At 44.4% G+C, this 72,089-nt stretch overlaps 1 protein-coding gene across 1 annotated transcript; it reads right to left on the reverse strand.

Annotated features, from left to right (window-relative positions):
- Positions 1 to 4,353: 4,353 nt before the first annotated feature.
- On the reverse strand, positions 4,354 to 30,744 carry PPP1R14B (protein phosphatase 1 regulatory inhibitor subunit 14B). Its single transcript, XM_077455791.1, has 4 exons — positions 30,226 to 30,744; positions 6,700 to 6,783; positions 6,582 to 6,614; positions 4,354 to 4,638 (listed from the first exon to the last, which is right to left on the reverse strand). Exons 1-4 carry the CDS (start codon positions 30,433 to 30,435, stop codon positions 4,570 to 4,572), a joined length of 396 nt encoding a protein of 131 aa, XP_077311917.1. The 5' UTR covers positions 30,436 to 30,744; the 3' UTR covers positions 4,354 to 4,569.
- Between the last annotated feature and the right edge of the window lie 41,345 nt (positions 30,745 to 72,089).

The raw sequence follows: 72,089 nt of genomic DNA on the forward strand, positions 1-72,089 counted from the left end.
TCCCGCCCGCCCTATAGCCGAATGACGGCTATAGAGTGGACGCTCTCATCCGGGAGGCCGTCCCTGGACATCCTCGTGTTTACTTCCGCAATGCGCGCCATCGCAGGCAAGCATTGGGGAAGTTTTGTGTTTGCAGTGTCCCTCGGAGACAGGCAAACACAGATCGCTGTAAATGGCCAGTCACAGCGGCCGTTTACAGCGCGATCGGCGTGTCCAATGTGAGATGATCTCATATGCAAACATATGAGATCATCTCTCAGCGCCGCTCTCCCTCCTCACACAGACAGCGTATGAGAAGGGAGAGATGAACGGCTGCAGCGGCCGTAAGTGGGGGGGGGGGGGCACGTCACTTGGAGTAAAAAAAAAAGTGCCATCCGCCCCAGTGCCACCGGTTAGTGCTATCTGTCCCCAGTGCCAGGTATCAGTGCCATTTGTCATCAGTGCCACCTGTGTCAGTGTCACGTGTCATCAGTGCCACGTATTAGTGCCATCTGTCATCAGTGTCACGTGTCATTGTCCTGATGCTCCAGGGCCTTCAAAAGTGTAATAGGTAGTCAACAAGTTAGATGTGTAATTTATGCTCCTAGAACACGTGATGGCGCTCCCTGCATGTTGGGCCTCTATATGTGGCCAGGCTGTGAAAAAGTCCCACACATGTGGTATTGTAATACTCAGGAGTAGCAGAATTTTTTTGGGGTGTCATTTGTGGTATACACATGCCATGTGAGAAAAAGAACCTATTACAATGACAATTTTGTGGAAAAATGTAATTTTGCAAAGAATTGTGGGGGGAAAAATAAAATAAAAAATGACAACATCAAAAAGCTCACCGTGCCTCTTACTAAATACCTTGGAATGTCTACTTTCCAAAAAGGGGTCATTTGGGGGGTATTTCTACTTTCCTGACTTGTTCGGGTCGCAAGAAGAAGTGAGATAGGCCACCAGTACATCAGATGTGATCAATTTTGTATGATTTGCACCACAGCTTGTAGACTAACTTTCACAAAGACCAAATAATATCCACTAATTTGGGTTATTTTTACCAAAGATATGTAGCAGTATAAATTGTGGCCAAAATTTATGAAGAAAAATTAATAAATTTGCATAAACAAAGAAATATGCGTTTTTTTTTCAAAATTTTCGGTCTTTTTTCATTTATAGCGCAAAAAATAAAAATCCCAGAGGTGATCAAATACCACCAAAAGAAAGCTCTATTTGTGGGAAAAAAAGGACAAAAAATTCATTTGGGTACAGTGTTGCATGACTGAGTAATTGTCAAAGTGTGAGAGCACCGAAAGCTGAAAATTGGTCTGGGCAGGAGGGGGGTTTAAGTGCCCAGTAGGCAAGTGGTTAATAATAAAAATCTTAATCTGTGCAATCCAAAGTATTATTTCTATTTGCATATTATACACTTGTAAGTAAGGACATAGTTAAATACTGATTACCAGAGAAGGACAGTGGAAGCCGCTTTTGGCTCTACACAAGCATTGCCTGACCTTGCATACACAAAGGGGTCAGATTATTTGGGAACAAGCCATGTATAATTTGGTGGCAGTTGATACTCAGTGGTTCTATGGGATTTTACATCTGAGTGGCGGTGCAGACACTTGGGTAAAAAATAAAAAAAAAAAAAATAAAAATAAAAATAAAAAATATATCCAGCCCTATTGCTGGGGGATTATGGGACACAAGGCATCACTGATTAGCATCCATCAGTACATCGGTGCCCATCAGTAAAAGGAGAGAAAAAAAAAATAATAAATAAATAAAAAAAATAAATTTACAAAGTTTTGTAACTGAAAAACAAAAAAGTTGATCAAATACCACCAAAAGAAAGCTCTATTTGTGGGAACAAAACGATAAAAATTTAGTTTGGGTACAGTGTAGCATTTGGTCTGGGCAGGAAGGTGTATAAGTGCCCTTGCAGACGAGTTACAGGGGTGAGACAAACCATTCAGGGGTGCTTTCAAAGATCAGTTTTTTTTGTTTAACGTAAAACTTTTTTTTTTTTTAATAAAGGGGGGGGGGAGCCTTTTGCTATAACTGCTTATAAAGTGGAGTTATGCACGTGTCAGGTATAGTTGTAGCATTGGGTGGTATATTGGCAGGATTGGATAGCATAGGGAGCTATAGTGACAGGATTGGATGGTGTAGGGAGGTATAGTATAGGGTGAAATAGTGGCAGCTTAGTGCTGTATGAAGGGACGTGCTCACTTACTGCATTCCTGGATATGGACACTCATGCAGCCTCCTCTGCACGGATGATGCTCCTGGTGACCCGATCGACTTGAAAGCAGAACAAAGCAAAAAGGTGGGCCAACTCAATATTGAACCCTATGGACCGAGACTGGGATGCCATTAAAGTTCATGTGTGTGTAAAGGCAGGCAGTAATACTGTTGGTAAAATATTATATATCATTTTTTTTTTTACAATAGTCTGAAAGGGACCATCAGGCTTTGAAGCCACATTTAGAGAGTAGGCCAGTTGGATTGCGCTTTGGGAGATACCTCATTTACTTAGATTGCTGGGCACCATTGTTCCCTGTATCTGCTTGCCACAGAAGGCGTTAATGCTGTGGGCTTTGCATGCTGATGTCATCCACTGGGCAGGTCCTGCATGCTCTGCCATCATGCCCCTGCTTGCAAAGATCCACACCGAATTTCAATCCATTCCTGCTGCTCTCGCCTACAGGGACTTTGATCACTTTTGGCCATTTGAGCGTTTACTACAAGCTGTGTGAATTTTGTGAGAACCTGAGGCCTTGCTTCATATCCCAAATCTATATGTCATGTGCAGACTGCCTTGGGTTTTCCAGATTTGCAGAAAGCTGCATGTGCAGACCGCCGTAGATTTTAGACCAGTAGTGTGCAGGTGCAGAACTGCAGCATCATCCCCACCTATGCGAGTATTCCAGAAGTGTTTCCACACTCTATTGCAGGAACTGCTTAAAAAAAAAAAAAAAAAAACCTAGGCCAAGTCATAGATGCCCCAATTTAGCCACCACATCCAATAATTGTTAAGCTGCAATATATACAATTTGCTTGTGGGTTTAGTTAAATTTTTTTATTTTTGTTTGTTCAAGTTTCAGCAATTGTGTAAAAAACAAAAAAAATAAAATAAAGCAAAATAGAAGAATTGTATTAAAGGCGCAGGTCCACTGTAACACAAGTTAATGCAGCATGCTTGACCGAGACTGGCAACAACTCTGTACAATTTCTTAATATCACAGGAGAGGTTTTTTCTTTTAAAGTAACTCCACAGTCCATGTGCAGTTCTTGCATGTGCGATTCCTGAATGGGAGGGTTCGGTTCATTATAACCATTTGGTGCACTTTCAGTGTTCTGATGAGAAAAGTTGCAGTGTCTGCATCCCTTTAAAATGATGCCTTAGCAAGCATCTCACCACATTTCTATTGCAGAGGATGCCTAAAGTTTTACTTGCATCTTTGTGCAGAGGTCTGAGAAAAAAAAAAAATTAGTACATCAACCTCATTGGATGACTGAAGGAAAATAGGCTGGTCAATACGATATTCCCTTAGCTTAGTAGATGTGGTGACAATTCACTTTATAAAGAATAGCAAATCAATCGAAGTAAAAAGAAAAATGCTAGCAGAATTTTTGCGATTCAACTTCAATAAAACAATTAGGGAAAGACACTTCCAAGGTCATTTTGTGCACAGAACACCTCCAGTCTGCCATATTGCATTGAATTTTATTACAGTTCACAAAATGACAAGGACTTCAGATTGAAATGGAAAGGTATTTTTAATAGCAATAAAAAAAAGTACAAAATGTGTCATCTTGTAGTTTTATATGCTATATTAATAAAAGTGGAATTCCCATTAACTATATTGGGTTTTAAACTAATTTGAAGTCAATGCCAGCCGAAAATGTTACATTCCTAATATAGTCGGTAAGGGTGAAAATGTGCACGTTTAATTGTTCTTCATGCACTTCCACTCATCTATCTGCAGGAGAAAAAAAAAAAAAAAAAAAAGGAAGGGGGAGGGGATGGGGATATGGGGCTGGACGGGAAACATGGGTTTCTGGGACAAAAAGGAAAACAATAAAAAAAATCCAATAGATGTTCTAATGCTGCGCCACTTACTACACAACTAGTAAAAAAGTTTTTTTTGGCACTGGTTTATATGTTCGAAATGATTGTCTCAGTGAAATACCAGCTGCCAAGCACCCGCTTGAGTCATAGTCTAAACTTGTCCTGTTTACAGTTCACAATCCCAGTCTTATCTCCCGAGTGTCATCACCAGGCAGTGACCCCATGAGACACTGCAGAAACTCAGAGAAAATGCAACACACACACTTACGAAATGGGAGTAATATGATTACGCAGAATTTCATAACACTTACTTTTATTTAATTAAAAAAGATTTCTACAAAAACATTATATAAAAAGTGGTTCCCCTGCATTACATGTCCCAAGTGGGCTGCTAGCAGCCACACACAATCCATCTGTGCAGAGGGGAGCCTGTGACCCCGACAGCTTGCAGTTCTGCACTGCTACCAGAATGAAGTGGAGGCGCTGTCCTCATCTCTGAACTTGCTAGCAAATCACTTCTTCTGTGGAGTGCTTAGCTTCTGCATTCCCTGAATCTTCTCCAGTAACCCAGTTACAAAGGCCTGTTGAATAAAGAACAGTTATTAGTGGCATTTCCCTTGGTCCATTCTCCATCACAACCTAATCATTATTTACTAGGTTTCCAATGCACTTTCAACCATATGCAAGAGAACAGTGAACTCCAGCTAGGGCTGCTCTGTGGTTACAGTAGTGCCTTAGCTATTCAAATAGCCACCTTAAGCTGGCTACACACATTACAAAAAAGGGATTATAACATTACTACACTAGTTCCCAAATCCAAAGGATAGGAGGGCCTTTCTAAACAATACAGTCATCTTACATATAGTCACATAGACCCAGTTAGATTTGTTCAGTCGACTCTGATAAACAAGAAAATAGCTGTGATCAGCAGCTGACAAGATCAGTACCGATCACACACTGCGTTTATTCATAACTGAAGCATAGTAAACATTTACTAGGTTTCATTTTGTGAATGAACAGGAAATCTCTGTACAGCATGCCTCCTGTTCATTTATTCATTCAGTGCAGAGAAGGGGATTAGGGGGGGGGGGGGGGATTGTGTCCTCAACCCCCTTTTCAGCCTCAAAAGAGATTAGAGGCCTGTTTAGATCCCTTTTACCATAGCCCCACCCCCAGAGAGCTGTTAAAATAAATGAAATGCGACTCCTGCACCCAGCGAGATTACATGCAAAATGTCACAGTTTTTGTGAGCCGTCATGGATTCATGCAGGCAGCTGTATGCAGACTGGCCTGCTCATAAATGCCTATATGCATGTAGCTTTGAGGGGGCACAAACACCTTTCACTCATGGGCATCGAAATGCGCTCCTTTGTGTTGCTGTATGGCCCTCTGAATGAGGCCTAAAATACAAAATATATGTGCATTGTAATACTGCACAACAATGTATGCCTGTATCGTTTTATCACAACGTACACCAAAGCAGCACTGCGACTGGGCATACCATAGGTGAAAAACCAACCTCCAGCTTATTTACAGTTGTGTAACTTTGATTTTCAGAGTTTTGCAAAAAGGTACAATAAAAAAAAAAAAAAAAAAAAAAAAAAAAGTACAAATATTACATTTTTATTTAAGCACTACAGTAAGTTTTGGTGTTAGTGTCTGCTAATAATGATCTTGGCTTATTTGGTCGTCTAACGGAAATATTTTTCATAAGCCTTTACCATTTAAAAAAAAAAAAAACAAACAAAAAAAACAAAAACAAACCACACACATCCTTTGCCTTCTGAATATCAGTGTACACAGATGCAGTGTGTGTATAGATAAGTCTGTATTCAGCATTAGAGCTTTCACACAAACGTTCCAATCAGATCTTCCCATCAGCTTTCCATGGGGGGATCTGAATGGAAGGAGAGAGTCTATGGACAGGTGGCGGTAAACAGAAAGGCTTGCGTCCTTTTCTGCCCCCTCCCCCCCATGATGCAAAATAAAATAAAATGGGGGGGGGGGGGGGATTTTAAACAGATATACCTCTGTTTACATCAGCCTGCCTAGAGACTTAACATGGGTCAGTTTTCAGTGCTGGATCACACAGGAATGTGCCAGTCTTTTGTGCGATGCAATTTCCATCCCATTTGAATGTGTTGAAATTGTATCAAAAAGCAACGCATGCAACACTTTTAATACTTTTGGGGTGTCGCTAGGAATCTATTGACACCCACAGCAGATCACACCCAGTGCGTTTGGAATGTGGTGCAGAAACCAAACAGAACGCAGGTTTCCCCGCACCACGATTCTGGTGTGAATGGGCACTCAGGCTGGAGGGAAAAAAAAATAAAAATAAAAATACTGAACCAATATCCATTTTATTCTGCTCATAGATCCCTCAGTGATCACATTGGACACAGTACATTATTAGCGTTACATTTGGGTTTATAGTGTTACACTTTTGCACTCCTCTTTCCAGCATGCTGTCAAATATGCAGCTAGGGGGAGAGAACACACTACATAGAAGGCGAACACTCACCTCTGTTGGTTTGTAGCACTCATTAAGAAGTTCCTGAAAGAAGAAAAAACAAAAAATGTGTCAGTCAGCTGGAGATCACTCCACCTACCCTCAGCCCTCTCCTCTGCCCTCCACTCACCTTCACCCTCTCTCCTCTCTGCTCATCTGTCTCCATGTCTAACAATTCATCCACATCAATTTCCAGTTCTGGGATTTCTTCTTCCTGTGCAGACAAACACAATGGATATGTAATAGCTGCAGCCACAATCAACAACCCCACCTACGGTAATAGGTTCTCTCTTCAGGAAAACACAATTACGGAACCTCATGCAGCCAAGCCAAGATTTGCATCCAGTTATACGAATCGGTTTGAACACCAAATGTGTCTGTAATATGAAATCCACTGCTATACCCTGCGGACAAAGGCTAAACTCAGGAAAAGCAGACAATTTAGGAAAATGTACTGAAATGACACATCGGGTGTGATTTTGCTAAAGGCATATAGACTGTCCACGTGCAAAAGGGAATTTTCCCCAGAGCTTAGGGAATGTGGTGAAGTTTAATTGGGCAGAAAATACGCAACAACATGAAAGGTAATAAAATACGGTAAATAAATTTTGCTTACACATGGGTGATGGAAGTAAGCAGAGCTTCAACTCTTTCAGCTTTGGAGCTTTTCCCCTTGTATGGCGCAACTCCCCTTGCAAAGCAGCCTTATTGTCTTTAGTAAATCAACCCCACAGACTCAAACCTGTCTGTCAATGGAAAGAGTTTCATCCTACTTTCATAAATTTAGTGCCTGTCCTTCCGAGGAATCCCTAGCTTCTAAACTGAAATGAACAGATCTGCTGGAAAGCATATATAAACTGGACTGGATACTACTACAGCCATTGAAAATAGGCACAATCATCTGGGAGCATCAGTATGCTCAATTTGTTGCCCTATATGAACTAAAGCCGGAGTCCCCAACCCCCGTGCAGAGGGCTGGTACTGGGCCACGTGGCAGGCAAGCTCAATTTGTATTGGCAGCCGCTCGCATTGCCGCCTACGCTCCCCTGTTCGGCAGCGAAGGGGAGCGGCAGGAGAGTGAAGCTTTGCCCCATCAATCAGTGATGGCTACCTTTCTCCTGATGCCCTGGGGTACAAAACAAACCCAAATAGGTCTTGGAAAAACCCTCCTACCAGGTGTAAGATGATGAGAGATGAATGGATGCAGAAGCCTGATCTGAGGTGGAGCTCTGTGATCCACTCAGTGAGTTTTCACAGGAGTCTCTGCAGTCAAACCTCTAAAATAACGATCTGTAAATACAGGCAATTAGCAAAGAGGGTTGACTCCTATTAAAAACCCCATCAGTGAGTAGCAACCATATCAACCTGACTGAATGTCAGAAAGCATCGCCCAGTTCAATGGAAACTGTCCAGGATTCAGCCCATGTGTGCGGCAGCCGGTCCTACAGAAGCCGACTGCTCTGCTGATTTCTGTTGAAGGGTCATGACCGAAAAAGCTGACCGGAGTGTTCAGGCAGGCAGGCCTTCCTCTTGTCAGAACACAATAGAATATCAGGGGAGATTGCTATGCTAACACCGAGATGTTAGTACAGTGGCTCAGACCTGAGCCGTCAAGTTTTTTTCTTTCAACCCCCCCCCCCCCCCAAAAAAAATAAATAAAAAAAAAAAACACAACACACACCACACACACTGTACGAGGCATTACTCTCCAGAATGCCAAGTCATTTTCAACGAAGACACCTTTGCAATGACTGCAAGTAAAATATAACTAGGAATTTAGGTGCAAAGATCTGCTCCTGCTGGCATCAAGGGATCAGCATGCTTGAGTCAGTGACAAACAGGTGAGCACTAAACATTTATATTTAAGGGAACATTTTTGTAAAAACCTCAAACAAAAAAAAATTATTACAGCATGTAGTATGTATAATGCCGCGTACACACGACCGGACTTAGGTCCGACAGACTTTCGACGGAGTTCTGACAGTCCTGACGGACTTGGCCACACACAATCACACCAAAGTCCGACGGATTTGAACATGATGACGTACGACTGGACTAGAATAAGGAAGTTCATAGCCAGTAGCCAATAGCTGCCCTCGCATCGGTTTTTGTCCGTCGGACTAGCACACACACGAGCGGATTTCTCAGTAGGAACTGGGTCCGGCGGAGTGCTGTCGGAAAAATTTGAAACATGTTCCATTTCTAAAGTCTGTCAGACTTTTGCAAATCAAAAGTCCGCTGCAGCCCACACACGATCGAATGGTCTGCCGGAATCATTCCATCGGACTTTTGATGTTGAAAAGTCTGGTCGTGTGTACGGGGCATAAGGGATCCCTTCACAATGGCTGCTAAACTACACAATGGTAACCCAATAGTAGTCAATGCTAGAAAAACCAAAAAACACAGAACAGAGTAGGGCATGACAAACCAATACATACAGCCAAAGCAAAATGGAGAAAAAATAAATAAATAAATAAAAATGCAAGAAAACAGACACCCCATAGAAGGGTGGGTGTAGAAATGGCATGCCCATCATTTCTGGGTGAAAACCAGTTTATTAAAGCAGAACTATATACACACACACACACACCTTGGCTACAGTGATGCAATGTCCTGGAGCTCCCAACTGACCTCTTTTAGCAGCCAGCTCTTGGGCATCGAACGCTGGCCAGGGGTGAGGTCAGTCAGGAGTTTGCTGGCTTCGGCAACGTCAAAATTTCTAAAGCAATCTTTGCGTGTGCAGCTCACTGTACCGGGGCAGACAATTATAATGCAGAAGAGACTATGGAGTAGATTTACTAAAACCGGAGTGTGCAAAATCTGGTGCAGCTGTTCATAGAAACCAATCAACTTAGTTTTGTTTTTGTCAACTTAAACTGAAGTTGCACCGGATTTTGCACTTTCCGGTTTTGATAAAACCCAATCCCAATGCATATCTCTTCTGCGTTGAAAATCCTACCTATTTGCCCATTTTTATTTATGCCCTAAAGTTCCACTTTAAGGGCCAGTTCACACCAGATGCAGTTCTTTTTTTTGCACCAATACAGTCAGTTCCTGAACTGGAAACTGACTGCATGGTGTGAACTAGAGCCATTGGAATACATGGAAAACACTGTGGATGCATTTTTAGTGCAGAAAAAAAAAAAAAAAAAAAAAAAAAAAAAAAAAAGCGCACGGAACTGCATCTGGTGTGAACTGGCCCTTAAAAACGAATGCACAGTATTATCCATGTATTCCAATGGCTCTAGTTCACACCATGCAGTCAGTTTCTGGTGCATAAACTGACCGGAACTGACTGTATTGGTGCAGAAGAAAATAAAAATCTAACTGCACGGTACTGCATCTCATGTGAACTGGCCCTTAAACCTCACCTGGAAAATTCCTATGATGCTTAGCACCATCTAGTCCCCAAATGAGGCATTTTCTGTATTAAAACAAAAACCAAAATTGCTAAGAAAATTCATCCAGTAAAGTAAATTGAATTTTTTTTTTTTTATTCAGCATGCAATATGACCTGCTAACTGGTTATATCCCCCCGGCAAGAACATGCTAAAAAGTATGCCGATGAGCATTAAAAGTGCACATCAATGAACAAAGCTACCTGCCATAAACGTGTATTAAACAGCATAAGGCCTCATTCACCGGGGGGTGGGGTTACCCCCATAGCCTGTGAATAGGCCATGTGTTTATGCAGCTTGAATCAACAGTTGCTGAGTGCAAGAAGCCTATTCATATCTAATGGGTTGCAGCAGCTGCATGGGCACAGCTGCTCATCTCAATCTGACAGCTGTGCAGGTGAGCCACCCCACAGAGTACACACATGACACCACTCACCTGCACAGATGTCAACTTGGGACAACTGACTGTTCTCAGGTGGGATTTAGCTTAATAAAGCAGTTTTCACTTCTAAGGGGTGTCTGGGTTTGTTAGCTACTCAGCACAAAACATCCATCTTAGACCGAGTCTGTTGTTGAGCACTAACATTGGAAGTGTAATCAGAGTTTAAAAGAAACTAGTTTTAAAATGAGTTCAAATCAGACATTTAAGAGCTACCTGAAATCCTTTACTGGACTTCCTGTGTCACATTTTCATAATTCTTGAGATACACATTTGTAGAATCTTAAGCTAGTTACTTTCTAAAGTTTTTTTTTTTTTTTGTCCTAAAAAAAAAAAAAAAAAAAAAAAAAAAAGACAAACCCTCACCTACATGGATGCAGCATCGGTCCCCAGACACTTCTAAGGCCGCGTACACACGGGCGGATTGTCTGGCCAACTAAGTTCGTCAGACAATCCGTCCTACTTTTGAATGAACGGACTTGACCACACACGACGAACAGACAGTCCGCTGAAAGCGTGCGCGATGACGTGTACGGCACGTACGACGGGACTAGAAATTCGACGTCCAATACACTGCAATGCAACCTTCGGCCGTGTAAATCCTTTCTGAGCATGCGCCATACTTAGTCCGTCCAACTAGCCTACTCACGAGCGGATTGTCCGCTGAAACCAAGTTTGGACGGACATTACGGAAATTCCGAAAGACTTAGTCTGTCAGACTGTCCGCTGAAAAAGTCCGCTGAAGCCCACACACGAGCGGATTTCCGCTGAAACACGTTTCAGCGGACTAAGTTGGATGGACAATCCTCTCGTGTGTACGCGGCCTAAGGCTGAGGGAGCTGAGTGTGCAAACATCACTAATTGCTCAATTTTCAGGGAGCAGAGAGCTGGCGACTGTCATTCACAGACACTCTGCTCCTCCAGCACTCACTGGAGTGTCAGGCTGTGGAGGGGACGGGAGCAACTGGCTTAGGCTCTTAGCATCTTCCCCAAGAGGCCAAGCCAGCTTCCGGTACAGGCATCTGGATAGATCCTGACCATATGAGCACAATTTTTTGGAGTCTGGACTGGGTCTGAAGTTGGCTGAAAACAAGTTACAGGAGCACAAAACAAAACTGCACTCCTGTGATCCATAGGAGACATACAGCCTATACTTCTCCCTTAAATCAGGACCATGTGCAGTAACCGATAAAAACAGGATAAGACACTTGTGGCCTTATCCAATAAAGAGTTCGGACTTCAGCAGAGCAAATTCTAATTAGTTGCTTTAGGTCACTGCACTTAACAGTTAGCAGTTAAAAGTTGTTCACCTTTAAATAAATGCATCTTTTTGCAGGTTAGCATAGGACCCACAATCAGCAGGTCACAGGTGCAATGTCCGGCTCTTGCAGACTGTCAGGGTAAGTCGTCTGTCCGTACCTCATACGGGCAGGCAGTTACTATATGACAGGAAGGATCAATGAACTACCAAGGACGCTCATCAGCACCCTGGTTGTTCACCGAGAACTAAGGCTGTCAGCAGCAATATACCACATGTGTGCTCAGGTGGACAGCTGCTGCCGACTGAACAACCGCCTTATGTCCGTTTAGTCATGCAACGTCTTGCTGCTGCTCCTTGAAGATGTTGCATGACAAAACTGACATATGGAGGGGGAAGGCCTAGAGGCGATTCAGTTTGCATTGTGCGTTATACAAAATATTTCATTCATTCAAGGGGACACTGCATGATATCGCATACGGCTGTTTCACACTCGCGGCCCGTAGCACATCCGGGAGGTGAACAGCCAGTAATAGCGGAGCATGTCCTTCCCTAGTGCCAGGTAGGCACTCTGCAAAACGTGAGTGGAATACGGTTTTTATACAGTTTTATACTATGGGAGCCTGCTTCCTTCCTTTTTATTTTCCCACATTGCATGCTATGATCTCAGAGAAGAACCCATACGAACCTGTGAATATTTCAGCCGGTGATCAGGCTTGATTACTGGATCAAAATATCCATTTGGTGATTGGTGAAGGAGTCACACGTCGATGGAACACTTGGGAACTTTTCTCTATGCAGAGCTCAATTTGAGAGCGGTGAAGATTTCAAATGTTGGAGCGCTTGGCGACTTGTTTTTTGAAGCAGACTACATGTGAGTTTTTAATAAGAAATCTTTTCTAATTATTTTTCTAAGGACTTATGCTAATAATTTATTAATATATTGTTCATTATATTGCTTGATTTGCACTTATTGATGCACTAGTACCTTGTTTAATATTTCACACCGAGTTTGGATAGAGATTATATAGATATAAATTTTTATACATCACATTGAGTACTTTGGAAATCATGGTGCGGACCAGCACTACTCTTAACTGTGCATTTTGTCAGCCGCAATGGCTGATGGTAGCTGTAGTGCTCCCATTCCTAGAACTCTGAACGAATGACGTGGCTGGTCAATTAGTAACGTGTATAATACATACACACATTGCAACATGTTACTAAAAGGTGAACTTATGCTTTAACAAAAAAAAAAAAAAAAAAAAAAAAAAAAAAAAAAAAAAAAACCAACCCACACACCTCTTTATTGGATGAAGGTGCACAGGTTATTAAATTATAGACTAACATTTTTTATTTTTGGATTGAGTAGAGAGGGATTAGAGCACTTGTCAGAGTTTCATTGCTGTCTTTACGTCCAATAGTAAGACAGTGTGAGCACACCAAATTATTTTATTTTTTTTACAGATCAAGAAAACTAAAGTTATGACAACAGGAAAAATAGCACCAGAGTTGACAGTGAAAACACAGAAATGGTAGACAGCTTCGTCCTCCTTGGATCAATTAACAAAAGAATACTGCAGTCAAGACATTTGATGCAGACCGACACTTGGAAGGGCAAGCATGAAAGACCTAGAAAAGCGCCGCTATGCCTAGAAGTACAAAGGTCAGAACTGTCCAGGATATGGTATTTTCTGTCATTGGCCCCTTTCACATGGGCTCTCAGGTCCACCTGCTAGTTTTTTCAGGCGGACCTGATCGATGACTCCATTCACTCCTATGGGGCAGTGGATGTCAGTGGTGACAGGTCCGCTGATATCCAAACTGTGAAATCCAGACAGGAGACCCTATTGACCATCCGATAGATCGGATGAAAAACAGACAGGCGGTCTGTTTTCATGCGATTTCCTCAGAGGAGAGCGGGGCTCCGACAGGCTGATGGACAGGAGATGGACCCGTCTTCCACTGAGCAAAGCAGAGTATGCTGGGCAGACCACCCATGTGAAAGAGCCCACTCTATGGATGTCAAGCTGGACAAGGTTTCTGAAACTTGGTGTTGGCAATAAAATTAAGAAAATTGTGGACAGCATGGAAAAGATACCAGAAGAAGATTCAAAGCCCAACATTTCACTGGGACACAAGTTATGGAACCAGCTTACACCAAAACATAGGAAATGAAAAAGATAAAAGAAACATTTAGGCAAAGTTATTAAATCGACCCCTAAAAATTAAGCGGCAAGGTCTTTAAAAGTAAAATAATGTATTAGTATGCATTGCATAATAGTACATTAAAACAGACTTGCCTACAAATAGAGCCCTTTCCAGTGCTGTGCCGTCATGGCTCTCCCTGGTCCCTTATTGCTTTCATCTTTGCCTGGTCGCCCTTCCAAGGGTTTCGTATCTTTGACCGCTTGAATGACAGGTCCAAGGTGAAGTCACTCCCGCACAAAAGCACAGAGAAAGACAAATGTGGTCTGAGCCACACATTTATGATAGGAGAGAACTCTAGGATCTCTTCTGGAATAAAAACCCTGCCTGTCAGCGGTTTTTGGAATCTGTCATTTTACTACCAGTCTAAAGTAAAGCTAAAAACGTCTCCATTTTGGACAGCGTGATGAAGGGTTATAGCTCTGGTTTTTATTTTTTTGCCATCTGCATCCTATTGGGGAGATTTTCAGTCACTTCCTGTCCCATAGCCAAAACAGGAGAGGAAATACCTAAAAAAGTAATGCCGCGTACACACGGGCGGACTGTATGGCGTACTTAGTCCGTCGAAACACATTTCAGCGGACAGTCCGCTCGTGTGTGGGCTTCAGCTGACTTTTTCAGCGTGCAGTCTGGCGTACTAAGCATTTCGGATTTTTCGAAATTCTGTCCGTCGTACTTTGGTTTCAGCGGACAATCCGCTCGTCAGTAGGCTAGTTAGACGGACTAAGAATGGCGCATGCCCAGAAAGGATTTACACGGCGGAAGGGTGCTTTGCTGTGTATTGGACTTCCTATTTCTAGTCCCGCCGTACACGTCATCGCGCAAGCTTTCGTCAGACTGTTTGGGTATCCGTGTGTGGTCAAGTCCGTTCAGTGGAAAGTATGACGGACTAAGTATGCGGCATAAGGGGATCAGTGTGTGGCCAAAACTAGTGTCCTCAGCAGATTTCCCCTCCATTAGTGTTCTGATATAAACCCAAAACTTGCGATTCTCCCTTTACGTTCACTTTTGATGATAGCGGTAAACTGGATAAATAGAGTGGGCGAATCTCCCTAATGGGGAAACAGACAGCAATACCAATGTTCTAATCCTCCACTCCACAAAATTTTTCCTTTTGTTACACTTCAAGAAAACAAAAAACAAAATGCGAGGCAGGCCATAGACACATCTGGCCATCATTGTACATGTTGTCAAAGAACCACCAGATCAGGAGGCTTTCAGCAGGTTCCCACAATCTGAATGAGGCTAGGGCGCTCTCTTCATGCCCATCAGTCTGAAGTAGAGATCTGTCCATCTATGGCCAGCATTACTAAAGCAGCAATCACAGCCTTAAAGTGTTTGTACACCCTGTACAACCACTTTTACCTACAAGTAAGCCTATATTAAGGCTTACCTGTAGTTCCTGGAAATATCTCCTAAACCTCTACAGTTTAGGAGAGATTTACAATAAAGCCACGTGCTGATGTCTATGGTGCTTACACACTTTAGAAAGGACAGATCGTGTCGTTTCTAAAGGAGGTCATGCCATGACATCATGCGACTCCAACCAGTCACAGAGCTGGCATTCGTGGCCCCAGAAGGAAGAGGAGTGAAGATGGACACTCTCTGCTAGTGGAGACATCACAGGGCTTTGTTTACAGGTAAGTGGCACATAATGGGCTACCATGTTGTGCATAGTAGCCCATTATGCTTTACCTTTGCAGGGAAAAAGAGGGGAAGTAAAACCCACCAGGTTTACTTCCCCTTTAAGGTCTTGTTCATGTGGGCACCCTTAAGCGCTGCAAAGGGCCATGTCTGCCTGTGCGGGATGCACAAGTGTATCGCATAACTGTGTGCAGGCAGTCTTATGCATGTCAAGTGAGACAAAGGGCCTGCACAGACACAGATGCTTCTCCCAGTCTGGCATCTGTGTGGATGGGGGTGCATGTACCCAAGACAAATTGAGAGCAGCTGTGTTCGTGCAGTTACTGTATCCCAATGGACATGGGTGGGACTGCCTGCGGATGTACAGAACACCTGTGTGGGTAAACACATCCCTTTGCATGGGTGTATGCACAAGGCCTTAGATACAAATGAGACACCCCCCATATGTCCATTTATTAAAAAAACAACGTTTGGACACCAAATGAGATTTAAGTAATGTGAAGCATTTGTGCGCTGTCTCTCCCATTTGTGCTATGTGTAATAGTAGGGAATGCACACATTTCCTCAATTAAGTCCGCCATGATGAGGTCATCAGTATTGTGTGTGGGTGGGAGTTCTCACAAGGTCCTGACCAGCACATCAAGTGACTCAGCACTAGAAAACTCCTTCACAGGCATCTAACAAATGCTGGAAATTGAATTTTGGATTACAGTCCCGCTTCACATATGCAACCAATACAAATACAGCAAGACTGGGGTTTCTTGGACCTTAGGTAGTGAGTCAGTTAAAGTTAGCTGCAAGTTGTAGTGAAGCAGAATTTTAAATCTACAGGAAGAAATGCAGAGACCCTTCCCATGGAAGCCAGACTGCATCGTTCTTAAAGCGGAACTTCAGTCCCACTCAGTACCAGCTGCACTCCTTTACAGTGTTGGGTCCTGGCAGGTCTTCAGTATACCTGTGCCACTGCTAAAAAGGGCACTTAACACCAGGCACATTTATTGCTTGAGTGTTAATTTCAGTGGCCAGAATAATAATTTGTTCTAGCCAGTGAAATGAATTAACGCTCACTGAGGAGGTTAAAGTGGACCTTCAGTTCTGACCATCTGCACTCACCATTAGAAAAGAAAAGAACCCCCCCATCATAATAATAAAGTAAGCCTCTCATGATGGATTCTATGCACTATAAATCAAGCTACAGGCCAGTGACCTCTTCATGGAGGTCTTGTGGGAAGGGAAGACCGTAATCCTTCCAGCGTGTATATATATATATATATATATATATATATATATATATATATATATATATATATATATATATATATATAAGTTTTGGTGGAAATGACCATTAAGTCAGCTAAGGTTTGTGAAAGTGATTATATTTAACCATTAACCATCACTCCAGAATAACAAAATAAAAAAAAAAAAATAAAAAAAAAAAGGGGGGGGGGGGGGAAGAGGGACGACATTCCTTTTTAAAGTAACACTATTTTAACAATTTGCAAGTGCACTCTGTTCAGTGCCCCCACCCAACTGGTACAGTTTACTCTATTACGAGGTCTTGAGGGTAAAGATATTTGGAGAACTAATCATTACCAAGCAAGCCACAAGTGGGAACAAAGTGCACCGCATATTCTTATGCATGTTAAAGTGGGAGGTCTGCTAGAGGCCTGGAGGCACACTCCATTACTTGAATAAAATTGCGCTCTCCCTGAAACAGAACCAAAAAGGGAACTCATGTACATCAAGATACAGATCCAACGGCAAAAGCATTAAATGTTAAGCTGGATACACAGTCTGAATTGGCTGCAGGAACTGGCAAACGCCTGCACAGCAGTCTGTCCGACAGAGGCCGGTCTACAGCCAGCCATACCCGGATTGAAATTGGAGATTCGATCCATCTATGGGCACGCTGATCGACTAGGCTACAACCAGATATTTTACATGAAATTCTGCTCCCCCCACAGAACAAAAATAGTGCTGCAGGAGGCATGATGCAGTAGGTTGTCAAAAAAATACTGGAGGAACATTTGCATTCATCAGCCAGGAAGCTGCACATGGGACGTACTTGGACATTCCAACATGACAATGATCCAAAACACAAGGCCAAGTTGACCTGTCATTGGCTACAGCACAATAAAGTGAAGGTTCTGGAGTGGCCATCTCAGTCTCCTGACCACAATAACATTGAGCCACTCTGGAGAGATCTCAAAAACGTGCAGTTCATGCAAGACAGCCCAAGAATTTACAGGAACTGGAGGCTTTTTGCCAAGAGGAATGGGCAGGTTTTTTTTTCTTTTGGAGAAGCTATAAAGCCTCATCCACACAAAAAAAAAAAAAAAAAAAAAAAAAAAGGGACTTCAAGCTGTCATTATTGTTAAAGGGGGCAATACACACCATTAAGAACTGGGGTATGTAAATTTTTGATCAGGGTCATTTGGGTAGTTTCTGTTATTACAATTTAAAGAGTAAACATTTAAATTGATAAAGGTCTTCAGCCAAACACTAACCATGAAAGGAGAAAAAAAAAAAAAAAAAAAAAAAAAAAAAACGTCCCTTTCTCAGCTCGTAAGAGCACAAGTCTTTTTCTGTGCCGTTCTCAGGGGAACTAAATAACCCGGCATGCTGAGGATATTAAAGCAGCTACAGACAGTGCATGGCCCGGTGACATTACAGGCCAAATTCTGAAGGAACCAAGTAATGGCCCGTACACACACACACACACACACACACACACACACACACACACACACGCACACTCCAAATATCGTACGACTTTTGGCTTAATAGTCACAAGTAGGAATTGAATAGGTTACTAAAGGCATGAAAATTCTCGTACGATATATTTAAAAAAATAAAAAAAATTCTATATCCAGAAGTGATGTCATGGGTTATAACGCACTGTATTTTCGATCAACTGTACCGACAAAACAAAAGTCTTACAAGGAAAATTTTCGTGCTTGTCCAATCGAATAATTTGATTTATTTTTTTAAAATTGTCGTGATTGGTACAGAGCTTTGGAGAGCCAATGTTCCGATCGTCGTAAGTGGCATTTTTTTTGTCCGATTTTCAGATGGTGTGTAAGGGCCATAAGTGGAATTGCACAGGCAGCAATCTGCCGCCTTATCACTGGAGATATTAAAGAGTGAGGAGCTTTTAACCACTTTAATAATCGTTAGTGAGGCAATAGGACAGCCCAAAGCGTTCCTTCTCCAAGTTGGTATTCCCTGAATTTTAGAATTCTCATGCCCTGCTCCTCACATACACTAGACAGGAAAAAGCGGCATGCCGTTCATAAAAGCGATGGCCCAGGTCCTAACTGGCCTTGTCCTCCCTGATGCACGCTTGGGCTGGAGGGATCAGGACAGAGTTATTGTGAATGAGCCTCAGTGCAGCAGAGTAAATTAGGTTTTTACTCTTTGCTACAATCTAAACCAGGAACATGGGGATAAAAAGCACACTTCTGATTTGAGAACAGAAAAAAAATTCTGCAAGCTACAATGAAGCCTTCATTGTTACTGAAAAAATGACATCATGCCCAGCATGGAGAAATGTGACATGACAGGAAAGTATGTCTACAGGAGGAGATTTATAGTAGAGGGTCATACAGTCTATGCCGTGGCAGGAAGAGGTAATAAATACAGATCTTGTGGCTAGTGACTCACTTCCAGCACTCGTGTCTCTGCCGTGCAGCCGCCTCCTAAAATACCACATAATGCAGCCCAACTACAGAGCTGAATATAAAAATATATCTACTGACAAATGGAAAAAAAAAAAAATATATGACTAGCCTTATGCAAGCCTAAGTTCTATATAACCCCCCCCATACAAACACGTATAGTGTTTGCTGCAGTTTACTCCGTACCCACGGCATTTATAGGGCGGTCAGCCATGAAGGCACAATCAGTCTGCTCTCAGGCAACAAACCTTCCGAGCATGCCGAAAATGACGACATGCCAACCTAGCAAATTTATTTCAACTGAGAGTGGAGGATGAGCAGGCAAATGCTACCAGGGAGACTGTCATCTTTTAGCTGCAAGCTGCTGCTGTGACAGTCATGTCATGTCTATGAGCTTGCTCATGGGTCAGCTCAGATTCAGGAACATTTTGTGGATTAAAATGTCAGCTTTATGATTAGGCCCTTTCAAGTGAAATATTTCAGAGAGAAACCCAGGTAGCTAGAGGAAAAACATAAAAATAAATAAAAAAAAGTTTACAGTTGTACTTTGCCATGTTGCAATATAATAAAAGGAATGCTTTAAAGTTGGCCATACTGTACAGCGTGCTGTGTTGAACCTGAGAAAGCCGATTTTGCCCCCTCCACAGTTAGATGCTGCGAGCGTTGGAGGGGCAGAGCAGAGAGCGGTGATAGACAGTCACCGCTCTCAGCTTAGCGAGACCAAAAACTGAGCAATCACTACTGTGTTCTTCTCAGTCTTAGAGCTGGCAGAGGACTCATCCAGGGGGAGCACATATTCTTATTTTTTCCAATCCCACACTTCTCCTTTAAGTAAAATGCCATACCTGTATCAAGGCTCACCAACAGCCTGGCTGAAAAACTAAATGGTAGAGGGGGCTGTGGGGTGTCTTGTATGTTGGGCATGCTCCCTCATTCCAGACCTGTGCAGTGCTGCCCCCCCCCCCAGTCGCTGCCATGGCCGAGTTCAGTGCTGCAACAGGGGAGGAAGAGAACATGCACAAGACTTGAAAGATGGAGAGCATAAGGAAGCTCTACAAAATATTGAAACCCAGGCACTGTATATACACCCAGCCACTCCTTACAGCAGTAAAATAAGTCCTACCAAATGCCGAGTGGTCCTAAACAACCCAGGCGACAGACGTAAAGTGTAAAAAAAAAAAAAAAAAAAAAAAAAAAAAAAAAAAAAAAATTATAATAACCCATTGTATATCATGGAGGTCTGATGTTTTTAATAGACTACACAAGTTCCAATGGGTTTGAATTAAACATTACTTACCCAGGGAGTTTGATCACTCACTATGGACCACCTAACCACCCTACCCGGCCATCCTGCTCAGTCAATGAGTGATTCATATCCACCCCCATTGGATCCCTCCAGTGTGTCCCTCATTCGCTCTTCACATTTAGTTGGTTACCGTAGCACAGCCGAGACTATCCAGTGGAGGATACTGAACATACTATAGCCGAATCTTCTTCAGCCCAAGACCATCTGACGGGAATTGTGCTTGCACTCACATAGGTCTATAATTTCTTAAATAAAAATGTAGCGACACAGAGAGGGAGAGGGTTTGCTCCAGTGATGTGAGGAGCATGCCCATCATATGAGGCGTCCCAAATCACAGATTCTCTCCCGTTAGTAGTCTTGAAGCCAGAAGGGGTGCAGATATATGCAATGTGCAGTCAAGGGGCCCCTTGCATTGCATTTTATTAAAAAGGTTAAACTTAAAGTGCAACTCCACTTTTGTTGTGAGGGGGGGGGGGGGAAATGCCTCCAGGTTGCCATATTGCATTGCCTTTTATTAGAAAAATGACAGCACTGCAAAAAAAATTGAAATGATAAAAAAAACCAATAAAATTAGAATATGATTGTGTTATTTTTTGCCTCCCCCCCACAAAAGTGGAGTTACCCTTTAACAATTTAAAGCAGCTGGAATGACGAGTGATGACTTGTTTTAAAGCCTTTATGGCTTGCCAATTATGTAATTAATAATGTCCATAATCTGGGCACTTTAAAGTTTTCACTCCATTTCAACTAAGCAGGTTTAAATGCCCAAGGTCAAACAGGTCATTGATTTTCCATCCAATGTTGGATGAATGTGTGAAGAAATACACATCCTTCCCGTGTACACCTTGTATTTTACACATTCTCTATGCTGCTAAATGTAAACATTTTAGAAAGCGCTGTAGATGGTCATGGCATCAAGAGAAAAAAGAAAAAAAAAAAAAAAAAGACTTTCCAGTAAGACACCAAAAGGGACATTGCAAAAACTGTGCATGGTATGCAAATAAGGAAGTCAATACTAATGAATACTATTTACCACGCACATAAAATGTAAGTTCCCTACTTTAATGTCAAACTTTACCCAAAAGGTAAGTGTTAACTTTAAAAAAAAATTTACAATTGTAAATAAACACACCAGAATTGTTATAGAGACCCTTCAGTGTTGGCCCCACAAGTCTGAAGACCCATCATGCAGTCTGTTACGCTGGATTCACGCCTATGCATTTTTTGTGCTTTTTGCATATTTGCACTGCAGTCCATTTAACATGGTTTCCTATGGAACACGATCTGTAGAGCAAATCTGCAAAATGGAAAAAAAAATGCATAGGTGTGAATCCAGCCTTAAAAAAAAAAAAAAAAAAAAAAAAAAAAGTTTCCAAATTGGGATCAGTCAGATCCTTTCCTTCAACCAAGATTTTGTTACCAAGGATTCCAGCATTACTCAATGCATTTTTGTATTTTCTTTTTGCCCTTTTGGATTGGGATGAAATTTGACTCTTTGGAAAGTTTTTTTTTTTTTTTCAGTTTTTTTTCCCCAGGTCTGGTGGTTCCCCCTCACTTTCTGTCCCAACAGCTGGAGGTAGATAGATAGAGGCAAAAATAGAACAGAAAATATCCCAAAGTGTGAATAGAAGCAGCAATAAGAAGGTCTGATGCTTTGAACCATTTTCCAGTTAACTAAAAAAAGTTTTTATTGCCACTTGAACAACTCAACTTCTTGACCTTTTGCCAGGGGGACAGGAATTGAGGTGCCATCTTCCCATCATGGACACAGACAGCAATAAAAACCTGAGATGTTTTAGCATTTCTCCATTCAATGCTTTGGAGGTGTGGTTAAAAGCCCAACTCCAGGCAAATTCTCCCCCCCATGCAGTAGGGCTATGCCCACACTTCATGGGTCAAGTGCTCATCTTTTCTAGGGGTGAGCACAGTTTATACTCACCTGATCTTTTGGATCCTCCGGAAAACCAGAGGGTGGACTCTACCTGTCTATGTAGCCTGCGCTAACGCCCCATACACACTATCAGATTTTCTGCTGCTTTTTGTCTTCAGATTTACCAAAACCATGTAGTACAAGAGCCTGCCTGACTGCACACACATTGAAACTCCTAAGGTTTAACCTCATATGGTTTTGGTAAATCTGGGGAAAAAACAAAAACCAAAAACACACACACACACACACACACACACACACACACAGGTTATTTACTAAAGAAAAAGCCACTTTGCACTGAAAGTGCACTTCGAAGTAAAGACGCTGTAGATCCGAGGAGGACATGCAAGGAAAGTAAAACAGCATTTTAGCTTGTACATGATTGGATGTTAAAATCAGCAGAGCTTCCCCTCATTTCAGATCTACCCCCTCAGATTTAGAGTGACTGCACTTCCAAGTGCACTTGCAGTGCAAAGTGGATTTGCCTTTCGTAAATAACCCCCAATGTGTGATAGATGTGCCACCTCAATTGGGGAGTAAGGAAAGCGTGGAAAATTATTTGCTCACCAGTTGACAAAGCTGGTCTCAGACAGTTGTTTACCCCAATTGTATACTATGGTCATGGTTATAACGTTGATATGCGGTCAATGGATTTAATATCCATCAGGAAGTTCTCCTCCAGTTACAGTCTCCAAAAAGAAATGTAAATAAAAAAAAAATAAAAAAAAAAAAAAAAATGCAGCAGGGATGGTGGGTGCCCCTCATGGTCTCAGCAGCTGTACAGTCTGTTAGAAGACCTGGACTAGCTGGAGGAGTTTGTACCGGTGGGCCACAAAGTGTGGATTTGGGCAGATTGTGGATGAGCGAGACCCACCGAGAAGATGGATGCTCCAGACTACAGGGGACAGCGGTGACTTCACTGGCTCCTGTGTCAGGTAATGCTGCGTACACATGATCGAATTGTCCGGCAAACAATCCGGCGGACTTTCTACCGAACGAACTTGGCCACACACAGAAAGTCCGGCGATTGCTAGCGCGATGACGTACAGCACGTACGGTGGGACTAGAAAAAGGAAGTTCAGAAGCAAATGGCTTCCTTTTCGTACTTGCTTCTGAGCATGCGTCATTCTTAGTCTGCCGGACTAGCATACTCACAAACGGCGGAAAGATTGGGCTGCAAAACTACCTTCCAAGTCCGCTGGACTTTACGCTGAAAAAGTCTGCTGAAGCCCACACACGATCAGATTGTCCGATGAAATGCGGTCCGGCAGGACTAAGTACGCCGGACAATTTGATTGTGTGTACGCAGCATAAGTGACACATAGATAATGGACTACTATGCGATTGCGATGTATAGTAGTCCATTATGCTTTACCTTTGCAGGGAATCAAAGAGGAAGTAAAACGCATCAGTTTTCTTCCTCTTGAAGGCAGCAGAGGAATACAATGGCTCCTGCTGCTGTCAATCAAATCCTGTGAAAAGGCAGCTGGGGACAGAGCAGAGAAGGTTGTATTACTCCAGCACTCTTCTCTTTTTAGCAACACTTCAGGCTGTCGGTTGTCCCTTGCAGGCACCATGTACAATGCAGGCCTATGACTCAAACAACAAACACACACAGTGCGTTTTTCATAACTTTCAATGCAAAGATGCTTTCCTTTTAAATCATTGTGTTCACACTGGGGCGGTGCGCTTCTGTTGCTGTGAATAAAATCCTGCTTGCAGCACTTTTATTTTATTTTTTTTAAACAAAAAACACCCCACCACTATTATGCATTTTAGTCCCTTTGGTGACTTCAGGGTCCACAGACTCCACACTCACACCCCTCCATTAAAATAAGTTGCCCACCACCAAACTAGACAATGGCAAGGTCAATTAGGACAAAGTGGGATTTAGTCACTAAATACTACTACAACCAATGCAGAAGTATGAATGTCCTTTAATATTCTGACATTCACATAATGCCAGCCAGCATTCACCCCCCCCCCCCCCCCTCTCTACGTCACACAACACTCCCCAACTAGTCCTACCGGATCTGGGGGGGGGGGTTGCATTCAGACAGTCAGCAGGACAAACTGTATACAAACCAATGCAAATAGGGAGACTGAATCAATTGAACAGAGCTGTGAGTGTGCCCGCTGGAGTAAACTGTATGTCCCCACAGGAGGAAATGTAACCATGTACATCTAAACAAAGAAAGCGGTCATTACACAGGCGTTAGCAAGAATTCAACACTCTGGAGACAGAATGAAATTACTGAGTAGAAGACACAACAGTTGCTGGAGCCAGTGTCACATTTAACGGCTCCCTGTAAAATCTGTGACAAATGGCTGTGAAGTTACATGGCAATGTGTCCTGTAGGTACACTGCTGCAAACCAATCAAGGATAAACGGTACCTACGGGGAATAAATGGAGGCCGGCCAGGCATGCCGGATCTGGCTGCCATCCCATTGTTCTCACAAAGATCATTCTACAGACACACAGATTGGCAGAAGTTGTAGGTCTGTCTATGGAGAGGGGTTGCCAGCCTGTCTCAGAACAGAATAGTGATCCATTTCTCCTCCAGACACCCTCAAATCATACAGACATACCAACCACGAACATTTGTCACCTTAATATTCTTCCAATGTCAGTCTGGAGTATACAGACCACGTGTCATGTACAATTCCACTTCTACATAATAGACATGGTATTCTGTACTAGTTTACATTCATATTAAAGTGATACTAAAAACACACTGCTTAATTCACATTGTCCCTTCCATTTCTATATATGGGTGGCACAGCCCATAAACGCCTCTCATGTTATCCTAGGTGCACACATGGACATTTTTGGATGTTCATCAGCAGTGGAGTCTATGGGCTGGTTTTCACCATAAAACCGCATTCAGGAGTAGTTTTTTCTGACCACAAAACACGCAAACACTCATAAATGTCAATAAACACGCAGAAACGTGGCGCACCAGTGTTTAACGGTTGCCAATGGGAGAAAAAAAAACCCACCACACTAAAAACGCTCACGGCAAAGCTACTGCCGTTTTTTAGAATGTGATTTTAACATCCAGTGTGAAGCATCCATTGATCTACATTTAATATCCCACCATTGTGTTTAGCTGGTAAGTGGGCATGGAGCTGTCATTTACCACTGTGTATATGCCCACATGCGTGACTATAGAAATGCGCAGCATAGAAACTCACTGAAAACTGAGCATGTGCAGAGCTGCCACTACAGTTGCAAAATCCCCAGTTAAATTGGAGGCATGGACAGAAGGGGAAGATAGCAAACAGCAGGATCAACCAGTTTTTTTGCAGAATACAGTAGCGTGTTATATGGCACTTATTGATTTTTTTTTTATAGGATGTGGGTTTAGTGACACTTTATATTAAAAATAAATGAATAAAAATAGTGGCCAGACTCTCCACTACAGTTGTCCTTTTCCAGAATGAATGACACCCAGCGTCATTGATTCCACGGTGTCAAGGACCCACCCCCAGGTTCAGGTTATTGCTGCAGGAACAGCACCGGGTCATCAAGTAGTGCCAAGCAGCATTAAAACACACACAATAGAGACACACAAAATAGACACACACATAGTATCTCACAAGAGTACACCCCCTCACATTTTTCATGTGACAATATTGAAGAAATTACACTTTGGCACAGTGTAAAGTAGTGAGTGTACAGCTCGTATAACAGTGTAAATTTGATGTCCCCTCAAAACAACACAGCCATTAATGTCTAAACTGCTGGCAACAAATGCGAGTACACCCCTAAGTGAAAGTGTCCAAATTGGGCCCAATTAGCCATTTTCCCTCCCCAATGTCATGTGACTAGTTCGCGTTACAAGGTCTCGGGTGTGAATGGGGAGCAGGTGTGTTAAATTTGGCTTTATTGCTCTCTCTCTCGCTTACTGGTCACTGGATGTTCACCATGGCACCTCATGGCAAAGAAGTCTGAGGAAAAGAATTGTTGCTCTATATAAAGATGGCCTAGGCTATAAGAGGATTGCAAAGGCCCTGCATCAGATTGATCTGCATGGCTGTCATCACAGAAGGAAGCCTCTTCTAAAGATGATGCACAAGAAAGCCCCCAAACAGTTTGCTGAAGACAAACAGACTAAGCCCTTGTACACGGTCGGAGAATCTGTCAGAATGAGTCTTATCGGACCGTGTCGTCAGATAATCCGACTGTGTGTGGTATGCATCGGACTGATTCTGTCCGAATCTCCGTCCGACCCAATTTTCCAACATGTTGGAAATATTTCCCGACCAACTGGGCCGGACGGGCCCAATCCGATCATGTGTAGAGCATTTTCATCGGACCAAGTGCCACGCATGCTCAGATCAAATTCCTACATCAAAGCTATTGGCTACTAGCCTGAATGTAGTCCCATCGTAACGAAATTATGTCATCGCGTTTTGAAAGATCGGATTTTTCGCCAACTTGGCCCGGCCGTGTGTATGCAACAGTTTCGGACACAATCCGTCGGACTAAATCCGACGGATTTGGTTGGCAAAATCTCGGACCGTGTGTACGTGGGCTAAGGACATGGATTACCGGGACCATGTCCTGTGGTCTGATGAGACCAGATGGTGTCAAACGTGTGTCGCGGTAACCAGGTGAGGAGTACAAAGACAAGTGTGTCTTGCCTACAGTTAAGCATGGTGGTGGGAGTGTCATGGTCTGGGGCTGCATGAGTGCTGCCAGCACTGGGGAGCTACAGTTCATGCTCTGCTTCAGTATGCCACAGTACATGATCACCTCCTTTCGAGACTGGGCCACAGGGCAACATTCCAACATGATAATGACCCCAAACACACCTCCATGACCACTGCCTTGCTAAAGAAGCTGAGGGTAAAGGTGATTGACTGGCCAAGCATGTCTCCAGACCCAAATCCTATTGGGCATCTGTGGGGCATCCTCAAATGGAAGGTGGAGGAGCGCAAGGTCTCCAACATCCACCAGCTCCGTGATGTCATGGAGGAGTGGAAGAAGACTCCAGTGGCAACCTGTGAAGCTCTGGTGAACTCCATGCCCAAGAGTGTTAAGGCAGTGCTGTAAAATATTGGTGGCCACACACAATATTAACACTTTAGGCCCAATTTGGACATTTTCACTTAGGGGTGTACTCACTTTTGTTGTCAGTGGTGTAGACATTAAAGGCTGTGTGTTGAGTTGTTTTGAGGGCACAGCAAATGTACACTGTTATACAAGCTGTACACTCACTACTTTACATTGTAGCAAAATGTCATTTCTTCAGTGTTGTCACATGAAAAGATATAATAAAATATTTACAAAAAATGTGAGGAGTGTACTTACTTTTGGGAGATACTGTGTGTAAAAAACACACACACACACACACACACACACACACACACACACAATATATATGGCCTTGCATAGTGTGGATGTGAAGCTAGTTTGCTAGTTTTCCAAAGTTAACCTGTATACAGCAGGAAAAGTAGACGGCCTGCTCTACCAACAGTAGAATTCCTATCCTGGACTTAGCAGATCTCACCAACTCACACAAGGCTCGCATCTTCCGCCCCAATTTTATGTGACAGGACTTCAGGCCTGGTGATTGGCCAGAGGAGTGTCACGTGTTCCCCGATACCCAAAACTACAGAGTTGGTCACAGAGGTGCTTATTGCATCTGCTATACAATTAAAAAAAAAGTGTGAGAAGAAGTCATGACCACGTTAACCTCAATAGCCCTAAAAACAGAATATTTGTTTGAGACAATTCAAAAGCAGGGAATTCCCAAATACAACTATTTACAATGTACACAGCAGGAGAATGTTTAAGGACGCGAATGTTGACTGTAAAGTATGACAATGTAATGACTAACAAATACAATAAAAGGAGCCCATGGAAGATTACAAAACATTAAAGCAGAAGTCCAGCCAAAAACTTAACTCTAAATCTACTGGCAGCCACATTCTAAGACTAATCCATCTTAAAAAAAAAAAAAAAAAAAAAAAAAAAATAGTAATAGTCTCTCTCCAAACTGTCAGAGCTGGTGTACTAACAATGTGATGTTAGTACAGCAATCTCCCCTGCTGTACTATTGTGTTCTGATAGAATGGGTGCCCCCCCAACACTCTGGACAGCACTATCAGTTGGCTGAGAGCGCCAATCAGGCACCAGTAGGCAGACCTTTGTCAGTCATGACCCTTCAAGAGAAGCAGATTCGGTCAGGCTGGCTGCGGTACACATAGGCCGAACGTCGGACGGTTTTTTACTGAACAGGCTGACGCCACCTGACTTTTGCCCGGGGTGTACTATGCTTAAGGCTCCATTCACAATAGTGTGACTCCAAAGTCACCCGATTTCCAGTGCGACGTTACATTCTCTGGAATAAAAGTTGCCTAAAAAGTTGCATTAAAGTAGCGCAGAAACCTTCTCAAAGTTGCTGCGACTTTGAGTCGCACCAATCAGAACAGGTGTCATTTAGATGACCTTTCATGCTACCTTTTGACTTCCAAAGTCACATGACAAGTCACACAAGTGTGAATGGAGCTTTGATCCGTTCTCCATTGTTCATCCCGTCCACAACAAAATTAGCGTGTAGTGTGTGTCTTCATCCATCTATCCCATGACTTGGATAATGGGGAACATCCCAGACACATGTACACAACATCCAGCCCGAGACGTCACATCCTCCATCCTTCCTGATGTTCTCCTCTGAGAACAGGAACGGTGGTCTGCACATGTCTGACACAACCAGTCATTGTACCCTCTACTCCATGTAGGAAGTATGGCTGGGAAAGTTTTCCTGATCTCATTACATGTCATTTCTAGCACAAAACTTCCTGTGAAATGATGAGTAAGGCTCCATGCACACTAGCGGGGTTTTTAAGCATCTAAAAGTTATCAGCAGCATCAAGAAAAAAAATAGATTTGGAGATTTTCTTGTAGTGCTTTCCCTGCAGAAATGACCCTACATTTTTTTTTTTTTTGCAAAAAAAAAAAAAAAAAAAAAAAAAAAAAAGAAGTTCTAATGCTCCTAAACGTTAAATGTGCTTACAAAAACCCATTACCAGCATTTATTTTTTTGGAAAAAAATAAAATAAAAATATTAAAATCCCCCAACAAAACCCACCTAGAGTGCATGAAGCATTCAAAAAGTAAAAATCTGATTGTACATCCACCATACATACACCCTACAATCTGATTGTACATCCACCATACATACACCCTACAATCTGATTGTACATCCACCATACATACACACTTGACCACGCATCTTCAGGTTGTGTGTCAGGGATCAGAACGCAGTGTATGTGTACAGACTTGTATGAACGTCTTCACTGAAAACCATGAAGCCGTGTTCTGATCCGCACATATAAATGCATTTTTAACAAAGCGTAGAAACTGCTGAGTCGCACGTGTTCCCATCCAATCACCAACACTGGAGAAGTTCAGTGACTGGAGGGAGAACTGTGGACACATTGTAGAACGTGTGTGGTTAGAGAATTTTTATTAAATGATAGATTTTAATGAGGTCATCCATGAATAAATGATAAAGGTGACCTCATGGTTAGACACCCAGGCACAAAGTTTATGGAGCAGTGAGATGAGATCCCCGGTGACATGGAGATGACAGGTGTCACCAGCTGTCCCCGGAGCTCAGGGTGTCCCCCCCCCCCCCCCCATCATTCCTGGCAGTCCCAGAGGAAAGTGACTGATCCCCCCCCCCCCCTAGGGATGGGCACTGCCCCCCTACCTCCTGGCACAGGATAGGGATATAATCTCCCCCATGTATGCCCCCCCGGGGTGTGTGAGTGTCGCCCTCACCTGGCAGTCATAGAGAAGGACCAGCTGGTCCAGGATCCACTCCTCCAGCCGCAGCCTCTTCCTCAGCTCCTTTCGGTCATACTTGACGGTGACTTTCCCCGGATGTCTCCTCTCCGGCGGCTGCTCGGCGGTGTCGCTGGGGGAGGACTGGAAGTAGACCCGGGGGGAGGTGGGGTGGGGGCTGGATCCGGGGCTGCTGAGGGCGGCCATGGCTCCGGTGATCGCCGATCTCCGGGGAGTGAAGTGACAGCTGGGCGGACAATGGCGGAGGGAAGTGTCAGCGAAGGATCGGCGGAGATCAGCAGAGGCGGACACGTGTGTGGTGGAGTTGTGGGACTTCTCCGATCATTTCATACCGATGTGCGATCTCCCCGCTGGGAGCCGTACTCTGTCCGACAGTCAGACGATCGTCCCTTCCATCCCTCTCCGCCACCGACTCCTCGATTCCCCCCACGTGGGCTATCCCAGATCTTCTCCTCTCCTCTCTTCTCCTTTGTTTCTATCCGTCTGTCTCCGCCCCGCCCTCTACACGCCCCCTTCATAGACCCGCCCCTTCTGGGCGGTCCCCTCTGTGACATTACATGTCCTCCCAGCTGTCACATCATAGAGCTCCACATCCCATGAGTGCGGCCATACACCCTACAATCTGATTGTATATACACCCTACAATCTGATTGTATATACACCCTACAATCTGACTGTATATACACCCTGCAATCTGACTGTACATACACCCTGCAATCTGATTGTACATACACCCTGCAATCTGATTGTATATACACCCTGCAATCTGATTGTACATACACCCTACAATCTGATTGTATATACACCCTACAATCTGTACATACACCCTACAATCTGTACATACACCCTACAATCTGAATGTATATACACCCTGCAACCTGATTGTACATACACCCTGCAATCTGTACATACACCCTGCAATCCTATTGTACATGCACCCTACAATCTGATTGTACATCCACCAACACATACACCCTGCAATCTGATTGTACATACACCCTGCAATCTAATTGTACATACATCCTGCAACCAGATTGTAGGGTGTATGTATTGGTGGATGTACAATCAGATTGTAGGGTGTATGTATTGGTGGATGTACAATCAGATTGTAGGGTGTATGTATTGGTGGATTTACAATCTGATTATACATACACCCTGGAATTGGATTGTACATACACCCTGCAATCGGATTGTACATACACCCTGCAATCTGATTGTACATACACCCTGCAATCGGATTGTACATACACCCTACAATCTGATTGTACATACACCCTGCAATCGGATTGTACATACACCCTGCAATCTGATTGTACATACACCCTGCAATCTGATTGTACATACACCCTGCAATCTGATTGTACATCTACCAATACATACAACTTACAGGAATTGAAAGATCTGCCACTGATGTCTTGGTGTCAGACAGCACAGAATACCTCCAAGGGTCTAGTGGTGTCCATGCCTTGCCAGGTTATGGTGGGTGGTCATAATGTTATGGCTGATCGGTGTACAGGGTGCGTTCTGTACTCCTCTCCTCTGCCCACACTATATGCGGATTTTCGTCTCCAATGACTTTTCTTGGACTCCTACTGATCCCATAATTGGATGGGATAATCCTATCAGTGGTTTTAAATGTACATAGAAAAGAGATTCGTTTCTTATTAGTAAACCTCCCAATGAGTATAATGCCCCTTTCACACTTAGGAATGGGGCTATTAGTGATTACATGCAGGAGCCCCAGCCAGGCTTTAGCTGCAGGAAGAAGCCCCACTGAAAACAATTGGAAGCTGCCAGCTCCGTGTCCAGGGCCGATCATTCGCAGGTAATCACTGCTCAAGCGATTACACGCCAGCGGCCATGATTAGCTGCAGAAGCTGACAGACTCCCATTTCAATGGGGCTTCCACATGTAGCTAATCATAGGGGACCCCCTTGGGTCTCCAGTATATAATCACTAATGGCCCCATTCACAAATATGAATAGGGCCTTAAAATAGTATTAACCACTTCCTATCCGGGCCAATTCTGACACTTCGCTCCTACATGTAAAAAAAACAAATTATTATATATATTTTAGCAGAGGCCCTATAGAATACAATGGCGATTGTTGCCATTTTTTATGCCACACAGTATTTGCACAACAGTTTTTCAAACGTTTTGTCTTTGGAAAAAATACACTTTAATACACTTTGGGCAGCCCCGGACCATTTGGCTGCCCAAGGACCAGACCACTTTTTGCGATTCGGCACTGCGTCGAAATAGAGCTTTCTTTTGGTGGTATTTGATCACCTCTGCGGATTAAATTTTTTGCACTACAAACAAAAAATAAGCGACAATTTAGCAAAAAACGCATTATTTTTAACGTTTTGCTATAATAAATACCCCCAAAAAATATAAAAAAAAAATGTTTTCCCTCAGTTTAGGAAGATACGTATTCTTGTGCATATTTTTGGTAAAAAAAAAAAAAAAAAACGCAAAAATCGTTTATTAATTGGTTTGCGCAAAAGTTATAGAGTATACAAAATAGGGGATAGTTTTATGACATTTTTAGTAATAATTATTTTTTTTTACTAGTAATGGTGGCGATCATCGATTTTTATCATGACTGCTACATTATGGCGGACACATCGGACAATTTTGACACATTTTTGGGACTGGGAACTAAAATAATTGCATTGATTACAGTAAAAATGTCACTGCCCAAGAAGGGGTTAACACTAGGGGGCAGTGAAGGGATTAATATGTATCCTTGGGAGTGTTCTAACTGAAGGGGGAGGGGACTGTGCAGGGAAACTCTGTATGAACAGACGATCTGTCAGCTCACTGCTCAGAGAACCGGAAACTGTGTGTTTACACACACAGCTCCTGGTTCTCCGTGTGTCCCCTGAGCGATCGCGGGAGTCCGGCGGTGATCGAGATCGCCGGAAATTCGCATTGGCTCAGGGGGAAGGGGGTGCGCATCCCCTAGTGGCCGTTTATGTTACTGACATAGCATAACGGCCATTCGTACAGCCGAGCCATGCTGTCACAGTTGGCTAGCGGCTAATAATAAAAAAAAAAGCTAGCCCAATTTTTTTCTATAATGTAAAAGATGATGTTATGCCGAGTAAATAGATACCTAACATGTCACGCTTTAAATTTGTGTCTGCCTAGGGAATAGCGGCAAACTACGGTGCCTAAAATTCTCTATAGGCGACACTTTGCATGCCTTTGCAGATTACTAGTTTAGAGTTGCACAGGAGGTCTGGTGCTCTGGTGACCCCAAATCTCTCCTCTAGCCTTCCATGCAGCCAATCAGAAACAGATTGACTAGCGACCAGGTAAACGAAGAGGCGGAACCGGAAGTGACAAAATACTCATCGCTCCCGGAATGAGGTCAGTTCCTCTCTCTCTGTTCAGTGCAGCAATTGCCGTTGGCCACATCGCTCCTGTGCTCCTCCATAGGATGGTAGAGCCTGATAAAGGCCCTTCCGCCACCTGCAGAAACGATTAAGCTGCTAATTAGCTACTCTAATTACTTCTGGTAGAAAGGGAATCGCCAACTGAAAAGATCCATACCGGGATGATGGCTGTAGGTGCACCTCGTGCAGGCATCATCCCGGTATAACTACTGAAACCCGCAGACGTCCATGGACATCCTACATGTGTCAAGTACAGTGCCTTGAAAAAGTATTCATACCCAGGGCCAGGACAAGGGGTGGGCAGGAGGGACGGCTGCCCTGGGCACTGTGGTTTCATGGGCGGTGGGGGGGGGGGCACCACAAGGAAATAGGGGGGAGGGGATTTGTGTTGGAAAAGGGGATTTGGGGGGCAGCGGGTGTAAGTATTGTTCTAGGAGGGGAAATTTGGGGGGTATGCTAAAATTTAGGGGGAGAAGGAATGGGGGAAGAAGATTTGTGTTAGGAAGGATGATTGGGGCGCTTTGTGCTGAAAGCTGGGATTTGCAGTGGGGTTATTGGGAGGAGTAATCTTAGGGGTAGATAATTTGTGCTAGGAGGAGTGATTTTTTTTTGGGTGGGCACTTGAATGGGGGGGGGGGTAAGATTTGTGCTGGGAGGGGGGATTGCAGCAGGGGAACAGATTTGCACTGGGAGGAGAGGGAATTTATGCTTAGGGGGGTGAAAAAGATAAGTGCTCAGTTTTTTAGGGGGGGGATATTTTTTTGGGGGGGGGATTTTTGATGACGCATAATGCTCATACACCTTGGGGGCGTGGGGTGCAGTTTGGCATGTTTGCCCTGGGCTCTGGATGACCTTGTCCCGGCACTGTTCATACCCCTTGACATTTTCCACATTTTATCATGTTACAACCAAAAACTTAAAGAGAGATTCCACCTACAAAAAAATTATTAAAAGCCAGCAGCTATAAATACTACAGCTGCTGACTTTTTATAAATGGACACTCACCTGTCCCAGGGTCCAGCGATGTCGGCAGCCGAGACCGATCGATCGCTCGGCTGCTGCTGCCGCCATTCATGGTGAGCGAATCAGGAAGTGAAGCGTTGCAGCTTCACTTCCCGGTTCCCTACTGCACATGCACGAGTCGCGCAGCCCAATGGGAATGGTCCGCGCCGTCTCTGGGACCCGTGTGGGACAGCGCGGTGGGACAGGAAGAGGCATAGACTCCCGTGGGAGTCTATGCCTGGAAGTGGGTGCAAATACCTGTCTTAGACGGGTATCTGCACCGCCCTCCCCCCTGAAAGGTGCCAACTGGGACACCGGAGGGGGGGGAGGGTTCGATGAGCGGAAGTTCCACTTTAGGGTGGAACACTGCTTTAAGGCCTTTTTCACACTGAGGCATTTTTTCAGGCGATACAGCGCTAAAAATAGCGCCTGTATAGCGCCTGAAAAAAAGGCCCCTTTTACTCCAGTGTGAAAGCTCTTTGCGGTGCGCTAGCAGGACAGTATAAAAAGTCCTGCTAGCAACATCTTTGGAGCGGTGAAGGAGCAGTGTATTCACTCCTCCTAAACCACTCCTACCCATTGAAATCAATGGGGCAGCGTGGCTATACCACCGGCAAAGCTCTGCTGCAGCGGCGCTTTGCGGGCGGTTTTGACCCTTTTTCGTCCACTAGCAGGGGTTAAGACCGCCCCGCTAGCAGCCTAATACCACCGATAAAACAACGTAAAACGCCGCTAAATATAGCGCCGCTTTACCGCCGACGCCCGCACCACCCCAGTGTGAAAGGGGCCTAAATGTGTTTTATTGGGATTTTATGTGATGGACCAACACAAAGTGTCACATAATTGTGAAGTGGAAGGAAAATGATAAATGGTTTTCAACATTTTTTACAAATAAATATGTATAGTGTTGTGTGCATTTGTCCCCGATACTTTGTAGAAACACCTTTTGCTGCAATTACAGCTGCAAGTCTTTTTGCGGATGTCTCTACCAGCTTTGCACATCTAGAGAGTGACATTTTTGCCAATTTTTCTTTGAAAAATAGCTCAAGCTCTGTCAGATTGGATAGAGATTGTCTGTGAACAGCAATTTTGCAGTCTTGCCACAGATTCTCGATTGGATTTAGGTCAGGACTTTGACTGGGCCATTCTAACACATGAATATGCTTTGAGCTTAACCATTCCATTGTAGCTCTGGCTGTAAGTTTAGGGGTGTTGACCTGCTGGAAGGTGAACCTCCTCCCCAGTTTCAAGTCTCTAACAGGTTTTCTTCTAAGATTGTCCTGTATTTGGCTCCATCCATCTTCCCATCAACTCTAACCAGATTCCGGTCCCTGCTGAAGATAAGCATCCCCACAACATGAGGCTGCCACCACCATGTTTCACCGTGGTGTGGTGTGTTCAGGGGGATGTGCAGTGTTAGTTTTCCGTCACACATAGCGTTTTGCTTTTAGGCCAAAAAGTTACATTTTGGTCTCATCTGACCAGAGCACTTTCTTCCACATGTTTGCTGTGTCCCCACATGGCTTCTCACAAACTGGAAATGGGACTTCTTATTGCTTTCTTTAAAGAGGAAGTAAACCCTGATGGGTTTACTTCCTCTTTCATTCCCTGCAAAGGTAAAGCATAATGGACTACTATGCATCGCATAGTAGTCCATTATGTGTCACTTACCTGACACAGGAGCCAGCGAAGTCCCCTGTCCCCTGTAGTCCGGAGTGTCCATCTTCTCGGTGGGTCTCGCTGCTCCGCCGCTGTCATTCGGCAAAGCCGTCACTCCCGCGCATGCGCACGGGAGCCGCCACTCGCGGCATATCGCCGTTGACCGTGGCACGCTCAGTGCGCCTGCGCGCCGCTGTCTACGGCGCATGCGCCGTAGACAGGGGTGCCTTTCTTTCGGCAAATATCTCCTAAACCGTGTAGGTTTAGGAGATATTTCTTGGACCTACAGGTAAGCCTTAATCTAGGCTTACCTGTAGGTCAAAGTGTGTTGTAAGGGTTTACAACCACTTTAAACAATGGCTTTCTTATTGCCACTCTTTTTAGAAAGCCCAAATTTGTGGAGAGCATGACTAATAGTTGTCCTGTGGACAGATTCTCCCACCTGAGCTGTGGATCTCTGCAGCTCCTCCAGAGTTGCCATGGGCCTCTTGGCTGCTTTTCTGATTATTGCTCTCCTTGCCTGGCCTGTCAGTTTAGTTGGACGGCCATGTCTTGGTAGGTTTGCAGCTGTGCCATACTCTTTCCATTTTTGAATGATGGATTGAACAGTGCTCTGTGAGATGTTCACAGTTTGGGATGTAACCAAACCCTGCTTTAAACTTCTCCAGCTTTATCCCTGACCTTTCTGATGTGTTCCTTGGCCTTCATGATGCTGTTTGCTCACTAAAGTTCTCTAACAAACCTCTGAGGGCGTTATAGAACAGCTGTATTTATACTGAGATTAAATTACACACAGGTGGACTCTATTTACTAATTAAGTGACTTCTGAAAGCAAATGGTTCCACTAGATTTTAGTTAGGGGTATCGGAGTAAGGCCCCTTTCACACTGACGGACCCTTCAGGTCCGCCTGTCAGTTTTGACGGTGGACCTGAATGGGAGCTCCATGCTGGTCTATGGAGCGACAGATGTCAGCGGAGACATGTCCGCTGACATCCGACCCGGTCCGATCCACCAAAAGCAGACGGATGGCCCTACGTCCGGATCCGTCGCTGGCGGATCGGATCGGGTGAGATCTGATGAAAACGGACATGCTGTCCGTTTTCATCCGATCTCTCCATAGAGACCAGCAGCGCTGGACAAGCCCCTCCCCACTCAGTGAGCAGAGAGGGACCTGTCATCCGCCGGCTCAGCGGAGATCAGCGGAGAGATCTCCCGCTGAGCTGGCGGACAGAGGCAGACTCCGTGGAAGCGGATCCGCCTCGCGTGAAAGGGGACTAAAGGGGGCTGAATACAAATGCACCCCACACTTTTCACATATTTATTTGTAAAAAAAAACTAGAAAATCATTTTCCTTCCACTTCACAATTATGTGCCACTTTGTGTTGGTCTATCACATAAAATCCCAATAAAATACATTTACGTATTTGGTTGTAACATGACAAAAATTTGGAAAATTTCAAGGGGTATGAATACTTTTTCAAGGCACTGTAGTTAAACCCAAACATTTATTATATTACAGATTTCCATTTCTTAGATGTGATGGTTGCATTTTTTTTCTTTTCAGGCATTCTTTCTTCTATTTTCATCTGATGATCCAGCTAGTAAGTCTGTTGTTTTTTTTCAAAAGCACAAGCTCTCCAGCAGAATGTATCAGTTTACATAGATGAGACAAACCGTTTAACAGCGACAGGGGTGCTCAAAATAAACAGCTTTTTATTCATGTAAAACTTTTATCTCAAAAGGGAAAAAAAACAGCTGTAACTGATTATAAAGTGTGAACTGGGGTTTGGTTTCAATTAGTTAGTGTATTTAAATCTGCTAATACATTTAACACTCCCCTTCCCCCCAGACTGACAACATTGCTGTTTGCTGTGTCTCCTGTTCTCATTCCTCCAGAGTTGTACCTCACAGGAGATTAGTTACCGGGCAGATCACCAGGTGAAAGTCAAAGAAAAGACATTAATGCAGCCACCACATCTAATGACTGGTAAGCTGCAATATATTATATCTTTAGGTTGGGGTTTGATACGGCTTTAGGAAGATGAACCCAATCACTGAATAGGGAGACTGACAGCTGCTGTGGTTGCAATGAGTGGAACCAACTTTCTGTACAGTATGTACACAGGGACAAATTCCTGGAACACTGTGCCCAGCCATGCCCTGCTACAGCAGCTGCCAGCTTCTTATAGAGTTGCCAGCAGTGGGGATGGATGGTGCTCCTGTCCCTTCCTAAATGCCCAGTGTGCATAAGGCCTTAGAGGTGGTGGCTGCATTTGTTTTCTTTTTTTCACACATATTTTTCCATTAACATACTTCCTGTAATAGGAACAGTTCTGAGCAGCGTTGTCACCTTAGCATAGAGAGTATGTCAGGACTACATAACACCTCCCTGTCTTATCCAAAACAGCTGATCATTGTAAGCACCCCTGCCAGTGTTAAACCGTTTTTCTCAACTAGAGAAGAGCTGGGGTGTGTTCAGTTGTCCTTCCAAACTCACGTGTCCAGGACTGGCAGAAAGCTGTCACCTAGAATGGGCCAATCACTGTACTAAGAATGAATGTGTATATAAAGGTAAATCCTAATTTCTTACTTTTGGATAGAGCAGGTAAGGGTTAAAGCCTCTGTCAATGTTATTTTGCTGTCTGTGTCTCTGCTAGGGAGATTCCACCTTCCGTGTGTCCTGGTGACAACTGTCACTGAGACAGAAAGGGATGATATATGCAAAATATTTGAGTTGTCACCAAACCTAGGAGGTGACCATTAACATGTAGAAAAGTTTTTTTATGGGACTTTCTAAGCGCAAAAAACACTGTATTATAGAAAAATATACATTTTAATACAATTAAGAAAAACATATAAATACATAATTTGCAATGATTTCAGAAAATACATCGCGGAGTATATAAGAACAATTGCAATGCCAATAAATCTCTACATGTTTCGTCATACAATATAGGGCTTCTTCAGGAGAACTGTTAATATCGCATATGCATATAGTCACTGTGCTTTCACTGAAAATTCAATAATACTCCAATAGTGGTTGGATAAAAGGTGGGATCAATTTTGATCATACCATAGAGAGGGATACATTTTCAAGAAAAGCTACACCCCTTGGGATCCATCTCAAACCGTTCAAGAAAGTGGAACAGGCAACTTTACAAATGAAAATATTTTTAAAGAAAACTTTCAAGGGCCTTCAAGGTATAGATGTCAAAAAAAGCCCTGGATATGCCAAATCCCCAAATTTCAAAATGGTCCAAGGAAGGGGGACCTACAGGTATATAAATACCAGAGTCTCCTTCCGCTAAACACGGCACTCCCTCTCACGTGGACCAGCTATTTTTCTATAATACGGTGTTTTTGTGCTTAAAAAGTCCCATAAAAAACCTTTTCAGATATATTATATTTAAAGGGATGTGGCGCTATAAGGATGTTTCGGTATCTTAGCTCTTTTATAAACATCATCATGTAGAGGTGACCATCATCATGTAATGCTGTGGTGACAACTGTCTAAGATGGGGATTTCCTTCAATATGTGGAGATGTTTATTTATTGAATCTATTTATCCTCTTATAGACTGCCAACCCGCAATTTACTGCGGATGGGTACCTGGCACAGGCAAAGCGGCATACTGGTACAGGCAGTCCCCGAGTTACGTACTAGGGACTGCCTGTTTATTCTCAAGCCGGATTTGTTCGTAATCCGGACGCGCATGCGCAGAACGGTGTTTCCGATGTTTTCTGCTGTTTTCTAACTTTGTTTTCTGCTGCTTTCCATTTTTTTTCGATGCGCCTGCCGGCGCCACCTGCCGTTCGTAAGTAGGAGTCGCTCGCAAGTCAGATGATCGTAACTAGGGGACTCCCTGTACAGGGTTATGACACCTGCTGTAATTGTACACAACGGGAGTCTGTCAGCAGGTCCTGGCCAATGACTCGTGGCCAGGATTTGATGATTGGCCGTGTCCGCTCACAGCTCAGAGCTCTGTGCTGACAATCAACACAGGACTCTGTACAGAGGGAAAAATCTCTCTGTTTCTTATCTCTGCAAAGCAGGGATAAGAACCAAAGAGATCTTTAGTAAAAATCAGTGCACATGTTACACATTTTTAGGCACTAGAGCTGCCACGACGCGTCAACGTAATCGACTACGTTGACTAAGAAAATACGTTGACGTGTGTTCTGGGCGTCGATGCGTCACAGTGGTGGCAGTGCTTAGTATCTAGCACTACCCTCCGTGCCGCCGTCCCCCTCTCTTCTCCCCCTCCGTGCCGCCGCCCCTAGGGGTGCAACGGATCCGAGCGCACATTCCGTGATCCGCGGAGCGCTCCGCGGTCTCGGCCTTAGGAGAGACCACGGCTTCGGCCTAGCTCCGAAGCGGCGCCCATCTTTCTACACCCAGGCGTTTACAATGTGATCCCTCTCTGTACTGATCTGTGCAGTGGAGGGGAGAGGTCAGATGGAAGCAGCCATCCCTTCATACCCAGCTAATACTCTGCCAGCCTCTACAATACAATACTCTGCGCTGCAAAACAATACTCTGCTGCAATACAATACTCTGCTGCAAAACAATACTCTGCTGCAATACAATACTCTGCTGCAAAACAATACTCTACTGCAATACAATACTCTGCTGCAAATACAATACAATACTCTGCCCGCCAATACTCTGCCAGCCAATACAGTACAATACTCTGCCCGCCAATACTCTGCCCGCCAATACAGTACAATACTCTGCCCGCCAATTCTCTGCCAGTCAATACAATACTCTGCCTGCCACTACTTTGCCAGCCAATACAATACTCTGCCCGCCAATACTCTGCCAGCCAATACAATACAATACTCTGCACGCCAATACTCTGCCAGCCAATACAATACTCTGCGCGCCAATACTCTGCCAGCCAATACAATACAATACTCTGCACGCCAATACTCTGCCAGCCAATACAGTACAATACTCTGCCTGCCAATACAATACTCTGCCCGCCAATACTCTGCCAGCCAATACAGTACTCTGCCCACCAATACTCTGCCAGCCAATACAATACAATACTCTGCCAGCCAATACAATACAATACTCTGCCCGCCAATACAATACAATACTCTGCCCGCCAATACTCTGCCAGCCAATACAATACAATACTCTGCCCGCCAATACTATGCCCGCCAATACAATACAATACTTTGCCCGCCAATGCATTGCAATACTCTGCAATGCAATACAATACTCTGCAATGCAATACAATACTCTGCTGCAAAACAATACTCTGCTGCAAAACAATACTCTGCTGCAATACAATACAATACTCTGCCCGCCAATACTCTGCCAGCCAATACAATACAACACTCTGCCCGCCAATACTCTGCCAGACAATACAGTACAATACTCTGCCCGCCAATACTCTGCCAGCCAATACAATACAATACTCTGCCCACCAATACTCTGCCAGCCAATACAGTACAATACTCTGCCCGCCAATACTCTGCCAGCCAATACAATACTCTGCCCGCCAATACTCTGCCAGCCAATACAATACAATACTCTGCCCGCCAATACTCTGCCAGCCAATACAATACTCTGCCCACCAATACTCTGCCAGCCAATACAATACAATACTCTGCCAGCCAATACAATACAATACTCTGCCCGCCAATACAATACAATACTCTGCCAGCCAATACAATACAATACTCTGCCCGCCAATACTCTGCCAGCCAATACAATACAATACTCTGCCCGCCAAAACTCTGCCCGCCAATACAATACAATACTCTGCCCGCCAATGCATTGCAATACTCTGCAATGCAATACAATACTCTGCAATACAATACTCTCAAGGTTATCCAAAGGATTAATTAGCTAATCAAAAAAAAACACTAGATTCATAAAAATAAAAAAATAAAAAAATAATCGGATAGTCGTTGACTAATCGAAAAAATAATCGATAGATTAGTCGACAGACAAATTAATCGTTAGTTGCAGCTCTATTAGGCACACATTTAATCCCCTTTATAACCCCAGGTGTTAACCCCTTCCCAGCAGCTAGTGTCATTAGTACAGTGATAGTATATAGCAGGGGTCTTGAATTCAAATTTTATGGAGGTCCAGTCAGCAAAATGTCCTTTCGGCAAGGGTCCGAATCTCGTTAGAGCTATAACAGATCACGCCCCCCCCTCCTCCGTACATCATCGTACCTTTCACATCGTAGTCCCCTCTTTAAAGCAGTCCCACAGTGTCCTCAATTCCCCTTCATTACAGTGCCCCCTTGCACCGTGCAGTGCTCCTTTGCACCTTCTTTACACCACACAGCAACTCTTAACACAACACAGTGCCCCTTTTAATGCAAGCCTCCCCTACACAGTCCTAGGGTACCTTTTGCAGGGCAGAGGCACTAATTATCCTGGGGCACACCTGCCAATATTTTGAGATGGGAATCTATGAAACATATGTAGGCATAGGACACGCCCCCTGCCACACCCCCTTAAGGAAAATTAACCAAAAACTGTAAATGAAATCCACAAGGACTTTTTTTACCACTACTATTCCTTTATAGTGGCTTTTAAAATTTACAAATGCAGCCATTTAGAATTTGGATGAAAGGTTTAGCAGGTTTAGCACTGGGAAACACTTTTTGAAAGATAAAAAGTACATTTTATATACAACTTTATAGATCACACCAAAATGAGGGACAAATGAGGAGGAAAGAGGGACATTGGTCCAAATCAGGGACAGTCCCTCGAAATCAGGGACAGTTGGGAGCTATGTCCTGGGGTGTCCTCTCCCTACAGCCTGGTCATCCTCACAGCGAGCAGGAGGAGCTGCAGATCGGGACTGAGGAGGGAGAGCTGCCCAAGCTGGGAGGATGACATTGGTGGCTGGGTGGGAAGCCCGGGAGAGGACACCCAGCTGTGGCAGTGGCACAGCCTTGGTCTGGACAGGACTGTCACTGGGTCCGGTTCTGGACCCCAGTCCACAATTTAGTGACCACTGGTATATAGTATTAGCACTGATCACTGTATTGGTGTCACTTGTGATGTCAGTGGAAGTTAATCAATTGACACTCAGTGTCAGATTGTCCACCGCAATTAAGTCGTTAGTAGTATAAAAAAAGTAATAATAAAAATTCCAGTATATGAACCATAGTTTGAAGATGCTTTGAACTTTCACACAAACCAATCAATATACACTTATTGGGATTTTCTTTTTACTAAACATGTAGCAGAATACATTTTAGCCTAAATTTATGAAGACATTTGATTTTATTTTATTGGATGTTTATATTGTTTTATAGCAGAGAGTAAAAGTAATTGTTTTATATTTTGTTTTTTTTTTGTTTTTTTTTAATTTTTAGTCTTTTGTATAAATCACAAAAGTATATATATAAAAAAAAAACTTAGTGGTTATCAAAAAACACCAAAAGAAAGCTCAATTCGTGTGAAAAAAATGATATACATTTCATTTGGGTACAGTGTTGCATGACAGCGCAGTTACCAGTTAAATTAGCGCAATAGCAAAAAAATGGCCTGGTCATGAAAATCTTCCGGAGCTGAGGTGGTTAAAAATCGCTGCTAATCTACACAGCGCTTTACACACTATAAATTCACATCAGATTTCCTGTTGCATTTTCAGAAGAGACAGTGAAAGGAAACCTTCCCAGTGGGACACAGACAGAAAAAAAAAATATCCTAATGGGGTTTGACCCTTTCCTACTAAGTTAAAATAGTTTTGGCTATACATACACTTCAAAATAATACCTGGAAATCCTGCCGTGAGGGCATTTACTGTTATTATGTGACAACCTGTCTTCCAGAGGTGTCCCTGCATTGGCACCCTGTCATATGCAGCCATACTGTTGTCACTATCAGTAAACCAGTCCAGAGTAATGATTTGCAGCCAATGCTGGTGCTAGTATATGTAGACACGAAGTAAGTGTAAAAAGCCTGGAGGAGATCAGCAGCACTGACATACTAAACGGATGGATATGGGTACAAATGGCAACCATCAGAAGGTCCAAAGCTGTACACCTGAATAAAATAAGTTCTAAGTTTTGAAGCTCTATACCCTTTTTTTTTCTTTAGCACTGGGGACCTTTTATCTTTTAACCTGTTTAAATTAGTCTTTTTATCTTTTAATATTTTTAATCTTCTTGAAAATATCTTATCCCTGGGTGATAATAATGAGGGTAATGACAAACTCTCTTCTTTTACATAATCAGTTTGATTCACATCTTCAGGATTTGTTCACGGTAAAATGTATGCAGCGACATGCAATGTGGTAACACACTTAGTGCATTTTCAAATGTGTTATGTTCCCAAAGAATCCCACATAATTGACTTGCATATGACTTGCAGGGCAACACATCCAAACAAGCATTATATCAGATAATTGCACAACACACCACAATTAAAGCGGTAATAAACCCAAAAGCAAACATTTATTATAATGCAGCTGACCAATTCTTAGATGTGATGGTTGTATTCATTTTCTTTTTTTTAACCTTTTTTTCCCTTATATCTGGTGATCCAGCCAGGAAGTCTGTTGTTTTTCAACAGAACAAGCTCTCCTGCAAATGTGGCCATTTAGAGGGTTGAGACAAACCATTTACCACTGACAGGGCTGCTTACAGTGATCAGCTATTATTTATTCATATAAAACCTTTATCCCATAAGAAAAAAGAAAACAGTTTGCTTGTCTAACTGCAGTGTGAGCTGGAGTTTGGCTTTAATTTGTTTGTGTATCTAAATCTGCTAGTACATCTAAAGCCTCATACACACGATCGGACTTTGTACAAACCTTCCCGTGGATTTTTGTATAAAGGGCGTCGGCTGTGAACTTGTTAAGCATACACACAGCAGGACTTTTTCAGCCAACTTTCACCAAATCACGTGTTTTTTCTGCTCTTTACCGCCACCTTTGGTCAACTTCTGTATTGTTGTCTGATCTTTTGCGTCGGTTCTGAGCATGCGTGTTTGTACTTTGTACAAAAGTCCGATGGTTTTCTGTACACACGTTCGGACTTTTTCTCCATCGGACTTTTGTTGCTGGAAAGTTTGTCCGTTCGCACAGCCAACAAAAGTCAGATGAAAGCCTTAAAACAGCTAATTTGCATGTTTGTTGTCAAAAAGTTAGATTGTGTGTATGGGCCTTAACACTCCCCTATGACCCAGACTTACAGTGCTGCTGTTTGCTGTGCCTCCTGTTCTCATTCCTCCAGAGTTGTGTCTCTCTAATACAGGAGGTGTGGTACTGGCCAGATAATCAAGTGAAAATAGAGTTGAAAAAGCCTGAAAACATAAAACAAATGCAGCCACTACATGTAATGATTAGTGAGCTGCAATATATTCCATTTTTGGTTTTGGGTATAATGCCGCTATAAGTGCCAATGTGGGAACTTGCTCTCTTTGAATTTATTGCTTTATGCATTACCCTGCATTTTTTTTCTCCATTGCTAAATTCAGATACATTTTACCTCCCGTCATTCCAGTCTGAGTGCTTCTGACAGCTTTATATGTATTCAAGGCTGAAAATGTTTGGGTGCCTCCCAGCGCACTTACCCCATTTAAGTCGGGGGCTTCCTCCACGCGGCAACTTCACCTTGCATCTCCTCCTTACTTGGCTTCACGGTGGCTTGGCTTCCCCTGCGTCTCCTCCCTCCTGCTCCTCTGCCAATAGGATCGCTCCTCCTCTCAGCCAATCGGGTCTCAGGACCCACTTCCTGAGCTGGGATTGGCTGGGAGGAGAATTATGGAAGACAATAGCGAATATTAATTCACTATTGTCACACAACTGGGTGGGCTCGGGGCACAGCGTGCTATTGTCACACAACTGGGTGGGCTCCGGGTGCAGCGTGCTATTGTCACACAAACTGGGTGGGCTTGGGGCACAGTGCTCAGCGCCCCGAGCCCACCCTTTTTTGAAGCCAATTAGAGCCTCCAGTTTTAATCACGTGCTTTTAAAAAAAAAAAAACATTGGAATCCATGTGTCCGGTGCCCTGCATGTAAATTAGGGTCCGGGCGCATGGATTTGCGGGGGGCACCACTGCTCATTGCATTGGTTATTTTTGTGTGAAACACGTCAACTGATCATCACTGCAATTTTGTCTGGCTCATGACAATCTAGAAATTTCTACAGCATCTTTTGGATTCAAGTGTGCGATCAATCTTTTCTTCTCTTCTTGATATTTCTCATCGCCCTCCCTATATAGTAAGGGTCTAAAATTTGTTTAGTGCAGGGGGCATGTATTAAAGATTTTAGTTTAACTCATTTCTCTGTCCTGCAGGCTTCTTCCCTGTAGGCTCTGGGTTGGATGACCACTCCGGTGAAACAGCTCCTCTTCCCCAGTCATGTGGCTGCTCCTCGGCCAACATCATCACGTGCAATGAGGACCCTGATTGGCCCACTCACATTGCTAGCCTATAGTGAAGAATAGTGAGAAATAAAGTAATAATGTAAATTATTTTATAATCTCAGCATTGGTCCTCCTTACTTGAGACAAAGAGATTCAGCAAAAGAGCTAGTGGAAGTCATTCTCCTCTCTCCCTTTGTAATGGCAATTTCTACGAAATTGAAGAGTTCTCACCACTAGAGGAATGTAAAAACAGTTAGGTGGCCTAAGGCCTGGTTCACATTAGTGCTATTTAAGATGTGACTCGAGTCACAGAGAATCGCATGAGAAGAGACATCACATTGTTTTCAATGGTGTCCATTTACATCAATGCAAGGCAGCACAGAGCAATTTTGGAAAAGGTTCCTGCACTATTTGGTGTGATTCCACTGTGAATTTTGGCTCCGTAGAATATACAAACCTAATCAAAGTTGCTTCCAAGTAGCACTACATAATCGCACTGAAAGTCAAATCAAAATTATATTCCAGCAGTGTGAACCTAGCCTTATGCCCCATACACACAATCAAAAATTCTGCCAGTAAAAGGCCGATGTGAGCTTTTGATCGGAAATTCTGACCGTGTGCATGCTCCATTGGATTTTTGCTGGCGGAATTTCCGCAAAAGATTGAGAGCAGATTCTCTATTTTTCCTCCCGGAAAAAGTTCCAATTGGAAATTCCGTTCGTCTGTAGCAATTCCAACTCGCAAAATTCTTACGCATGCTCGGAAACAATTTGACGCATGCTCGGAAGCATCGAACGTCATTTTCTCGGCTCATCGCAGAGTTGTACGTCACAGCGTTCTTGACGGACGAAAGTTCAGAGAACTTTTGTGCGACTGTGTGTATGCAAGCCAATCCGTCGGAAAAATTGAGAACGTGCTCTCAAATTTTTGCTGACGGGAATTCGGCCAGCTAAATTCCGATAGAGCATACACACGGTCGCATTTTCCGATGAAAAGCTCTCATCGGTCTTTTGCTGGCCAAAATTTTGATCGCGTGTACGCGGCATTAGATCAAAGGAATGAACTTCCATCTGTAAATGAAGTCGGTTTAACCACTTAAACACTAAACCTTTTTTTGACACTTGTTGCTTACAAGGTAAAATCAGTATTTTTTCTTGAAAATTACGTAGTACCCCTAAACATTATATATATTTTTTAGCAAAGACCCTAGAGAATAAAATGGAATTCGTTGCAATATTTTATGTCACACTGTATTTGCGCAGCAGTCTTTCAAAAGCAATTTTTTTAGGAAAAAATATACTTCAATGAATTGAAAAAAATGAATTAAAATGAATGAATTAAAAAAAACGAAACAATAAAGTTAGCCCAATTTTTTTTTTGGGAGACCTACGTTCTTGTGCCAGTTTCTGGCATCGCATTCTAATCATATAACCCTTACTATCTGCAGCGGGTGTCAGGTTAATGACACCACAAATGCAGGTTGCAGATGCACTTCGTTTGCCTGCACTGGATTGCACCAGATCACATGGCACAAAAGTACCATGCGATCAGGTTGCAGTGCATTTTCAAAAGTAATGCATGTACTACTTTTGGTGCAGTGCAATTTCAGTCCATTCAAACTGAATGGGCTGAAATCATACTGCACAGAACTCCAGAATTTATAACGTTTTTCAGAGCTGTCGGAAAAAGGGGACATAGAGCTGAAATTATACTCTGTAGAGTGTAGAGAGCTCTGAGAGCTGATTCCCTTCACACAGGAACAAAGCTAAGGCTGTCAATCAGATGGACATCCTTCCTCTGTTACCTTTTTTCTCTTGGTGTCAGGAAAACTTGTCAGTAGTTATTGATGCTAATCGATTTTATCTGATAGCAGAGGAAGACACAGCAGACAGAAACTACACTTAAGCCGGTCTGAGCCACTGTGCTAACGATCTGACGTTAGTACAGCCATCTGCCCCACTGAACTGTTGTGTTATGACAGGGGATGCCTGTGCTCCCAGCCACTGGCTGAGAGCGATAATCAGGAGCGGGTCGGATGCTCAAAATGGCCGGCTTCTGTCTGACCAGTGACGGCCCATCCATATGGGGCGCAGGGGTGCTGCCCACTAATCCATGTGCCCGACCCCTAATCTACATGGATTTCAACATGATTTATTTTTTTTTAAACACATGATTAGAGCCTGAGGCTCCAATTGGCTTCAAAAAAGGGTGGGCTTTGGGCGCAGTGCACTGATTAATTAATATTCGCTGTTGTCTTCCTTTTTGTCCTCCCAGCCAATCAGGAAGCGGGTCCCTGAGACCTGATTGGCCAGGGAGTCTCAGAACCCACTTCCTGTTTGGCCGGGAGGAGAAGCAATGGCCCCGGAGCAAGGAGCAAGATCCCGGTCATCTGTCAGCTAAAGTTAAGAAGGCCTCTGTCGCCCGCCTTTGTGTCCATATCCCGCGGGGGTGGGTTTGATGGATTGCCGTCTTCCCATCCATCTGGGGATGGGAGTGCAGAGATTGCCACCTTCCCGCCTGTCTCTCGCGTGGGGGTAGCGTTGTTTTGCCGCCTCACTCCCAAAAATATTGAGCACCACCCACCACTGACATGCACGTGGGCCAAATGTCGCCTGGCATTCGGCCCATGTGTACTAGGCTTTAGTGCTTTCAATCAAGACAAATACACACTATAGAGCCAAGGTCGGCAACCCATCGATCGCGAGATACCTTTTCATCGCAGGAAGATCTCGATTAGGGCTGTGCCAATGCTTCCCCCAGGCTCCGCCAGCATTGCTCTTCCTTCACTAGCAGAGAGGAGCAAGAGGCAAAGCTGTGCTGGATGGAGGGCAGGACCAGGAGCTGCTTTAGTTAACGTTGCAAGTTAACTAGCAGATGATTGGTTGCTAGGCAGTCCTACCAACCAATCATTAGTTTGTTAACATAAAAAGTTAACTAAAGCTGCTCCCGGTCCTGCCCTCCATCCAGCACGTGCAGCCTCTCAACTACTCTGTCATGTACAAGCATTGTATCGCAGGAGAGAGTTATGTACCTACAGCTGTGTGTTGGGAGCAACAGGGGAAACAGCTATAGAGGGAAAGAGGACACTACTGGGGTAGAAGAAGCAGAGGATAGTGCTATGCAGGGAGGGCAAGGGAGAGGAGAGGAGAGTACTGTGGTGCGGAGTGGGGGGGAGGGGGCGGGGGGGAGTTGCATAGGAAACTGCTATTAGGGGAGGGCAGAGGACACTACTGGGGGTGTCTGGTGCAGAGGACATTGCTATGGGGTGACAAGGGCACTACGGGGGGAGGGGCAGAGGAGAACTATTATGGGGAGTAGGGTGCTGCAGAGGACACTGCTATGGGGGGCACTACAATGGAGGGGGTGGCAGAGGGCACTACAATGGGGGGAGGGGGCAGAGGACACTGCTTTGAGGGGCACAGGAGACAACTATTGGGGGGTCAGAAGACACTGCCATGTGTGGGAGGGTCAGAGAACACTACCATGTGTGTGTGCGGGGGCAGGGGGCAGAAGAAACTACAGTGGGGGGGTCAAGGTATAATAAAAAGGGGGGGTATGTGAAAGAAGGCAGAGGACACAGCTGTGAATGAGGGGATGGCAGAGGATACTACTGTGGTGTGGGGGGGGGGGGGGGGATTTGAAGTGGGGCAGAAGACTATTTATTGAATACTTTATTTTGTAATCATTTTTTTAAGGGCAACGCCAATGCCCCCAACCCCCCCCCCCCACACCCCCCCTCCTGCTGGGGATATTTAATACCCTACATGTAGCCCAGGTAGATCTCAACCTCTGCTATAGAGGGATATGCTTTCTTCATATTTCATGTTTGGTGTTTGCAATGACTTTAACCAATGCATGCTGAATTTGGTCAGGGCATCTACATTTCAATGTCCTCTGGTCATGAATGGGTTAAGCCCCAATGTATGAACTGCCCCTTTGTTTTGGGATAAACTGTTTTTCGCAATATTGATGAAGCCCAGACAAGTCACATGAGTATGATCTTGCTTGACTTTAACGTGTCTAATTAGTTCCAGTGTAATTCTTTGTTCCTCTCCTCCCTCCGCCTGTCATTCAGGTGATGTCTCCTTTTATCTCCTTTTATCTCTCTTCTATAGCCTCAGCTAAGCTTCATGAACCCCCCCCCCCCCCCCCCTCCGTCTATTCCCCCTGCTTGCTGTGTTCCTGTAGAAGACACATCTTCACTGTCATTGTATCCTTCCCATTCTTGTCTGTCCCATCCTGTTATTCCCTGGCCACAAGAACCCGCCCCCCCCCCCCCCGCCCCTTCCAACCCTGTACTTTAGGCTTTACAACATATACAGTATATTTGTTCTCTCCACTTCCAACTATGACAGTTTCATGTCTGTATTTGTAATCCCGTTTCCATGTCCTTTATGTCATACCACCCCATTCCTCCCCAATCCCCCCTAACATTCCCAAAACAACATTTTTGTTCACATAAGTTCTCACCCCTATCACCCCCCACCCCTCCCCCCACTATTCACTGACTGCACTATGACTTGTCTGTGGCTTCAGGGTGGTTTTCATATTATACCATTATTCCCTATAGACTGAGTCTGACAAAGAACAGGCTTTATCTCTATGATGTGGGTTACACGTGTGACTCTCAATGCTATGGTTGTTTGAAGTAGCTTTAGTTTGGTAAAATAGTAGCTGAGTTACACAGAGGTCCATTGTATACGGAGATCCAGGCTTTCTAGAAGTTGAATGTCTGGCTCTATCATCATGGAATCCCATCAATCTGAGTTCAGTATACATTAGTTGTGAAGATAGTGGATCTGTCCACAGAATAAAATAATTTGAAAATCTTGGTGGTTTTTGCACTTTGGCCTCAATAGTGTTCCTCATCCCGTAAAATCAAATACATATTATTGTTCTCCAGCAGATTTTCAATTGGTGCTTCCATACCCGGTCTAGGCTCTGGGATTCCCTGGAAAAATGTTTAGCAGGAACGAACCCGGCATACGCACCGTGACTGACGGACGAGCACAGAATCTGTCAGATGCCACCTCACCTTTAACGTTCCAGGCTCTTAAAGTTTGGGATCAACTTAATTATTTAAACTCTCTGGCCCCCCTTGTGTCTCCCCTGGCCCTGACTGGGCTCGGGGGCTTCTGCTGGTTCACCACGGGGGAGCAGATCGCCTTTTTTTGGAAGCTGGGCAGATGACACAAACGTCAGCTGTGGTAAATTCCTGGAGAACGGTAGACTCTCTAAACTTGAAGCCCTTATTTTTCTTTCTGCTCTGAAATAGGGATGAGCTTGCTTAAGTTAGATTCGAAACATCAGGTGTTCGCCCGTTTGCTGAATAGTGAAGATTATGGGGCGCTCACTGGAAATTTGAGCGCCGTGGAATGCCCCATAATGCACGTGAGATCACAGTGCATTGCTGTATGATGATTGGCCAAAGCATGCACCTGACCTGCTCCCTCTGCCGAGAGAGCTATAATTGGCCAAAGGCAGAGTGCTTTTGGCCAGTCATGGATCAGGGGGACCAAGTCCACGCTCCACACTATATAAGGCTGCTTACATAGCGGCCGTATATAGTGTGTGCACAGAGACAGTTTGAGCTAGATTAGGCAGGCAGGTTAGTTAGTGGTAGTGTATTTGATATATACAGTATCTCACAAAAGTGAGTACACCCCTCACATTTTTGTAAATATTTTATTTTATCTTTTCAAGTGACAACACTGAAGAAATTACACTTTGCTACAATATAAAGTAGTGTACAGCTTGTATAACAGTGTAAATTTGCCGTCCCCCACATATGTATATGTGTGTGTGTGTGTGTGTGTGTATATATATATATGGGTCCCCCAAAGCACTTTGTCCCCATCAACATGGGGACAAGGTGCTTTGGGTGACCTATATATATATACACACACACACACACACACACACACATATATATATATATATATATATATATATATTCATATATATATAACCCCACAAAATACAATATAATAACAGTATAACAGTATACCTTTGTTATTACCTGAGCATCCAATGGTTCCACCTGCTGGAAAAGGAACAAGACTTCACACCAAAGTATTTAACCCAAAACGTAGCTTTACTATGGTTATGTTTGGAGTGATAATTACAGCAGTTGCACTGTCACATCAACATAACATGACAGTACAAAAGGTTTAGACAGTAGATAAGTATGACACAACACAACTACAAGGGAGCTCCCCCTACTTTAATAAAGGTGCAAGGCCTTGCAATACTCGATGCAGTCTTTGATCTTCTTTCTTCTGCTAGCTATTAGTGTTTGTAACAATTTATAATCCAACAGTGAAGTAGTAAGGGTTAACTTGAAGGGAATGCTGAAACTGTTCTTGTGAGGTAATCCACTTGTAATTGCCTCTAGCACAACAAAGTGTTAAAGTGTGGCAAAGGGTAGGCTTTATTAGATCTTCCTCCGTGGGACTAGAGGTCCCAGCAAAACTGTGTAGAAGTCTAAGTGTGTGCAAGTGCATAATAAACTGTGGGCAACAGCCCTCTCACCAAACTGGATCTGAAGAAAGTACAGCTCAGCTCCGGTGCACTCTGTCTTGCTTCTAGCTGGCCGGTTACGGCACACCAATCTGCTCTGCAAGATGGACTGGGTCCCTCTGATGGCTCCGACAGGTATCTCTGGATCCCTCCTGATCCGGTCACTCAGTCTCTCCAGCGATCAGCTGAATGGCAAAGTCTGTATTTGTTCCGCTCTGCAGTGGCTGTAGGCTGTGCTCTCTGGATACCTCCTCACAGGTCCTTACAGGCAGGCCATGCATCCAGAAAGAGAAGAAAATGGCCATGCATGTCCTTTTATAGCCTACCCAGCATGCAGTTCAGTACAGGGTGATCATGGGTAGGTCACCTGGCATTCTGGGTAGGTAGGTCAAAATAAAGAGTAAACAATAGTCACTTCCTGTCCCTTGTTCAGTGCCTTTAGAAAAGAAAAATAATCCAAGTCCATTTCCTGTTTTTGGCCGCTAGATGGCGCAACATACTAAGTTATTATACTGTCCATAGGTTTACATATTAAAGCATTAGTAGGCAAAAATATCAGCGTTACATACCCCCCTGCTTTGACTCTTTGGTCCCCAAACATATTCAAAATCTTGGCTCTATCCTGTATTTTTGTCTCTATGCGATCACATAACACAGACAGAGGAGCTTCCCACCATTTGTCATGTGATGGGGAGCTGTCCTGTGCACTCACAGCTGACATTATAGTGTCTGGTACAGAACTGTGAAGGGGTGAGCTGGGGTTGTCCCTTACTGAATCAGCAGTAGAGGGACCAGGTACTTCGGGATTTCTCTTGTTGGTAATTTGAGTCGCTTCAGAACATTCGCCAAATGTATCATACGTCAGTCTCTTTGGGTGGTGAATCACTCTATTGGCTCTCTGTTTTTTTGGTGTCTCAGGTAGGCTGACATCTTCTCCGATTTCCTCATTCTCCTGTTCACTCAAATCTGTGTCCTGTATTCCAATTTCAGCACCAGCAGGGGAATGCTCAAAATCTGTTTCTAACATAGAGGTTTGAGACTCTTCTGAACTTTCTGCTGATCTGTCTTGAGGTACGAACTCAGGGGTTTCAGGCCTAAGAATCCCATTGTCTCCTCCTCTTGTCTGGGGTGAGGCATCAACTTCAGTTTCTGATGTTTCGGATGGCCACAGCCAACTTATCTCCATTTCTTCTCCCTCTTCATCCTCAGTTGCTGAGGGTTCAGGCTGAGACCTAGTTGCTGAGTTACTCTGAGTTTATCCTGACTGCTTCTGTGAGAGGTAGAAGGTGGTTTTGATGCAAGGTCTTTACTGGCCCAGTGTTCCCTTCCGGCCTGATCTCATATACTGGGAGCCCTCGAAGTTTCATACATACAACCTATGGCTGTGACCTCCAGCGGTAAGCCAACTTATGTTTGCCTGGGATGCCCAGATTTCTTAGTACGACTTGGTCACCAGGTTGTAGGTCCTGAATTCTTACCCTCAGGTCGAAATTCCTTTTGTTCCTACTTACTCTGACGTCTGATGTTGCTTGGGCCTGTTCATAGGCAATCTTCAAACTTCTCCGCAACCCATCCATATAGGTTCCGAAGGCTAAGTTGATCGGCAGTCTGGCTTCACGTCCAAACATTAGCCTGTAGGGTGAATATCCTGTAGCATCACTCTTGGTGCTGTTGTAAGCATGTACCAGAGCAGTGATGTGCTTGCTCCAATGGTTGTTTTTTGTTCAGAATTCAAGGTCCCCAACATGTTGAGGAGGGTTCTATTAAACCTCTCCGGTTGAGGGTCCCCTTGTGGGTGATAGGGAGTATTTATAGACTTCTGGATGCCTAGTAGATCCAACAGCCTTTTTATCAGGGTGCTCTCAAAGTCTCTTCCCTGGTCTTAATGGATCCGTTGAGGTAGGCCATAATGGACGAAGAACTTCTCCATGAGAGTCTTTGCTACTGTGGCTGCTTGTGGATCTTTAGTAGAAAACGCCTGAGCATAGAGGGTGAAGTGATCTGGGACCACTAAGATGTTCCCCTGTCCATTCAGGTCAGATTTCAAACATAGGAAGTCTATGCAGACCAGATCCATCGGCCCTTTGCTCTCTAGGCTCTTTCAGGGGTAAGTTAGGTCCATTCTTCTGAGTGGTCCTGGGAACAGTGAGGCCTTCTCGACAAAGCGTCTGCATCTCGGTTACCAATTCCAGGTCTGTACTTCAGGCTGAAGGTAAATGCTGAGAGGGCAGCCAACCACCTGTGACCGGTAGCGTTCAATTTTGCAGTGGTGAGAAAATATGTGAGGGGGTTGTTGTCCGTCTTTACCACGAACTCCGCTCCATACAGGTAATCTTTTAGCTTGTCCACCACAGCCCACTTCAAGGCCAGGAATTCCAGTTTGTCAGTAGGGTAGTTCCTCTCAGCAGGGATTAGACTTCTGTTCACATAGGCAATGGGCCTCAGATGCCCATCGTATTCTTGGTAAAGCATTCTGCCCAGCCCGTCTCGGCTGGCATCCAGTGCATTTTGTAGGGTTTGGCGGGGTCTGCATAGGCCAAGCCTGGAGCAGTGCTAAGGCTCAATTTTAGCTGTCTGAAGGCTTCTTCGCACTGCGGAGTCCACTGGTCTTGCATAGACTCCTTCTTCCTGGGTCCCTCTTTTGATCTTCCATGGTTTTTTGAGTCTGCACCAGCCTCCTCCTGGTACTTCAGGAGCTCGGTGAGTGGGTGGGCCATCTTCGCAAACCCTTCTACGAACCTCCTGTAATATGAACAGAAACCCAGGAATGATCTTAGCTCAGTCATATTTGGGGGTTTTGGCCAAGAAGTGACAGCCTCTAGCTTCTTGGGATCTGTTGCCACTCCTTCTTCAGACACAATGTGCCCTAAGTAGTTTACTGAGGGTTGGTAAAATTTGCATTTTTTCATTGAGAGCTTCAAGCCTTCATTGTGAAGTCTCTTCAAAACCTTCTCCAGGCACTCTTCATGCTCTTCTAGTGTTTGGCCAAACACTATGACATTATCCAGATACACCAGCATCTCAATCAAGTTCATGTCACCCACAGTCTTCTCCATCAATCTCTGGAAGGTTGCTGGGGCCCCAGACAGACCTTGTGGCATCCAACTGAATTTGAAGAATTCCACAGGGGTAATGAAAGTGGTCTTCTCCCTATCTTCGGGACACATGGGGATCTGGTAATATCCGCTTTTAAGATCCAGCACGCTGAACCACTTCGCCCCTGACAAGCTCTGTAAGGCATCCTCTATTCGATGTGTGGTGTACTGGTCGGGAATGGTCCTTCTGTTCAGTGTCCTGTAGTCAATACACAGCCGTAATGACCCATTCTTCTTCCTCACTACCACTATTGGGGAGGCATATGGACTCTGGGACTCTGTGATAATCCCTGTTCTCTTCAGCTCAGCCAGCTGTTCTCGCAGGTCTTCAAGGTCTCCCAGTGGAATCCGTCTGACTCTCTCCCAGAAGGGTTTGTCTTCCTCCAATCGAATTTTGTGCTTCGCACTCTTTGCCAGACCCACATCAAGCTCACTTTTAGAAAAAGCAGTTCTCCATCTCAGAAGCTGGGTCTTGGCTCTCTCCATCCAAGCAGGCGGAATATCTCCGTCTTGATTTTCTATGATACCACATGGTGAGACTGGAGTTGCTTGACTGACTTGTCCCAACAACACTCTCCCAGGCAACTTCATGGGCAAGGCCGTCATGTTGCGGACACTGACTGAGATTCTCTTCAGAGCCTTTGTTGACAACACTTCGGGGATAACCTCCAGACCTTTATGTTCCTTCTGTCCGTCTGTCTCAAGGAGAATGAAGGGACCAGGCTGTTTCCAATTCAGCTTGATGGAAGCTCTCAGGCAGACTACCTTACCTGGTTGTATCAGCCTTTCACTCTTGTCCAGGCGCCAGATGTTTCCCACTCCTTCTGGTGGGGCTTTCTGCTCTTGCACAAGATCCTGGTACACCTGCGTTAGCATGGGGTGCACACTTGCGGAAGGGATACTCTTCCTCTGTACAAGCGGCATGAGTAGTCTTCTGACCAGGTCAGTGTTGGTTCCAATCATTAGGGAACTTCTTTCAGCCATTGGAGGGCGAGCACATACTACGGCCAAGGTGTCAAAGGTTTTCGCCTCTCCTGCCATACTTGGGTCGAAGGTGAGCTTGATGGGTAGGTAACCGTCATATGGGAAGTTCTGGGTCCCTAGCCCCCATATCTCCAGTTCCTCCAGCTTCTGTAGTGGCAGGTGTTTGAGATATTTCTCATAAAGGTCCCTGTAGAGCAAAGTCACTTGGGTTCCAGTATCCAACAGGGCTCTTGTGTATATCCCTTCTACCTGGATAGGGACAATTGGGGATGGTCCCATTAATTTGGGAGGAAACCCACAGCAATGGGTATTCTTGGCCTGCTTGGTGGCTTGCACCTTCACACTTGGCTTCCATGAAACGTTTTCTTCTTTGTTGACTTAGCCGTAGTTGCAGGGATCTGGTGTGTTGGAGTGAATTTGGAGTTGACTGCTTTGATAGGGCGCCCAGTTGACTCCTTTACTGGGGCCCTCTGAAGTTTTCTGTCGGCTTTTGTTGTTCTACTTCAGATTCTATCGAACTTGGACATACTCGTCTGTAGTGTCCCACTCCTCCGCATTTGAAACAGATCCTTTTCTTCCCCGGCTTCCAGGTGACACCAACCCCAGGGACTCCACTGCTCCAGGCACAAGGTGGATCCCAACTCCATGGTCGGGATGACACGGTGCCTGGACTGACATTGGTGACGTCAGCAGAGAACGGACTTCAGTCTTAAAATGTGCCACAGGAGTGCAAAACTAATTGCACTCCTGTGATCTATAGGAAAAGTACAGCCAAACAAGCTTTGACTATACTTCTCCTTTAAATAGGAGTGATCTTGACTTTTCTGGGAGCTATTCACCATATTGCATCACAGTAAAATGTGTCCTTTCTTGCATCACAATGCTGCTGATTTCCTCAGGCCTCTTTATGTCCACTCTTTATTTACAAGCACAGGTTCCAGTTGCACATCGTTGCTTTGAAACAGCATATTGATGGTGAAAACAATTGGAACATGCCTGTGCAATGAGCAATGGCATGAATCTTTAACCACTTCAGTCACGAAAGGCTTTACCCACTTCCTGGCCAGGCAATTTTTTGCGCTACGGCACTGCATCGCTTTAACTGACAATTGCGCGGTCATGCAACGATGTACCCAAATAAAATTGGTGTCCTTTTTCCCCACAAATAGAGCATTCTTTTGGTGGTATTTGATCACCTCTGTGGTCTTTATTTTTTGCGCTATAAACAAAAAAAGACTGACAATTTTGAAAAAATAAAACTATATTTTTTACTTTTTGCTATAGTACATATCCAAGAAAAATGTAAAAGAACAAAATTCTTCATCAGTTTAGGCCAACATGTATTCTGCTATATATTTTTGGTAAAAAAATCCCAATAAGCGCATGTTGATTGGTTTGCGCAAAAGTTATAACGTCTACAAAATAGGGGATGAATTTAAGGACTTTTCACTTTTTTAATTGTTTTTACTGGCAATGGCGGTGATCTGCGATTTTTAGCGGGACTGCGGCATTGCGGCGAACAAATCTGACCCTAAGTGACACTTTTTGGGAACCAGTGACACCAATACAGTGATCAGTGCTAAAAAAAATCCACCGATCCCTGTATAAATGACACTGACAGGGAAGGGGTTGACTACAGGGTTGATCAAGGGGCTAAATGTCTTTTTTGGGAGGTGTTTCTAACACGCCTTTCACAACTAGACCACCCCATTTTAGCGGCGCTGCAGAGCTGCTTTGCGGGCAGGAGCGGGGCACTTTTAATGCCAAAGAAGGGATTAACAAGGGGTTAAAAGAGCCTTTTATGTTGCCTTTTGTGTTGTGGTCCTGCCAAAGAGCCTTTTAGGCGCTTCGGCAGCGCTGCCCATTCATTTCAATGGGCAAGGCAGTTTGGGGGCGGTGCACAACTGGGATACAGGGACCCAAATTTGTCTCCCTTATAAAAAAAAAAGTATGAGGGCATGGCAAGATCACTAGGTATTATTTTATTTTATTAAAGCTTTAGATTTAAAGCTCAACTTCGGGAAGGAAACTAATATCTACCCATGCAGCATTATCTCTAAGCAGTTTTGAGTCGTGGTCACACTCCAGCTTTCACATGGACTATTAATTCTTTCTCCTATGACCCAGATTCAGGTATTGCCCGCTATCAGCATGACATCAGTTTCTGGAAAGATGCCAACCTTATTGTCGGGGTCAACCAAGCTGCCTGATGGACAGCTGACTCTGGCTCTCAGCGCACAGCTGAGAGCCGAAGCCAGCTTTGCCCACCCACTCAACAGCCTGGCACTTTAATGCACGCTAGAGGAGCACTCCTGGGCTTTGAGTCTTTTTATTCCTATTCTTCTTCTTTAATAACACTGCACATAATAATGCTGTGAGGGTGAGTAACCGCTCAAAGCCCAGAGCATAAGAGCAGCATTGGAGCCTACCTAATACACCTTAAGCTTGCACCCCTAGACAAAACGAGTATTCATCCCTTGTAGCGTGTGTGTGTGGGGGGGAGGGGGGACCCTAGTCCAGGGCCCACTGCAAGAGCATAGCTCCCAACTGTCCCTGATTTCAAGGGTCTGTCCCTGATTTGGAGCAATGTCCCTCTGTCTCTCTTTCCCTCTAATGTGTCCCTCATTTTGGTCTTCTCTATATAGATGTATATAAAATGCACTTTTTATCTTTCAAAAAGTGTTTTCCAGTGTAAACCTTTCATCTTATTTCTAAATTGCTGCATTTGTAAATTCCAAAAGCCCATATAAATGAATAGTAGTGTTAAAAAAGCACTTGTGGGTTTAACCAATCTTGTTTTTTTTTTTGTACAATTCTCCTTTAAGGGGGCGTGGCAAAGGGTGTGTCCTATGCCTGCATGCTTTTGCTGGTAGGTGTCCCTCATTCCCATCTCAAAAAGTTGGGAAGTATGCAAGAGTAGAATTTGTCTCATTCTCAGTTCATCTGACTTGATAAAATGTATGAGGCATTAGTAATTGGGTTTATTACATCTACGTATTTGTTCTCAGTGCCATTTATTTCACCATTACATTGCTCCTACTAATAAGTATTATGGTTTCTCATTCATTGTGTTATAACACCAGGGGTAGCAATGGCCCAGAGTGTTGTGCTCTGATCCTGATTCAAGAACACTTATTCCTTCCTGTCTAATTATCCGCACCAACAAAATCATTTTGTATTAGCTGGAGGAGGTTTTCATAACAAAGGATTTGTTATACTGCGTGGGACTTTAACCACTTTCAGACCGGACCATTTTGCTGGTAAATGACCAGAGGTCTTTTTACACTTTGGCACTGCGCTGCTTTAACTGGTAATTGCGCGGTCATGCAATGTTGTACCCAAACAAAATTTGCGTCCTTTTCTTCCCACAAATAGAGCTTTCTTTTGATGGTATTTGATTGCCTCTGCGATTTTTATTTTTTGCGATATAAACGTAAAAAGACCGCAAATTTTGAAAAAAAATGATATTTTCTACTTTTTGTTATTAGAAAAATCCAATAAACTCAATTTTAGTCATACATTTAGGCCAAAATGTATTCAGCCACATGTCTTTGGTAAAAAAAAAGTCAATAATTGTATATTTATTGGTTTGCGCAAAAGTTGTCACATCTACAAACTAAGGTACGTTTTCTGGAATTTACGCAGCTTTTAGTTTACGACTGCCTATCTCATTTCTTGAGGTGCTAAAATGGCAGGGCAGTACAAAACCCCCCCAAATGACCCCATTTTGGAAAGTAGACCCCCTAAGGAAATTGATAAGAGGCATGTTGAGCCCATTGAATATTTTATTTTTTTGCCTCAAGCGATTGAATAATGACAAAAAAAAAATTTTTTATTTTTTTTTACACAAAGTTGTCACTAAATGATATATTGCTCACACATGCTATGGGCGTATGTGAAATGACACCCCAAAATAAATTCTGCTGCTTCTCCTGAGTATGGGGATACCACATATGTGGGACTTTTTGGGAGCCTAGCCGCGTACGGGGCCCCGAAAACCAAGCACCGCCTTCAGGCTTTCTAAGGGCGTAAATTTTTGAGTTCACTTCTCACTACCTATTACAGTTTTGAAGGCCATAAAATGCCAAGATGGCACAAAACCCCCACAAATGACCCCATTTTAGAAAGTAGACACCCCAAGCTATTTGCTGAGAGGCATGTTGAGTTCATGGAATATTTTATATTTTGCCACAAGTTGCGGGAAAATTACAAACTTTTTTTTTTTTTTTTAACAAAGTTGTCACTAAATGATATATTGCTCATGCATGCCATGGGCATATGTGAAATGACACCCCAAAATAAATTCTGCTGCTTCTCCTGAGTACGGGGATACCACATATGTGGGACTTTTTGGGAGCCTAGCCGCGTACGGGGCCCCGAAAACCAAGCACCGCCTTCAGGCTTTCTAAGGGCGTAATTTTTTGATTTCACTCCTCACTACCTATTACAGTTTTGAAGGCCATAAAATGCCAAGATGGCACAAAACCCCCACAAATGACCCCATTTTAGAAAGTAGACACCCCAAGCTATTTGCTGAGAGGCATGTTGAGTCCATGGAATATTTTATATTTTGCCACAAGTTGCGGGAAAATTACAAACTTTTTTTTTTTTTTTTTCACAAAGTTGTCACTAAATGATATATTGCTCACGCATGCCATGGGCATATGTGAAATGACACCCCAAAATAAATTCTGCTGCTTCTCCTGAGTATGGGGATACCACATATGTGGGACTTTTTGGGAGCCTAGCCGCGTACGGGGCCCCGAAAACCAAGCACCGCCTTCAGGCTTTCTAAGGGCGTTACAGTTTTGAAGGCCATAAAATGCCAAGATGGCACAAACCCCCCCCAAATGACCCCATTTTGGAAAGTAGACACCCCTAAATTTAGGGGTACACTAGTGAGACTAGGTAATAAATGGCGGGTGCCCTGAAACTATAAAAAAATAACTAACCAACCAGCGTCACCTGTAACAGTTATATGGTGATCACTGGTGAAAGGGTTAACTAGGGGGCAATCAGGGGGCTTTATGCGGTAGTATATGGGGGTCCCTGGCGCTATAAAAAGCTGCAGCGAACCTAAATACCTACCTGCCTAACTAGCGTCACCTGTGACACTAATACAGCGATCAGAAAAACGATCGCTTATTAGGCTGGGTTCACACTGGAGCGATGCGGGAACGCCACGAATGCGCGGCGGGTTCCCGCATCGCATGCCTCCCGGCGGCAGTTCACACTGCCCTATGCGAACTGCTGGGAGTGTCAGTGAAATGTTACTGACACCCCCAGATCAGTTCGCATATCGCAGTGCGATCTGCAAACTCGGATCGCATGGTGTGAACACCCATGCGATCCGATTCTGCTGCGGGCCAAAAAAAGGGTCCCGTGCGAATTTGCGGCGGGTGCGGCGGGTGCGGCGAATGGCTGAACTCGAATCGCACAGAGATCGGATGTGATTTGCACTGCAGTGCGGTGCGAATCACATCCGTTCTCATAAACCACTGCAATGTGAACCCAGCCTTAGTGACACTGGCGACGGGGGGTGATCACGGGGTTAAACCTTTATTGGGGGGGTTAGGGGGGTACCTTAGAACTAAAGGGGGCTAACCCTAACTGCCCTAACAGTTATTAGTCACAAATGACACCCGCCGGGTGATCAGGGGGTTAAACCTTTATTAGGTAATAAATGGCGGGTGCCCTGAAACTATAAAAAAATAACTAACCAACCAGCGTCACCTGTAACAGTTATATGGTGATCACTGGTGAAAGGGTTAACTAGGGGGCAATCAGGGGGCTTTATGCGGTAGTATATGGGGGTCCCTGGCGCTATAAAAAGCTGCGGCGAACCTAAATACCTACCTGCCTAACTAGCGTCACCTGTGACACTAATACGGCGATCAGAAAAATGATCGCTTATTAGGCTGGGTTCACACTGGAGCGATGCGGAAACGCCGCGAATCCGCGGCGGGTTCCCGCATCGCATGCCTCCCGGCGGCAGTTCACACTGCCCTATGCGAACTGCTGGGAGTGTCAGTGAAATGTTACTGACACCCCCAGATCAGTTCGCATATCGCAGTGCGATCTGCAAACTCGGATCGCATGGTGTGAACACCCATGCGATCCGATTCTGCTGCGGGCCAAAAAAAGGGTCCCGTGCGAATTTGCGGCGGGTGCGGCGGGTGTGGCGGGTGCGGCGAATGGCTGAACTCGAATCGCACAGAGATCGGATGTGATTTGCACTGCAGTGCGGTGCGAATCACATTCGTTCTCATAAACCGCTGCAATGTGAACCCAGCCTTAGTGACACTGGCGACGGGGGGTGATCACGGGGTTAAACCTTTATTGGGGGGGTTAGGGGGGTACATTAGAACTAAAGGGGGCTAACTCTAACTGCCCTAACAGTTATTACAGTCACAAATGACACCAATGCAAAAAAAAAAAAAAAAAATGACATTGGTGTCACTGTGACTGGGGGGCAGGGGTAATTGGGGGGGTGATCGGGGGGTAAAGGGGGGGTGTGAGTGTGCCTGGCATGTTCTACTGTGTGTGTGAGTGTTGGTGCAACTTACTGATCCGCTCTCCTCCGTGTCGGAACGAAAAATACCGACACGGAGGAGAGAATACATCACTTCCTCTCCTGTGTTTACATTACAGGAGAGGAAGTGATGTCACCGGGGATTTCTATTCGTCGGGAGCGATCGCGAGGGGGTGGCCATGAATGAATGGCCGTCCCCTCGTCCGGGATCGCTCCCGTACGAATACCGACCGCCGCAGGCACCGGGCGGGGGCCCGATCGGGCCCCCGACCCGCGGGAGGCAAGGGACGTACATGTATGTCCTTATGCCTGCCCGTGCCATTGTACCGACGTACATCGGCGTGCGGCGGTCGGCAACTGGTTAATGTGTACAGTACATGATATTATTGGGACTCTGTCAAGGGCAAAAAAAAAAAAAGCGCTACCATTGCTGATGTATCCACATACCGCGCATCTCCAATTCACTGACTTGGAATAAGTATCCAGTCAGTAAAATCACAACCTCAAACCTACATAGTTATTTAAGGTCAGTGACTTTAATGGGTAAAGCGAGGATACGTTTGACAGATGTGGAATCTGTAAATTTAAAAAACAAGTCCGCAATGACAGCTCTCCATTTAAAGTCTAAGGTCCCATTCACAATTAAAGGAGGTATGTTCCCTTTAAAGGCTAAAGACCCAACTAAAGCGATTTAAAGCACAATTTAAAGCGGCGTTCCAGCCAAAAGTGGAACTACCTCTTATCTGATTCCTCCCACCCTCTAGTGCCACATTTGGCATCTTTTTTGGGGAGGGGGGAACAGGTACCTGTTTTTTTCCCCACTTCCGTCAGACTTCTCTGCAGCGAGGTAGGTAAGAATTTGGACTCCCTCCTCCTTTCTCCTCTTTCCCCTACTGACATGCCAGTAAGAGAGCACAGCGCACTTTGTGCAATCTGGAACAGCTGCGCTTGGCAACCAATCAGCTTCTATCTTCAGCTTCTTCAGCTTTACAAATTAAAGCTATGAGCTGATTGATTGCCATGCACAGCTATTCCAAATTCTGTCTGCTCTAGTTTTGATAGATTCCCCAAAGGTCGGCATGTCCAAAGTCCAGCCCATGGGCCAATTGTGGCCCGCCTTACCGTTTTGAACAGCCCACCTGGTAATTTGGACATGTGTATCTTTTGTGGCCCTCAATCAATCCCAGAGAGCCGGGGGCCACAAAAGATATATATGCTGGGCTGCCTTGCGGGGGGGGGGGGGGGGGGGCAGGGTCGGGGCGGGACGAGTGCCGTACATACAGTGAGAATTTCCTGTTTACACGGTGGCCCCTGTACGATTGTTCTGTCCATCATAGGAGGTGGGACTTTGTATTAAAGAGACCTCTGAGAAAACAGATTCTCCTGTATGCAATGGGTTGGCGCTCGTCCTGCCCCATCCCTACCTCCCTATCCCCTCGGAGGCTGCAGATGGGCATGGATCAGGCTGCACTGATGCCAATGGTGAGTCTGCATTCATGTCAATTGTAATTCTGCATTCATATCAATGAGGGTGTTGCATTCATGGCAACGAGGGTTCTGCATTCATGGAAAAGGGGTTGCTACATTCCTGGCAATAGGGGTGCTGCATTCCTGGCAATGGGGGTGATGCATTCATGACAATTTGTGAGGCTGCATTCATGGCAATGGTGAGGCTGCATTCATGGCAATGGTGAGGCTGCATTCATGGCAATTTGTTATACTGCATTCATGGCAATGGTGAGGCTGCATTCATGGTAATAGTGAGGCTTCATTCATAACAAAGGTGGGGCTGTAGCATTCATGTCAATTGGGGTGCTGCATTTGTGGCAATGGTGAGGCTGCATTCGTGGCAATGGTGAGGCTGCATTCGTGGCAATGGTGGGGCTGCATTCATGGCAACGGTGAGTCTGCATTCATGGCAACGGTGAGTCTGCATTCATGGCAAAGGTGGGGCTGCAGCATTCATGTCAATTGGGGTGTTGCATTCATGGCAAAGGTGAGTCAGCTTTCAAGGTACTCGTGAGGCTGCAGCTGGGCACTGATTGGGCTGCATTCATGGGCACTGACCCTTATTTTGCTTCACAGTTTTTTCTTTAAAATGTAAGGTTTTTTTTTCCTGAAACTTCCCTTTTAAAGTAAAGGTGCGTGTTATACGCAGATTAATACGGCATATCCAAATAACATGCCCAAGCTCATCTCTTCACCACACATAGCCACAAAAGCAAGAGAATTCTTGTTGGGCAGTGTATTACTGCTTGGATGAACACACTTAGACCAAATTTTAATTGTTCAAAAAATGTCAGGCAAAATGGTCGGCCCTCACGCATTTTCACATCAAATCTGGCCCTCTTTGAAAAAGTTTGGACACACCTGCCCTAAAGGCTCATTCAGACAGGCGCTGAGACAGGTCCTGATCCTGTATGCTGTGCCACTTTTTTCTGCATCTGATTCTGCATCCACCAGAGAGCTTCACCTATAGAAGCGAGTGCACACATCCGAATGCAGACACTCTGTGTTCAGATACCTGAATCCCTTTCTGTCTGCAGGTCAGATTTTGACATTCGACTATGTCCATGCAGACATGCTGGGTCCCAATTGACTTTGACAGGACTGCCTGCACAGGGACGCACAGAACACCAAGTATCCCCATACATCACACTGGGCATGGATGCATATGTATGTTAAGGCCTAATTGTCATGTGGGACAGATAACAGGAAAGAGGAGATGTCAGGTAATTACAAGAGAAGTATGGGAATTTTTGTTATGAATTATACTTATCTAGGTAGATGCTGCATCTGCCCGCTCTAAGGCTGGGAAACGAGTAATCAATAGCTGATCACTCAGTTCTCAGAGCTCCCTGAACAGAGAGTTGGTGAGTCTTTGGCTCTCTGCTTCTGCCCACCCCCCGCTCACTGAAACACTGGGTTGTGGAGGGGGTGGCTAAGGCTCTCAGCTGCTCGCTGAGAGACTGAGCTGGGTGTTGGTCCAGGCATGTGAGCGGATCCCAACCAAATGGTTGCGATCTTTCCCCAGCTTGGACCAACTCTGTGACATCAGCCAAGAGTCAGCTGAAAATCTCACGAAACAATCTGGCATTGCTGTGATCAACAGGAGAAGTACAACCAAACAGGCTTCTCCTTTAATAAATCTATCACACGACCTGTCTCTCTACTCCTATTTGGCATTACTTGCGACAATTGATAAATGTCCCCATTTTAACTCACCCTCTAGGGCCCAGGCAGACACTTCCTTTCTTAATCTGGGACCTCCAGGCACCCCCCTCACCTAGTCCAGTATCTCATTTGTACCCCTCCATTCAGTGGCCTTTGCCACACTGACCACCATTTTCCTAGTCAATGCCTAGTCTCTGCATCCACCACCTTAGTCCAGGGCCTCTTCTGCACTCCTCTCCTAGTCGAAGTCCTCCACATACGGCCCACCCCAAGTTCAGAGTCTTCTCTGCACCATTCTCTCCAAATCCAGGTCCTTTACCACATCAACTCCACTTTTGTGTCACCCGGGACAGGCGCCCCCCTGTTCAATTATAACTGAAGCCTCGTAAACTGGGTTTACTATGTTTCAGTTTGTGCATGCCCTAATGCAATAGGCTGCACACATCTATGCTGCTGAACATGTGACTATTGTGATAACCAATCACAGTGGTTACGTAATCGCCAATCCCTCCCACCCCCCAGGCCTACTGACCCTACAAAAGGGACATTGGGGCTGGCAGGAAGGGGTTAAAGAAGAGCTTCAGTCTTAAAATAAAACTTAAAAGTCAGAAGTTACAAATACTGTAGTTGCTGACTTTTAATAAAAAGGACACTTGCCACCATTCCAGAGATCCAGCACTGTCCTCACCCAGGTCGGTTCTTCACGGGTCTTTGGGTCCCTGGCACTGGCATGTTTACTAAGGGAAGCTGGCTGTGAAGCTGCAAGGCTTCCCACTGTGCATCCGTGAGCTGCGCTGCACTGCATAAATGGTCTTGTGATGTGTCCCAGAAGATTGCAAGCAGGGGGTGGGGGGTTGCAGAACTTCTGCTCTGATCACTTAGATGGGCCCAAACTAGGTACCTGCCCCCCCCAAAAAAATAAAAAAAATAAAACAAACCTCAAAAAGTGGGAGAGGAGGGGGAAGGAGGTGTTAAAGTAAAACTTCCCTTTTAGGGTAAAATTCTGCTTTAAAGAGGAGCTCCAGGCCCCCCCCCCCCCCAAAAAATAAAAAGTCAGCGGCTACAAATACTGTAGCTGCTGACTTTTAATATAAGGACACTTACCAATCCAGGGATCCAGCAATATCCTCACCCAAGCCGATTCTTCAATCAGCTTCAAGTGCAGGCACTGGCATTGTAAGTAAGGGAAACAGGCAGAGCTGCCTTGTAGCTTCACAGCCTGTTTTCTACCGCACATGCGTGAGTGGTGCTGTGCTTTGTGAATAGTCCTATAGTCTGCTGGGACCTGTGATGCGAAGTGGGAGCTGTCAAAACCAGGTACCTGCTCGCCCCACAAAAAAAGTGCCAAATTGTGCGAAGTTTCTGCTTTACGCTTGCCGCTTGAAAAAGTAAGCGCAGTCTTACTTTTTGGTCCCAGTAGACTTCAATAGGATCACATGAAAATGCACTTAATATGCGTTTTTCCACATATGCTCTTGCATTTCTATTACTTAAAAAAAAAATAAACACACGTACAAGCATAAAAACACCTGTAAAAATGCTCAAAGAATTTTGAAAAATGATCAGACACACTCAGCTCAAGAGTGAATGGAGCATAAGTATATGTTTTATACCTTGTTTTATGTTACAGTCATATTTGGGGTGTAAAATGAAACATGCCATAGAACACCATCCCTCAAACCCAAATGACCCCCCTGATCAGAAACGTAGGGTGTGTTCTACCAGCTTTTTTTTTTTTCATCCAGACTTGGCATTGTTAACAAAGGGACAGATAGGACTTGTACAAAGAGCACCAGCGATCTCACCCTCCTCACCGCTGTGTAGTTCAGTGGCACTAACTGCCTCAAGTCTGTACCTCTGTACAGACCCAAGGCTGCAGTAAATTTTTAAGGGTCTTGAACCCTGTGACAGCCTGATCTGCAGGCTCCATTGCAAAAAAGTAATAAATACACATCAATCAGATCAAAGGAGAAGTATGGCCAAAGATCTTTTGTCACAAGAATAGTTCTTAGCCTGTGACCCAGATTCAGCTGACAGCAGTCTAAAGCTTACTGTCAGCTAATGTCAGAGCCGCTCCAGGCTCTGGAAGGATCCCAACCATATTGTCAAGATCCACCCAGATGACTGACTGGCAGCTGGCTCAGCCTCTCAGCGTGCTGCTGACCGCCTGAGCCAGCCGCTCCCATCCCTTCCACAGTCAGGCTTTCCAGCGAGTGTTGGAGGGGCAGAAGAGCGGTGATTGAGAAAGAACTGAGAGATTAGAGGCCATGTGATCACTCAGTCTTGGTGTTGGGGGACAGCTGCAGCATCAGATCGATGCCGAATCCTCATAGGTGAGTATGCAGGTTTGTTTTTTTTCTCATCCAACTGTTCTTTTAGGCTAGGTTCATACTCTTGTGTGCAGTCAAAAATTATCTCCACACAGCTCAGTTAGGAGTACACAAAGAAATACATTTTGAAATAAAGAAAATGGAAGGGCCTCTGCATTATCCCCAATACCCATGGTGGAGCACATTACAAACATTAATGAATATATCACATTTATTTCCCCAGATAACCACTGAGATTTTTCTAAGATCACTTTTGCCCTGAAATCATAGAGGATGCAATCACCCAATAACTATAATATCATACTATGTGGCCGTAGATGGAGAATTTAGTCATAAGTTCCCCACCTTGTTGAACTTTAGAGAATACCAACGAGATTAGTAAGTTGTTTTAAAAAGGGGTATTACCTTATTTACCTGGATTTTCCAAAATTGTAAGCTAGGTGCCTCCTTAGACTTCCACTACAAAGTAATGGCCATACGGGCATAAAAAAAGCAGCAGACTGACAAGGGTCCTAAGAGCCCAACAGTCGATCAACATGCCCACCAGCCTGAGCAAACATACATCAATTCAACACTCAGGGGGATCTCAACAGTGTTTAGCTGTGTGACGAAAGGAGCAACCTCAGACCAAAACGTTTTAATATTTAGGCAGGTCCAGAAAATGTGGTGAAAATCCGCATGGTCACCCACACATCTCCAACACTGAGAGGATACCCCAGGTTATATTCTACGCTATTCTATACAATGTCAAATATATTCTATGCACTATTTTGAATCAGTTTATCCCTGAAGGCCACCAGTTGGGAAAAAGGATCAGCCTAGCTGGGGAGGAGTTGAAGTTGTTCAGAGCTTTGAAGATGGAATGCTAGTCGGGCCATTGAGGGAGCCAACCAAAAGCTTATGGACTGTTCATTGTCTTAGAGTATCTGAGGATTGAATGCCGAGCTGGGCAGGGTGACAGGTGGGCCATATCACTTAGCAGCCCCTACGGGGGTACCGCTACACAAGGATTTATTATTAAAGGCTTAGTTCACCTTTAACAAAAAAATTGTAAGTGCAGCAGCACCGAAACAGAAGTGCAAGATAAGAAAAACAAACCTACACCTATGTGGCTTTAGCACACTGTCGGCTGAATCTGGGTGACAGGAGAACAGAACTAAGTGCAATCCTGTGACACAGAAGAGAAGTAGGGGCAAAAGAGCATTGGCCCTATGTCTCTTTTAATGTACACTAATAGATCTAGAAATATCCTGCTAGAGTACTTGATTCTGATTGGCACTTGTTTGAGAGTCTTAGCTCTGGCTTCTGAAATACTTGAAATCAATGGGATTTCAAGGCTGAAACGCTTAATGCTGAAAATAGCCAGGCGGCTTTCCAGTCCTTGGATACCCTCAGATATCCTTTTCAAACATATCTTATGCTGACCACACATGTATCAATATGTGCATTTGATCAAATATGACTATCAATTTGTTGTTGTTTTTTCCATAACCAAATCTATGATCTATTATTATATACAGGTGTGTCTCAAAAAATTTTAATATTATCAAAAAGAAATTTTTTTTCAGTAATTCGATTCCAAAAGTGAAAGTCGTATATTATATAGATTCATTGCACACAGCATGATATATTTCAAGCATTTCTTTCTTTTAATTTTGATGATTATAGCTTACAGCTAATGAAAACCCCAAATTCTGTATCTCAGAAAATCTGAATATCACACAAGACCAATAAAAATTATTTTTTAATACAGAAATGTTGGCTTACTGAAAAGTATGTCCATGTACAGTATAGTATGCACTCAATACTTGATCGGGGCTCCTTTTGCATGAATTACTGCATCAATGCAGCGTGGCATGAAGGCGATTGGCCTGGGGCACTGCTGAGGTGTTATGGAAGCCCAGGTTGCTTGACTGCTGAAGCGCAATGGGCCCAGGCACAAACCGACTGTAGACATAATGGGATAAACCCCCACCCTTGCCCTCACCCCATATAAGAAAACACGCTTACGACCATTAGGTTGGAAAGGACAAGGCCACAGCTTTATTTAAATTCCAACACAGAAAATGTGAACACTTTCAACCAGTGCCAGTCACAGTTGTACTGTGAGCACGCTTTAACATTAACTATTTGAATTCCAAAAGGGGGCCTCTCCTTATCTTAAGTGCTGGACAGACAGCCTACTTCCAATTTCCAATCAAGGGCATAGCCCGTTACAGCAACTTTTAATGCTGGCAAGGTCGAGAAACTGCAGCAAGCTGTGACATACTATCACATACCTGGTAGAAGAGCCTGAATGGACGAGCAAGGCCTCCCTTACCACTCTGACTCGGGGCCCATGGTAGAGCAAACAGAAGGCGCCAGAGTACAGAGTTGCACAAGCGCCAAGAAGTCTTTGGTGGCAGCAGGGCGGCTAGTCCCGATAGTGCTGGTGAAGACACAGGAAAGCTTCAGCAGAAGACCAACAAGTGGCAGCAGGCGCGGATGACAGCAGTAAGGTCAGGCAGGCAGGGTCATACACGGCAGGCCGAATCGGGTACTGGTTTCAGGCAGGATCGTAGTCAGGAACAAGCCAGGTCAAGCCGGATCAGCAGTGCAGGTGCCAGGGAGAAGACAGGAGATTGGTCACAGGAAAAACCAAGGTCGGTACAGGCAGAGTTCAAGGGGTGGTCAAGACGAACCCGGTAGATAGCAGGAATCAGGATACAAGTTCACAAGAGACAGGATACTCAGGAGCTGACGACAAAGCAGCACCGGGCAAAGTACTGGCTGGACTTAAATAGATTAGCTTGGCGC

This window comes from Lithobates pipiens, unplaced genomic scaffold (genome assembly GCF_037356315.1).
Source record: "Lithobates pipiens isolate NorthernLeopardFrog02 unplaced genomic scaffold, aLitPip1_a1.2 Scaffold_10, whole genome shotgun sequence".
Classification (NCBI taxonomy): Eukaryota; Metazoa; Chordata; class Amphibia; order Anura; family Ranidae; genus Lithobates; species Lithobates pipiens.

Bases quoted from the DNA above. Each gene is read 5' to 3' on its own strand.
- PPP1R14B (XM_077455791.1), bottom strand. From the start codon at position 30,435: ATGGCCGCCCTCAGCAGCCCCGGATCCAGCCCCCACCCCACCTCCCCC. The intron at 6,615-6,699 runs GTGAGTGGAGGG...TTCTTCTTTCAG, and splicing joins AGAGAGGAGAGAGGGTGAAG to GAACTTCTTAATGAGTGCTA. The intron at 4,639-6,581 runs GTGAGTGTTCGC...TTTATTCAACAG, and splicing joins AGTGCTACAAACCAACAGAG to GCCTTTGTAACTGGGTTACT.